This window comes from Aphis gossypii, chromosome 2 (genome assembly GCF_020184175.1).
Source record: "Aphis gossypii isolate Hap1 chromosome 2, ASM2018417v2, whole genome shotgun sequence".
Taxonomy (NCBI): domain Eukaryota; kingdom Metazoa; phylum Arthropoda; class Insecta; order Hemiptera; family Aphididae; genus Aphis; species Aphis gossypii.
The window spans coordinates 14,818,255-14,876,887 of NC_065531.1; the positions used below are offsets into that span (position 1 = coordinate 14,818,255).

At 28.6% G+C, this 58,633-nt stretch overlaps 2 protein-coding genes and 1 long non-coding RNA gene across 9 annotated transcripts; 1 reads left to right on the top strand and 2 right to left on the bottom strand.

Moving 5' to 3' along the window:
* Positions 1-15,440: 15,440 nt before the first annotated feature.
* Positions 15,441-35,693, bottom strand: LOC126549668 (uncharacterized). Of its 6 annotated transcripts, none has more exons than XR_007603788.1 (9): positions 35,570-35,693; positions 32,240-32,343; positions 31,845-32,170; positions 31,617-31,748; positions 25,190-25,277; positions 24,952-25,101; positions 22,742-22,885; positions 17,755-17,913; positions 15,481-16,173 (listed from the first exon to the last, which is right to left on the bottom strand). It is a non-coding gene; the product is annotated as an uncharacterized LOC126549668 (long non-coding RNA). The 6 variants fall into 6 exon arrangements; XR_007603791.1 differs by having other exon boundaries at positions 15,482-16,173; positions 17,815-17,913; XR_007603789.1 differs by having other exon boundaries at positions 15,441-17,913; positions 22,777-22,885.
* LOC114128261 (polycystin-2-like) lies at positions 26,822-43,169 on the top strand. The gene is made up of 14 exons (XM_050199604.1): positions 26,822-27,547; positions 31,463-31,576; positions 31,972-32,123; positions 32,269-32,385; positions 34,224-34,348; positions 34,795-35,019; positions 35,572-35,800; positions 36,276-36,521; positions 37,135-37,224; positions 38,029-38,181; positions 38,985-39,208; positions 40,547-40,674; positions 42,036-42,081; positions 42,142-43,169. Exons 1-14 carry the CDS (start codon positions 27,478-27,480, stop codon positions 42,284-42,286), a joined length of 2,064 nt encoding a protein of 687 aa, XP_050055561.1. The 5' UTR covers positions 26,822-27,477; the 3' UTR covers positions 42,287-43,169.
* Positions 43,170-46,130: 2,961 nt separating this feature from the next.
* LOC114128260 (alanine--glyoxylate aminotransferase 2-like) lies at positions 46,131-58,385 on the bottom strand. Of its 2 annotated transcripts, XM_027992735.2 has the most exons (8): positions 58,209-58,385; positions 57,069-57,187; positions 53,694-53,928; positions 50,008-50,101; positions 49,257-49,471; positions 48,335-48,560; positions 47,286-47,533; positions 46,131-46,661 (listed from the first exon to the last, which is right to left on the bottom strand). In XM_027992735.2, exons 1-8 carry the CDS (start codon positions 58,265-58,267, stop codon positions 46,496-46,498), a joined length of 1,362 nt encoding a protein of 453 aa, XP_027848536.2. In that variant the 5' UTR covers positions 58,268-58,385; the 3' UTR covers positions 46,131-46,495. The 2 variants fall into 2 exon arrangements, with proteins under 2 accessions (XP_027848536.2, XP_027848537.2); XM_027992736.2 differs by lacking the exon at positions 57,069-57,187 and having other exon boundaries at positions 58,209-58,357.
* Between the last annotated feature and the right edge of the window lie 248 nt (positions 58,386-58,633).

A 58,633-nucleotide genomic window follows, 5' to 3' on the forward strand; every position in this document is an offset into this window, starting at 1 on the left:
TGTTTTAAATTTTTAAGAATCTAAAAATAGAATTTGATGTATAAATTGAATCAAGGCAATAATATCAATCGTCTGATTATATATGTATATATGTTAATATATCGTTCATTAAAATTCGAAAAGTTTAAACACAATATTTGTATTTCTGTGCGTAGGTCTACGCAGCAGCAGTGTAATATTATTATATATTATATAGTCGCGTCCTGTCTATCGTTTAAAACGGAGCGTTGGATGACGACAATAATCTCGTTTTGCCAAATTATTAATACATATATATATATATACGTATAATATACACACCGACCGATGGCTTAAAATACGCGAGCATTAAGGTTCGACCTTTTGTGACAATCGGACGGATATACACGCGCCGACGACGAGGGACCGCGCGCTCGATCGGCTCGCCTCGTCCTGCACGGCCGTTATACACTGTACATTTAATAATAATAATAATATGTATATACGTATCGCGACGCGTCGTTAATCCATTTGACGGCGGCAGCGTCTGTATAAGCGGGACTTTTGGAGCGAGGTATTTATGTATATATATATATACGATATTATGTCCGTAAATGAACGGGGGACTAAACGGACCGGAAATATTGTCAGATCACAATTATTATTTCGGACTTAGATTACTGCGATGTATACGTCGGGATTGAGGAGACGAGCCCATCACGAGTGCGGGGAAAATTTTCGATAACACATATATATATATATATATATAATATAATATTAAACGATATGTAGTGAGTGTGTGTGTGCATATTGTTTTGAGTGACGTGCCCGTTGTGATGTTATTATATAAGAGGTAAATACGTTGTCGAAGGACTGCGCGACCGCGTTCATATAATATATATATATATATTTATTGTAAAACCCACTGAACGAGCTCTGATCACCCCAATTTCAGGCTGCAGTGTGCCGTCGCTGTTATACACACGCGGAGAGGAGACGTCTAAAAAGCGATATGTGGAATTAATGCGACTGTCATAATATACGTTGTCGTTCGATTGTTGTTTTTTCTTTCTTTTTTTTCCCACTCCCCCGCTCCAAAACGGGTCGTTATGTTTTAGTTATATATATTATATTTGTGTCCCCTATCATATTATTCACTATCGCCTCGCTCACACGCTGCACGAATCCACTACCATATATATTATTATTATTATTATTTGTGTCGGTGTAAACGCAGTTATACCATAAGCGACCCGCGCGATTCCTTTGCTCTTCCGACGACGACGTCGCGGGGGCGTCTGCGCTACAGTGGCTGCGGTATAGCGGAGGCTGCAGTAGCTGGGCTGGCTGGCGGGCGGGTGCAGGTCGAGCGCGTGTTCGTCCGGGGCAATAAATTTCTGAATGGTATATAGAGTTTTAAAAAAAAAAATGAGCAAAGGGTTTATACTCGGCGGTGCACGAGTAAAGGAGATATATTATTATCTACCGACTGTATATATATAAGACGTTCGTTTCAATTTGTTTCGTATTTGACGGTCCAGTTAACCGCCGCCGCCCGCGAACCACTCCCCTGGTCATGACTCGGTCCATTAGATGTGTGTGTGTGTGTGGTATAGAGCCTACACGAGAGGGATGCCATTGCGCGTGTACATGTATATGTACATATTATTATACATTACGTGGTTACACGATGACGAACAGCCGTGCTCCGAACGCACCGAAAACAAAAATAAATACTACGGTATATTATAATATAATGTATACAGGGGAGCTCGGAGGTATATTAATATTATATTATCATAATTCGTAATAATAATATGTAAAACAAGGAAAAAATTGAACGCGCAAACTGAATTATTGTTATTATAGTAGACTGCTGTTGTAGGTAGCGGAGTTTTTTTTTTTTTTTGCGTTTCGAGAGGTCGTTAGTTTCCATTAAATAAAAATTACCATTTAAAATCCAACACTCTGAACGAGATAAAATATTACACCAGAGCAGTCGAAAACGCGATGATCGTATTCGTGTATATGTACATACCTATATATACTCGTATATATGTAGGTATATGCAAATGTATAGATGTTTGTAATACATCTCATATATATATATATATATATTATTAAAAAAAGTGATGCTTTTTTATATTTTCTTCCTGCAGTGTGTTAAAAACGTATTTATCATAATCCTTCCGGGATTTTATTCGTAGGTAAATGTAAATAATTTCGTTATAATGCATTTTCATCAATTTTCTTTAATCAAGTATTTCACCTAATATCTCATAAATAATATTGTATGTATTTACAAGTATATAATACCTAGTGGTATATACATGAGACATGTCCACTTCATTTAATATAAAACTTAACCATTACATTCAAAAAAAAACTTAATAGTAGTATCGTATAATTACTTTTATTGAAATATCTATGACTGTTTAGTTCCCTGCGGAAAAAAATTCACCTTTGTATATATCTACATCTAGATCTCATTCATTAACATATAATACATACATTTTAAATTTTAACTATAACTGTACCAAAATATTTTATAATATTTAAAAACAAAAATTAATTTTTCCTAGTTAAAATATTTTTCTGTTAGCTAATTTATATAAAATAATTATTTTAAATTTAAATCATTAGGTATACATAATACATAAACACTATTATTATCCTTTATACAATATCCTAAGATGAATAGATTGTTTTTTATAAAGTAGTGATATTTTTGAATCGTTGGTGTACTTTATCTTTTAATACAATGAAATAATTTGTTTTTCAACTAGATCATAGTAACTCAATTGGACCTATTAGGCTTGACTATCACTGAGAAAAACTAATATTAATATTATTATTATATGACTTACTTATTACAGCAATATCATATACCTAATTATTTTCTATGTACCTACCTATCCTCTTACGACTAATATTTGGCTTGTCTGTGAATGAGTGTGCGTTATCTTATTTTAAATTAGTTGTTGTTTTTAACCGTTAATTATGAGACCATCATTAGGGCGCCTAACAAGTTTTTACACTTGTGATAAATTACTACTTATTAATAATAACATACAAAAGTATAATCATTCTATAATGAAACAGTATCATAAATCATTACTCAATGATATTTGATTCCAAATAGTATACCTAATTAGAATATTACTGTGTATAGATACTGAAAATTTCATCATGCAGCTATTGCAATATTTACAACTAACTTATTTTTTTAAAAGAGTAATTAAAAACAATTATAATCATCACTTTTTTTCACATAATAATATAGCTTATAGATGGGTATGGGTAATCGAAAAAGGTCATTGTTGTAAATCATTTTCAGGGATTTTCGAAAAGAGGTATCTATATGGTGTGCGTAATAAAATCACCCATACCTATAAATATTGTGTTTTATATAATGAATGAAAAAGAAATACGACAACAACGACGAAACAAATGGTTCGACATTCGAAAATGGGCCATTACCGGAAGGGTTTAAATGATTTAAATTAAATTTCATCACCATTTGCGGTGTAATTTTTATAAATATCAAACCCCTAAACAACCACACCTACACGATGATATATATACATACACCGGTAACTACCACGCCGTACCCGAAAATCCACCGCGCGGCTGCTGTCGTTATATACCGTACGCGTGTGGGTTTTATATTCACCACTACCGGCGGCGGCGTCGTCGTATGTGGAAATCATAAACCCACACACACATATATACGTTATAATCATAAAACTATCGTTGCAGCAGACCTGTGTCGTTGATTTATGTACAAATGAAATTGTGTGTGATATATTATATCATCTGTATATATAGTTCGTCTGAATGGAAATACGCTAAACTGGTATGTGTATGCATATAGGTGTGATATGTATAATATTATGCCGAGCGTGTGTGTGTGTTCGAAAGCGGCGGTGGTGGGCACGCGACCGTATTGAATTATAATAAAACGACGACGGCGCGTATCTAAGTGCGAATGTGAGTGTGTGTGTGGGTGTGTGGGTGTGCGGGTGTGTATTATATAACGGGTGTCGTCAGAGCAAACACGCGCACGCGACGCCCTCCCTCGACTGCACCCCCCCTCGACCGCGGCCGACGCGTTTTTGGCGGACCGCCGAGACAAGGGGATGACGGACTAATGTGTCGTGTTCAATTGGCTCGGGCAACGCTAAAAATAATATTGCGCCTGCACAACCGCGCGATGTATAATTGAAAAATCCGCGCGGCATACGTTCCGTGTTTGTTCAGAGAGGAATCGGAAATGGGAACGGCGCGAGGAAAAAAAAATCTGTTGTCCCCATACAAATGCGTACTACGCGCTCGCGTGTGTGTGGACGCTGTGTAATATACGGATGTGTACATAATATTATAATATTATTATAGAAACCAACGCGGGAAAGAGCGAGACGACTGCGCACTTACGCCAGTACAATTATACCGCGTATTTATATATGTGTGTGTGATGGAGGAAATACGTTATATCAATACCGCATCCGTGATTGTTTAATTGTTATCATTATTTTTTTTTATCATTGTTATTGTTACTATCGAGACCGTGAGAAAATAGAATGATGATACGATTTAGGTGCCATGCGTTTTTCGTTTTGATAGGTACATATAACATTATAGATATCATCCGATCCACTCGATGCACTAATATAATATTATAATATATGATTTCGATTAGATATCCCTTTAAAATATATATATATAGTTTATTATATAGACGTGCATATATGTCATCTGCAGTACACTTCCGGAGAATAATTAATATATTATTGCAGTACATATTTAATAACTTTACAATATTGTACATGTGATCACTTATCATTAATCTAATTTACTTAATCTTATAGGTATTAATTCGAACGAATAAAAAATCTATATGGCGTTATTGTAACAAAATAAAATAAATCCGAATCATTTTCTATTCTATGTTTTGAATATATTTATAGTTTTATACGTTTTACTCAAGTATGATTCATACGTGTATAAGCCTACCTAACAAAAATCATTACATGCTGGGGCGTGCTAAGGGGGGGATGAGGGTGTCATATCCCCCATGAACTTTTTTCTTATGCATTTATTCATTTTGTGTCTATGACAATCAACAAAACAAAATACAGTTCATCCCCTCATCCCCCCCGTTGGAAAAAGCTGAGCACGCCCCTGATTACATGGTACCAACAACATCACATATTATATGTGGTATACTTTTGGCCATTAAAAAAATGTAAATACCTATTTATTGTTTATAATAAAAATTAACTAATACAAGGTAAATTTAAGTGTTCCATTAAAATATACTGTTGTTATATCATTGAACTATAAATTATAATTGTATTTATGGGTTAGAAAATAATGACTAAATATCGATAAATAAAATTAGATACTATTAATTAGTAAATTAATAAACTAAATTTTATATTATACACTACCTATACCTGTATAATATTCACAATTTCAAATAACGCCAACAAGCAATTATTTATCTACTTATTACACTGCTAACGTCTGACCGTAATACTACGCTTTATAGTCTACATAATATTTTACTGATGAACGTCGCTCAATAATCGATTTACTTTTCACATGAATTTATAAGTTTTTTTTCCTTTCAAAAGAGATATTAATGGGTGTGAGGTGTTTTATTAGGGTCGTTGACGATGTAGATACAAAGAACGCTTTAGATATTTTTTACTTAAAAATAAACGAGGTCACTTCTTCGGATTAAATTAAGATTAATACAACTAATATAAATAAAAACTAGTGTTTAATTTTATTTTTATACCACCAGGGGTTTTAAAAAATCGAGGGTAATTATGAGATGGAAAAAAAGGAAAGTTTCAGATGCTTGGTAATTACAGCCGTTTGTCAGTCGGTGGAAACTCCTGCTGCTTCACACTACCGTTTGCCTTGATAGTGAATTTATTGCGAGGAGATGAATATATATGCGTACAAGGGTTGTTAAAAAAAATAGTGTTGATGATAATAATAATAAGACTGTTTTAAAAACATGAGACAAAAACGTATGTTTTCCAATTGCTGGAAAAAACACACCTACTTTAATTAGAAACAATATAGAATACTTATAATCTTTTATATTGAATATTATGCATTAAAATGTACACTAATTACTGCACATTTCAACCTATAATAGTATTGTGATTTGTGACCTTGGGGTTCACTTGGAAATAAAACATTAAACAACACAGTGTTATGGATATACATTTGAGTTAAAAGTATGTAATTTGGTAATTTGAAGTTTTTTTTAATTAAGTAGGGATTAAAATAATGATAAGTGTATAAATAAGTATAGATACTTATACAAATTGTAAAGACTATAGGTTGGTATATGAGTAACCTATATCATAACTATATACATTTGATAAGATAAATGTAATAAAATGTGTAAATGGGTATACCTAGGTCCTAGGTACATCATATATATGTTTAAACAAATTTAAATCTGCAGTAATAAAATTCAAAAAATAAATTGTCTTACCATATATGATATACCTAAGTATGTACACTGTACACTATATTGTTATTATATTAAAACAATTTAAATTTAGCATGTTTATAATTATTTACAATATAATATAGCCAATATAGGTATATATTATATACAGGTACAGTTAGTACACATTTATACTAACATTTTATATTACATTTGGGAATTATAGCAACACACACACCATCTCATAACTAACCTTAATCGTCGAGATAAATAGTATTATATCAGCTAAAATATCTACTATAACATAAAAAAATATACCTATATATATTACGGTATAGGTAGTACAGTTTAAATGCACGGTAATGTACATAGTTCAGTGTATTCAGTATTTTGTATATAAGGCTATAACCTATATAAGGCTATACCTACTTATTGCAATCTGTAAAAGATCAAAAATAATTTATAGGTACTATAAATTATAAGTAGATGCTCTAAAATACAAAATTGAATAATATAATGCATTGCAAATGTGCAATATATAGTTGTTGATATATATATATATATATGAGTTTTATAACTTTCAAAATTATACAGGTAATACATAGTAGGTACTCATAGTATAAGGTATATAGTTATTTGTTCATACATAAAAATATAATAGTTTTTGTCTAAACTTAAACTATATAAATATACAGTTAACTATATAGTTACCAATTCTTCTATGTATATAGGTTATACATTAAAAAAGTATACATACTATAATATACCTATAACAATAGCCATGAAGATAATTACAAGCGGGTCCAGATCACATAGGCCCTCGCCTACCAGATTCAAGCTTGAATCTTATAATACACAGAATATATACATAGTCATAAATACAAATAGCGGGGACCTGGGAAACTATAAGACTCTCCAAAGAAAAAAGTTAAAGATTTTATACCACCGCATATAAATAATATAGTCAATAGAGAAGTACCTATAAATGAAATCATTTTCATTTATAGATTATTAGTAATCAAACAATCGAACAACTTATAATAATGAAATGAACATAAAATATATCATGTTAACTACATTCTGCGAAGGCAGAGATTAATTTATAAAAAATAAGCATCTTTAAATCGACATTGGTTTTTGTTAATTTTATAGAATAAAATTACACATATACCTGCTTTATAAAATTAACAAAATTTCAAGTTATTTTAACGAAATATTAGTTAAACTTATATTACAAAAAAAATTATTAGGTATAATTCAATAATAATCTGTCAATTATTCTTATTTTAACAAATATCTTATACCTTATAGGTACAAGTATACCTACCAATAATCATTTTGCGATGTGCAGATACGTTGTTAATTCGATGTATATTTTCGTTGAAATTACCTACCGGTATTTTTATCGTTCGGTACCTACCTATATAATATAGTTGGACACTGTGTGTGGAAAAATCTAAACTCGAAGTAGGTACCTATACACAGAAAGACTGTTTATTCACGAGACATATTATATCTACTACCTATATTATATTATAATATATACATGTTATACCGCGGTTTATAGATAGGTTATACGGCGCATATAATATTATATACAGCGCGCGATATGGTCGCTGCGACGCTCTCTACGTACGCATATGTATACGTTATATGCACATCACGAACGGCGGCGGCGGCGGCGGCGGTGAGTCGTGCCGACTGTATAGCTGTGGCGGCGGCGAGTGGCGGTGGCGGTGGCGCACACGGCCGCGAGCGTAAAATATTCGATAGCCGCGCCACCAGCGCTGCACACGCCGTCGTCGCCGCCGCCGCTCGAGGGATTCGTGACACTCCTATCGAGCTCCGCCCAATTTTCAAAATGGCCGATACCCCATGTGCGCTGAACGTGAGGCGGCGGCGGTATATTATTATATATGAAAAGGCCCGAGGAAAACGAAACTAAATATATATATATATTATTATATATACATTGTGTGCGTGCGTAAAGAAAAGAAGGAGAAAACACTCTCGATTCGGCAGTCTCTTTTGCGAGCGAATTTTGTTTTTTTTTTTTTTTCGCTTCTCCCCGCAGTCTCATACCCCGGCAATGACGTGGAAAACCCCCCCGAGTCCTAGACCCCCGCGCCACCGTGCAATTACGTATATATATATACGAGAACGCCGACGACGACGACGACAACGAATAGTTGATAAATTTCCCTTTTTCTTCTCGTCCGCCGTATACGTGTATATATATATATATAGCGCAGCCGTCCGTGTCTCTTGCGCAGCGTCCTCACTACTATCCTCGTCCTTATCGCCGCGGGTCTCGACCGCCGCCCGCGCATCGCGATGCCAAAGGCTGTGCGGCAGGGACGAGCGCGCGCTAGCAGCCCTGCGCAAATGGCTCGAATAATGGACTCCGCTGCCACGACGGATAGGGTAATCATGGCCGGAATTCCGACTTGTTCAGAACAAAACCACAATAACTTTTCTTCCCCGCACGCACATTCCGCCGCCTTCCGCGCACTTTTCTCCGGAACAAACGCGCACTGCATGCGTCTGACGAACGATCGCCCCCCCCCATCCTCCCCTTATCCGCCGTTTTTCTTTTTCACTATGTTTTATATAGGTACACGCATATATATCTTTGAGATTCGTTCTGTATACACTTGCAGTATATATACACAAACAGTGCACCTATATTATAATAATGACGTGTTCATGATATATATACCTACGAGTAGCTGGTATAGGTATATGCGATATACAAACACTTTATTCAGGATAATTCATCCCCTTTTTTCTTTAACGCGCAGCTATTCAAAACTTAATTTTCCGAATTCTTAAAGATCACATCATATATATAAATAATATATATAGGTATAATATGATAAAAATTATTGATATTTATTATGCAGTGTGTGGTACCTACCATAATCTATTTATATATATTATATAGGTATACCACTATACCTAGTTAAGGATGATCCTGTGGAGACACACATTTTTGTTTTCCAAATATATACCTATATAGGAAAACTTCTTTTTCTAGTTTTCTACACTATAATAACGTATAATAGCTGTATAATATAGTATAGTATATAATATATAATATAGTCATTTAGTGGTTGATTTTTTTGAAATATATATGATATATATACATAAATATATGATGTTTTTGTATCAAAATCAAAATTCTAATGAGTTATTCAATTTTGTATGCTTATAAGATAATTGCTTCATGATAAAGAGTTTGGAAGATATAAGAACTATGGTGATTTGCAAACTAAAAAAAAAAATCTCAAAAATTTGAATATAATATTCATTATTAAATAAGAAATATTGGAGAAAGCATGCTTATAGCAAATCACCCTAATCCATATACCTACCCTGTATAGTGTTTAGCTAGTATTAGGTACATAGGTTATACCTATATAATATAATATATATTTAATATCACACCATTTATAATATAATTTAATCTTATATAGCTTATACCTATCCTGCTTTTAAATCCTTAAAAAGTATTTGATATAACAATTATTTTTATTATATACCACCATTAAAACTTGAGCTAAAAAATCAATTACTACAACATTTATTTATATAAAGGTACGTACTTATAAATATAATCCATCATATTGCGTTTATATACTTTTACAATTCGATTTTCTAGTTTTCTATTTGCTATCACATATTCGCACAGGATCGCTTCTCAAATGATGGCTAAAAATAGTAGGTAAAATAACAATTTTTGTGTACCTATTATAGTTATACCTTTTACGTTTAAATTCGACACTTGTCGTTGCAAAATTAAACAATATTTACAAAAGGATATATATATATAGCAGTATGTTTGACGTAATAAAATAAAATATAGCTACCTATTGCTCATAATACTAACTATACTTACCTACCTATTTATATTTACGACTTCAGACTCACAGCTGACAAGTGACTATAAATAGTGAGACACGTAGTGGATCTGCTCAAAGTATATACATAGTTCAATAGTTATGTGACGTTTATTTTGCCTTTTTTTGTTTTAAATCTATGTTATTTACTTTTATTTTATTTACATTTAATAAATGAAATTCAAATAAAACTGTTAGCCAAATTTAGATAGGTACCTATAAGTAGGAACATCTGGATTAAAAAAGTATTTTGTATGAATAATTTCTTTCAAATCGAATATTAACTATTATATAGATATTTACTTTAAAATAATTTATTTTGAATTTTATAAAAGTACCTAATAGGTATATGTATATATGAAGAGTATTGAACAATAAGCATTTATAAAACATATATTAAGTTTTAGCTGCCTAATATAAGTTAATTTTAAATCTTCTAAACGACTTGTTGGAAATTCTTTAAACTTTTATAATAATTAAAACTTTTAAAAAATTTTTGGGTTACTAGCTGAAACTCAAAATAACAATGTTAACTGCATTTTTGTTTTTATGGTACTTAAATTAAAAATCTGAGATAGCCAATTTATATAGCAGCTATATTCAGGACTAATTTATGTAAATATTTTAAAAGTTTAGATATTACATTCCGTTATAAATATTCAAATAGTTATTTAAGTTTTTAAGTGTATATACTATATATATATTTATATATATTTAATATTATTTATACAGGATGATTCAAAATTTATGTTACAGCCAATTTATTATAGGTACAAATATTCATAATAAAGAAAAATGTTTTATATAAAAGTTTGTTTGTATATATATATTGGTATCTAAAATATACTTTTTTTGCAATTATAATGTGAGGAATTTTTTTTCAGATTACTTGATACATAAAAATCAAAATTCGGACTAGTAATTTATAAGTTATAGTACTTAAAGTTAAGGTGAGTGGAGTACATAGAATTGAACCAACATTTTGTGGGGTATCCCGCTGTATATCTATTATACACCCTAAGCAATTAAACTTCAATACTTATAACAGTTATAAAACTAATGCTCGGATTTTAAAGCATAATAAGTAACTAAAAAAGCACACAATTGTTTCAAAATAGCATAAAAAAGTCTTTTTATTTTTAAAAAAAAACATGACTAAAAATTATCACGAACTAGTTATAAAAATGATTAAAGAAAGTTGAAAAATTAATTAAAATTAAAAAAAGAATTAATTACCATGTGTTTCTCTAGATTTTCAGTAGTGAAATTGGCTCTATATTGTCCGACAGAATATTTTCATACATAAAAAACTACTTTCTACATCCACTGAATTGATTGGTGCATACTTCATACAAGAGATTTCAAATTACAACACTAAATCTTAAATTTTTAAAAAGTCGTTATCGATGTTATAGGCATATTGTCCGTAAAGGTACTGCAGGCCATAATATGTAGATCGACTATCTATATGTTTAATCTTATATAATAATACGATAATTAATAAACAAGCAGATAACGAAAATCATAATAATCCTAAATAATAATAATACCTACCTATACGTATTCTGGGTTTTTACGTTTCTTATGAATTCAATTTTTTATTATTACTTTTAAATAATAATAGTTACATAATAAATATATAAAAATTATACAGCTGAAATAACTGGAAAAACCAATAAAAAACAGTAATATAAAAAAAATGTTGAAAAAAGCAAAAATAAATTGGTTTATTTGGAATTAGAATGACGTGAAACGAATTTATACATAAAAATTAGATTTCTATCTCATATATGAAAAAAAAGCACATGCTTTAAAATCCGAGCCCTAGTTATCACTCATAAACAACTCGTCCTAATTTCGATTTTTATGTACGGAAATACTCCGAAAAAGTTCTTCACATTATAATTGCAAAAAAAGTATATATTCTCCTTTGAATTTCTTAAGTTACCTCCTAAACCCTACCTTAAAATATTGGAAAAATAATATGAAAATTACTAATCATTTAATGTATTTTTAAAGCAAAAAAAACTTTCGTACAAAAATTCTTCTCTAATCTCTTTCATGAATATTTTATATTTATTTAATTGAAATCACTGTAGTATAAATTATAATTACCCTATGTGACTATTTATAATGTTAAAGTTTAAGCTGAATCAGAGACATGGATAAAATAGTAGTTAGGTATATAAAATAGATGGTGATGGACTGCAGAAATGCTGCTAGAGGACAAACACAGTAACACATCCTGCATAGCTGCATGTGGCTTAAACATCCATACTATATAATTATACATAATTCCAGAGTCTATAAATTAACATATTATTAATATACTATAAATAAAAATATAAAATATGTAGAATATACCTAAATGTTTTACACATGCGTCTATCAGTTATTGTTCATACTCATAAACCGTCAATATTTAGAAAATAATATTAATAATTTTTTATTATTGGTACTATGTGATTTTTTAAACCTATAGATAATTTCCATTGCTGACCAGTGACCAAACGATATAGTGAGATAGTTATACTAATGCTGGTTTACGGTTTAAGCTAAGCTAATATAATACCCAAGCTTTAATGCTTCGTTAGGCCTTTTTTATACTTGTCTATAGCATACATATAATATCATTAATTTTTTTTTTTTTATGAAAAAAATCAGTAAATCAGCTTGATGAGTAAAGTACCTATAGGTATAATATATTTATACCTATACTAAAATTACACGATTATTGACGATTATATGTATTATGTACATGTCGTTCTGGCACTCTGGCTTTACGAATCTTATTATTCATTTTAAATTTAATATATAACAAATCGTAATAATATAATGTAGTTTGTTATGCATTTAGATAAGAGTAGGTAATACATTATTTTTATAAAATATATTTTGTGTACAACCAGAAGCGGATTCAGTAGTTGCGGAATAAAGATAAGGAGGATTGCATTTTAAAAAAACTATATTTTTACTAATAATAATTATGACTACTATTTAACCGTAAAGTTATAAAGAAGCATATTTACATATTATTTTTTCATATTTCTATGATTTTAATAACGAATAACAAATTTATATCTCATATTCTAATAGTACATATATCATATTATAGAAACTAATTATTTAGTTAAATTATAAATAAACAGAATATTCTATAAGCTGAAAATTCGAATGTATACGCAATGTAATACGAACTATATTATGATATAACTGAAACATACTAAAACGGTATTTTTTAAATGAAAAAAATAATTGTATAACAAAACTAAAATTATTTAGTCATTAATTAACAAAATGGGATGGCTTTACGCGTTTTATTAGCAATTTTAAAACAAACCTTAGTTTCAAATTAGTTTTGGGTAAACTTCAGATGCGTTTAGAACAGAATTAATTCCCAAATAGAACACCCTTTTAGGAAAATGTTCAACGATCTAAATATTTAACGTCCCTCTTTGACCTTCCATAAATTTATATTTATAGAACATTCAGGTAAATCGTTCTGGACGATATCTAATAATCATACATAGTTAATACACCGGAAAATTATAATTTTATAAATAAATTAACATATTATAAACACACATGCACCTATAGTTAAACACAATTTTATATTCCTTCATATATATGATTCACATAATATATCACAATATTACTACGCGAAAAATATACCACAATATATACCTATACATATATTATTTACTTTGTATTTTTTACTCGAAAAAAAAAATATATATATAGGTAGTCGATTACGTCAACTCCTGTATAGTGATCTTATTTTGAAACAGTAATAAACTAATAACTTTAATAACTAAAAAAAAAAAAACAAACAATTCACTTTGTTTTTTATTACGTATTTATTAATCACTATAGCTTTAAATGGAGACAAAAATAGAAAGTTTTAGTTAATTGCCTTTCCGCCTCTTGCTTCGTGCATTAATATATATAGTATGAGAGTAAATGCGTGGTGTGCACTACACGTCGGAGGCGAAGGGGCGCGAGTTGAATGAATATTACGTTTCACATTTTGTAGCTCCTCATAAAGGGATTAATGAGAGTTGTGTTTGTCGTTCGTTCACAAAAAGGTCGTGGATGACGGCAACCATTGAACTAATAAAACCAGTAAATCCACAACCAGATGTACTTACGGGTTATTTATTTATTACTATTATTTTTTTTTTTTTTACATTCTTAGTATATGTTTAATTACGTGTCTAATTCTTGTACTATATATTATACCATACGTGTATGTAATCGACCCTTGAATATTTTTAGATTTTACGAGAAAAGTAATGACTCCTAGGAATTTTTATTTAAACGTTTTCATTCAAATATACCAGAACGTTTACAACCATATAGGTATATATTACTATTTTATAAGACACTATAATACATTTGAAGAAAATACAGAGCGAATAGGAATATTGTATTTATAACTGATTGACTGAACTCTATTTATGAATTACTAATTTATAGCTAAATTTACCCTATTTTGAAAAAAATTATACATTAAACTCAATATCAATTATTGATTATGGCGTGTCGTCATATATTGATTATTAATACGTTTGTTGCAGTGTCGTTTAACCTATACCAATCCAATATTTTAACTTTTAAAAGAATCACTTCAAATTAATCAATAATAATGTGTTATAGCTTTAAAATTTTAAACTATAATTTCTTAAGATTATATAATACTAGGACTTAAACATTATATGAAGTCATTAAATAAATAATAGCTATTAAAATAGTCTTAAATTATTATTTTTTTTCTAGAGATTTAAAATCAAGAGAGAATATAGATCATAAAAAAATGATGGATCGAACATACTTTTAGTAACTACTTAGTAGTATGAAAATTATGCCTATAAATACCATTACCTACATACAAATATTGTTTCTAAATGTCTGTACGTTTGTAATCATAGTCCTAATTCCTAACCTGTTAGAGTAAATTTTGTACTTTGTATTTTTTTCTTAAGCTATAGTAACAATAAAATATGTAAATATATTTTAAATACATTAAAAGACAAATACTGTTGACAATATTCACTACCGAATACAAATTCATTGATTTTGTTCATATATTATAGGTATTTCATATGTATAATAATAATCATAGACGAAACTAGACAGGGACAGGTCAAGTAATAAATATGTAAAAAAATCTAATTAAAACTTTGTACAATAATTTACATTTTTTAATGTAATGAAATTACTATGATATCCTACAGACAGTATTTGTTAAGGCCATAGCCTGACTGGTCTTACTCATAATATCTGCTATGTGTATTATAATACAATGATTATGATATATTTTAATGTTATTAATACATAAACACTTAGGTATTTGCAATTTTACAAATATATATAATGTATAAATGTATAATTTGTGCTATAGTACTCTATATTATAATATTGAAAAATATAATGTTTAGATTTTAATGTTATTTCTAAGTAAATACATTTCCTGTGTACTTATAGCTACATAGGAAATAATGTTGTTTTTACTTTTTAGTATTTGAACAATTTAATATAAATACACTTAAACATAAAAAATATCTCATGGTTTTATATTACTATAATTGCGATACCTTTTGTAAATACTCGTATATTATTCATCTTCACATTATAGATTAAACATCACCATCTTGAAGAATTTTATCCAAACAATACAGCTAAATAAGTACCTTTGTAAATATAATTATTAAACCATATAAAAACTATATCCGTTTGTTGGATGTAAAATATTAAGGCTCGTCACCTAATCGTATTTTTATTGATTCGATGTTTCCCTTATTTTCTGCACACTTGTGTTTCTGTGCTCTTTTGTACAATGCACGACTGCAACAGTATAATACGTCAATATATCGATTATATTTTTTATCGCCAAAGAGAAAAATCATTTTAAAGTAATTAGTCATATGACTTCATTGTATGCGTCGTGCGGCTGCAGTAATTTATTCATAGTCGTAAAGTAAAAAAAAAAAAAAAAATTAAAAAAATCATTGCCAAACAGTATATAGGGGTTAGCTCCCTCGAGCCGTGGTGTACGTGGTGTCGGCAAGGACAAAAGAAAATGTCATATGTTCCCTATTCCCGGAGACCTGTCACGAAGTTTGGGCGGGGGCAGACCTAAAAAATAATTTGTACAACACTTAATGGCTCATCGGTTTTGCATAATGCACAACGACACCCCGATGTACGGTATAATGGATTTGGAGAATATATATAGGTACTGTATATATACGCGAAAAGCGATAGTACATACTGTGTACATAATATTATATATATATACATATTCTTTATTCACTAATGATATATTTTATGTCTATAATGAGTAATGAGGAGGACGCGTATAATACAAAATTTTACTTTAAGATACGTATAGTGATATTATACGTAAGCGGTACCTAATATGATTTTGACGTTAACGCTGTACAATGCGGAATTTAATCTAAAATATCACTTTTTAATCGGAGTCTGACTATATTCTTTATATCAAAAAAAACTCGTAGACTTTTTCTTGCCTATCGTTTCTATAATTCATTAACAATATTAAGATTTTCCTGAACTTATTGTTATACGTATAGATATTAAGAATATTTAAATACCGGCATATAAGCTGTTATATTATTCGATTTTGTATAATCATTTTTGTCGCATTAACTACGTATTATCAGTTACTTGAATAATATCGATATTTATAAAGGTATAACCCCCTAGAAAACAAAATATTATAATATCTGTAGGTATTTATCAACATTAAAATTATAATACCAATCTATATATATGTAAATACCAAATGTTTAATGATTATGTGCACTATTATTATATCATTAAAATTATAGAACCTATTGTATAATAAGTTCTTAATGTTAAATAAGTGTATGAAATTTATTTCATTTAGTTCGTAGGTATACGTTAAACATAGTATTAGTTAAGTGACGTACGTCTTTATTGTCAAATATAGTCAAATTTTATACCTATAAAACCTATACTCAATGTAGTTTAGCATTTTAATTGAATCTGATATCGGGCCATGTGTTTTTAGATATTTTGGTTGAATTAGAGATTTAAATGAGATACACAGATATTATGCAAAACTACAAAAGTCATTATACCTACACTCCTACATAATCCTTTCTCTAATAATAATTATGTTAAAACTTAAAAGTAATACAGTTAGCCGTTAGGTATAATTTGGCTGAAATTATTTGAATTTTATATGGTTAACAAGCTTATACATACAGTTACACATTAATATATTTTAAATTATTATCTTGGATGCAATCGGACAATTATTTTTAATAAATTATAATAAATAATTGTAATAGAAAATACGATTAAAAAAATTAAAAATTAAATTTAAAGAAATACAATATTATATGTTACACGCCACAAACATAATTTAAGAATACCTACATCGACTTGTTTGTACTTTCAAAGAAATCTTTCTTTTAAATTGTTATTCGTGTTATGTACCTTATTCATAAATGTAATATTTTTCATTTTCATACCACTTTTCTTCGGCCCAATTTATTAATATTATGATACAACATATTTACATTTGAACTATTGAATCTAGAAAAAATAACAAACAGATCCATTAATTAGATTATAGATTAATACCTAACCTTATAATACCTTACTCAAACTAGTCAAACAAGATAAAATTGCAGAGAATTTCATAAGATGTATAGATTGTATACTGACATACGATATACCTATTATTATGCGTCACTAAACTGCTGTGTGTTTAAATCGACGAAGCGGTCAATAAATGATGAATTAGTTGGTAATAAAGTACCTATTAAACGACGACATTATGATTAATGTGTTAAATAATATACATATACACTATACAGTATGGTTCACCAAGCATGCCCATCCATTATGAATAAATAATTTACTGTGAAAAAAGGGTAACTCATTAAAAAAACGGAAGTTTGTATCGCCACGAGACATTCTTTAAGTTGACAAGTATTAAAAAAAAACTCCAAAAATCTGTATTTGAATTAATAATAAAATAGAGTATACCTGATAATTCACCTTGAATATATATATACGTATAAATTAACTCCCCTCCCCCATAAACGAATCCTGCGTACGCTAATAATGGTCGATAACTAAGAATAAGTTGAAAATGCACAAATAAAGAGTACCGTTCATATAGAACTACAGTCCGCAGAAGTCACTTGGATAAATATCCTGCAGGTTTTTTGGTGTACAAGTTATAATATATTTATGTAATAAATACTATATATTATAATAGGTACAATTTAAAACACTGTGCTCTTGTCCATAATACCCAAACGGTACAAAGGATTTGGGTTTCAATCGACGCGACCTATTTTTCGCAATTTTTTCTCCTGAAGTACACGCGTGTACTCAAACGTCTTTATCCTGTCATCCGCGTCATCGACTATCCCCAATATTAACCCGAATCAGGAACGTGATTTTCCGCGTATTCGCGTTAATCCTTCGTCGGCGACGTGTCCAAGCGCGCAAATACACGCGCGCCGCTCTTTATAATACACACACAGCGAGGCGGTGGCTAATTGTAATTCTATTGGTAAACACTCGTTCCGCGTGGAAAACTCGCGATGGGGTAGTCAGCGTGTATACATAAACATTATATATCGATGTTATGCATCAGTGTTTGTGAGTGTGCAAAGTACGTGGCAACACAACATATGCGACGCGGCATCATATACAGGGTGCATGTTCGCGAAAACTTTTTTCAAAAATTCTACGGTTGTTTTTGAAAACTGAAATCGCACACTTGTCTATGCATCCACGATGTTATACCGTTCACTGGTTTGTCTGTTGAGGTACCATTATGGTATATTTGGAAGAGGCCAAATTTGTGGAGTACCCGTTACGATGCTTTTTGACGGTACTTTTTCATAACACGATCGATTGCATATATACGTTAGATTTATTTTTGTTTTTAAAAGATACTGCAAAATTGTATATAGTTGTATGTCAACTTATAATAAAATAAATCTGTAAACAGCAAGTGGTCTAGTACAACAGTCGATTTCATAGTGCTCGTACTACGTTATATGTATTATATTTAAACGGGAATTATACGCCCTCTTTACATTTCTGTCGCTATATATATCATTTATAAATTAATTTTTTTTCAGCATCAGCGAATACAAAAAATTAAATATTAAAATTCTTTACAAAGGTTAATTCAAAATGATGATTCGTACTGGCATTATAAACATTAAAACGACTCAATGGTTTATTTGGTAGATATTCATTGATACAAAATGAAATAAAATGTGGTGCGTGGGGTTTGGTTTGTGTTTGTGTTTAACGTTTATGAAAGATAAAAAGTAAAGAATATAGTAATTTTATCACATGGCCCATATGAATTTAAGTTCTAAAGTTCCTCTGCGATCAACTAACAAATTTGATTCAAGGAGATCAACAATATGGTTGCATGGAAAACATATCTAATATTAAACCGACAATAAAAACCTACGTTGAACTCTCCCATTAATCAAGTATAGTATAAGCAGTGGGCTCACTCCAAACAATTAAATATATATATATATATATATATACAACGCAAGGTGATGGAGCCAAACGCCAAAGTGCAGAAGTCGGTGCTATCGAGAGGAATTTTTTTTTGCACGAATTTCGTATGAAAATTCTAGTAAAATATCGACAAAGGTTTGAACTATTTAAAGTGTGCTGCTCCGACATAAATATAATAATATAATGATCGCGCCGACACGCGCGAGTTCGATAAACGGACTTGTTCATTATATATAATAATATAAATATAATCATATTTTATAATATTATGTAACACACGATGAGAGGACTTTTGCGAACACGATGATACATCCTGTACAACACGATATGACGAGAGTATGAATTATTATACAGCGTACGGCACCCATCGCCCTCGCACGCGTCCGTTCGCCGTCCGTCGTTTTATTTATTTTTTTTTTTTTTTTATATATAATATGTATTCTTTTCGTCCGTGGCGGTAGCGGTGGCATCATCCGCCGCCGGTGGTATCCGGTCAGGTCACGTGTGCAGCCATAGTACGTGCATGTGTGTCTATATATGTGTGTACACATACGAATCGTGCGATGCGTATCGTATTATGTCATTACTATGCACGACATTGGCCGGTCGCGTGTCCGGAAAAAAAAAATATAAAATAAACCAGAGAGAGACAACGACGATGTTTACGCGTCGTTTTTCCGCGTCGACGCGCACCGCGATCCCGTTATTAAGGGCGCACGTGTAGAGCTCATCTATATAGACACACACATATTATACCTATATATATATATGTAATGTGTACGTCGTATATACGCGTATATGTGGAGATATTAGATGTGTTTTTTGTGTGTGTGTGTATAGCGTTTGCTTCTTCAGAAATATTTTTTACAAAATATAAATCCCAAAATTTATTCGGTAAAGTCGCGATCGCGGTTTGAACACGTTTTACGACGTTCGATAATCATATTATTACCTATACGAAAGAGTGTACGTCGAAGTCAAATTTACCGCTTTCGAAACGCCGAAACTCGTCTGCGCGGCATAATATCGCTGTATTATAATGCGCTACAATTGCAGCTATAACAGTAATCCGGACGTTATGATGACGTATAGCGTGTGATTAAGCGATTTAATAAATTCAAGGCGAACTTTCCATCTGCAGTTGAATGAAAACAATTGTTGAAATGTAAAAGTCATTGTGTGGTCTCTGACGATGTTCGGGATTCAACGGTTATATGATGACGTGTATACATCATCTGAAAATGCTGAACTCCGGAATCCCTTATAAAACAAACGGTGTTCCCGTTACCAAAATTTAGCCAATACCTTTGCTACGGTTGGTTTTTGTAAGTTAATGTGCGAATCGTGGAAAATAAAATAAATGCTAATGTGAACGTATTTGAAAACTTCGGGATTATCCTAATTTTCGGCTTAACTTTGATTACTATACTGTCCTTGATTCTTCAGTCAATCGCTTATCATATGATCGTACAAGAACATGTTTACACCTTACCGTGAGGAAATCTTTTGCGTCATTCACATCGTCGTATCGTGAAACTATACCACATTTAAGTTGCTAGTAAAAAGTTTATTAAATTTCACGAGTCCACATTATTATCAAAGGTAGACGTTTCGTATATGCATAGATGGAAATCCACGTTGCTAACGACATTGTATTGATTAAAATCTAACTGAATTCGAATTTATACGACCATCCCAACGATGGTCCTAACGATAAAAACGCCAAGTTCCTATTTATGAGAAAAAAAATCTATATCTAATTGACATCGCTTTCGACCAATTAAGTTTAACGCGAGGTTTGTTATGAATACATTTTTTCTCCAGTGCGTCTAATTTCGTGAAGGACTTGTCAAAAGTTTTCATCTTATAATAACTTTGACGCGGGGAAAAAACCGCATTATTTACTATATATATATATAGTATATTATTATACATGATATATAATATATATATATATATATATATAGGTACCTAAACTCGTTATTCATCTACCGCTGCACCCTCTCTTCCGCAGCGTCTCGCGCGCACAACGACGATGACACTATAGTTTCGCATTGTGACCGAATTGCATTATTCATCAAATGTCCGTTTTTTGGCCGTGCACGAAAAAAAAAAGCGGTAAAAAGTATATTTATATATATATTATTTTTTTTTTTTTTAAAGGCAGACAGGTCGCTCAAAGGCAATAATTCATGAGCTGCTGCTACTCCCGCGAACACAGTGTCAGAATAAACAAACAAAACACCGACGGCGGCGGCACATCCTTCGCGCTATCCTTCTCCCTGCCCGGTCCACGCAGGTTTCTGCTATATATATATATGTATAAAAAATTATGTTACGTATACTATTATTATTATTATTATTACTATTATAATAGTCATCGCGTCGTCGTCGTATTTCGCCGGGGCGGGCTTATGCGCGATCGTCATTATACGAGAGGACCGTTGTTCTATATATATACGCGCAGGACCACCGCCAAAGGTCCCTCGTCTCTCTATTGATATGGTAATACACATAGCAAAACCCTCCCCTCGCGTATACTTATATATATAATATGTTGTATTATATGCGCTGTGTGTGTACATTATATTTATATATATATATGGCATACGCCGTTTTATAATACGGCAGCAGGCTGCATGTATAGTATACGCGTATATAATGCGTACTGTACATGATACTATGTAAACTTATATTATATTATATTAGGTACGATTATTACAATCACGCCCACTCGATATACCGCGGTCACGCACGTTATAAACAACGCGTGGTAACTTGTGCTGTAAACAACATTGATACGCAACTGTATTGTAATATTTTTATGTACGTCATATTATACATAAGTATAGGTGCTTACCGCTTACGCATTATTATTATTGATTGGACACTTACAATTGGTGATTAGTATGAAAAATTTGATGCGTCTGTCAACGCCAAAAGCCTTGAATTGACGCCTCGAAATATCATAACATGCTATATGAACAATTTTCTTAGTTTTATTCTAGAACACAAAAAGGTACCTAAAAATTAGTGATGAGTATAGTTAAAATTTTCGAGTACACGGACATTTTAGCAGTATAATACACGTGTGTATTTAAAAGAATCACAAATGTATTCTACAAAGTTTTTAGATTATGTTTTTGCAACTGAAAACCGCTACGAATATATATTATTTATACAAAATAATCCAACATTGCTATATTCATAAATAAAATTAACATCGAGTTCATTTTTTTTTTTCTAACAATTAATCGTCAATCTGGTACCTTCAGTAAACTCATTACGTATGCATTTATTGTATACGACCCACAAATAACCATTAATAAATGTATTGAATTTTGATCACGTATAATAGAAATAATCATAAATATGCATAAATTAAGTTAAATCCTGCTAATATTATCTAAAAATATTTTTAAGTAGAAATTATATTTAGTCTAATAATAATTGGTATTTTCGAATTAATTAAATATTTACTACCATTGAAATACTTTAGAAACACCCGAAACTATTCTAATACATAAATAACTATCAACTTTTTTGTACAGTTTAATATTTATTATGATTGTAGTGTTTGTGCAACGTTTTAATTTATCTTACTGTTGTATTACTATTAAAATTGAACATTTATAAATGATATTATTTTAAACTTCATCAATACATTTTGATCAAACCTTTTTTCAAATTCAATAATTTAAGGGTACGTACCTATATGTTTCATGTGATAATTTATCGATTAATTTTTTGCACAGTCTAAATATTATCCGAAACCATTATAGGACCAAATCAATTATATTGTGAAAACGTCATCACAAAAGGGATGAAAATCCATTAAGCTCCCGGTATAACCCATTTGTTTTGTACTATTATTATTATTATTATTTCTAGTAACAACTATTTTGTAGATCGTCAGTAACTGAATCGATTAAATTCGACTTTATCATAATCAAACAGTCGTTATTAGCAAAGCTCGTTTACATTATAATGGCTTAATGTATATAGCAACCAAATGGCAGTTTACACTGAACAAAAAAAAGATACACCAATATTTAAAAATTGAAAATTGATTTTTTAAACATAGAAAGGATGTTATTAATTATGATGAAAACTTAAACATGAATTTACATGATTTTAACCATTTGAAATAAAAAGATAATCAAATGTTCGAAGTTTGTTCAAATAATGTTTTAAATATAAGTATCAATATATATATTATATCTATGATTATTTTTAAATGCCGTGTATAATATTATAATAAATAACCAAATAACAAACAAACAAATACCTACCTCTATATAAGTAAGAAAATAAAAAAATTCATAAATATTATCTTTTTTAAAATAAGCCAATAATCAAGAACTTTTATGGCAAACAATATTTTGAATTACTGTACTACGGAACACAATCAAAACTAATTAACCTATTAAGTAACTATAAGTAAAGTCCAGATTAGAATACTCAATTTTTCTTTTAATCGTGTTTTGTGGGCATTACGAATTAATTTATCAATTCCTCTGGTATAATGTAGAAACAGTTATAATTAGGTTTTAAGTACATTTTATTTTATACAATTTTGCACTTTTATTAATTTATAGTTAATAACTATGAATACATTATATTAATAAATTTATAAAACTTTTACACAGTACATTATTTTAATCTTAAATTTTAGATTTAAAAAAAATACCCATATTCATAACTCTTTTAAAAAAAAAAAAAAATTATATACTTAGTACCTATTAACAATTATTGAAAGGGTAAATTAAAATATTGATATTATAGTTAAAAATTAAAAATTATTTATGTATTATTTATTAAAAGTTATGAGTTATTTTTGATTATCGCCAAAAATTATATTTAATGAATTTTATTATGAATGAACAATATCTAGGTACCTAATAAACATGCTCAACACATTTTTTAATGTCATATTTTATGATTTTAAACGTATACTTAGATATTTTTAGGTATATTTTTTAAGTGGTATACACGTCTTATTAATTTAATTTTACATTTTTCATCTATTACAAATAAGTGTATAATATTACATAATATGGTGATACATACCTAATACATAACTATTACTGCAGATATTGTTTTTACTGAAAACAATGAAAACAAACCCATATAGACATTTCGACAGCTCAATCCATTTTTGTACATACTCGTAATCTACCTTAAAACCATTTTTTGTTAAATATTTTAAAATCGATAAACCTGATAAATGTATTAAAATATATATTTTTATTTATCTTAATTACATCAAATATATATTATTTGATCTGTTAAATGATATACCCGATACCGAATAACATCTTTTAACTGATTAAAATAGTCGTCACTCGTAACTTTTGTAATAACAGTTGTACATTTGTACGCCATGAGACCATTAACTAAAAATTAATGTTTTGTTTGAAATGTCTAACCAAACAAAAACAGCCTTTAGGTTCAAATATATATTAGATATACACAATATCTTATATAACTTATAAGTAATCCAGTAATTCAGCTTTTAGAATGTATTGACAACTTGTCAATATCAAGTTTATATAGTTTTTAAAATTAAAAAAGACTTCAAAGGTTTGGTTAGATTAGATAAAACATCCTTTCTAAGATATTAAATTATTCTTCCGTTATTGCTTTCAATTTTATTTCAGCGAATCATCAATCACACCATTCGAAAAATGTATAGGAAATAATAACGAACCTTAGTAATCAGCCGGATATGATATTATATGAGCTTACTTTATTCTATTTAAATTGATGGTGACATTCGTGATCATATATATTTGTTTATTGATTAAAAAAACTATAGCAGCCAACCAATTCTTATAGTCTATGGTTTTGAACTAGTTGATTGCAATTATTGGAGCGGATTTTCAAAAATGTTGTAATATAATCGAGCGTTCAAAACACGAATTCAAAACGTGTCACCCATTACCCTGCAGCTATTCTAATGATTAAATAAACATCAATGCCCTATATTTTGAAATGCGCGAGGACAAGATAGATACGTAAGTAATCTAGAAGGTAATAATAATAATAATTTTATACTGTGATAATGTCAATTAAGACGCGGTTACACCCGCCTGTGTTGTCACCGTCTTACGAATATACAATAGGCAGTATATAGACAATTTACGTTCAGCAGAATACATTTTATATGTCGTTAACTTAATTAATATAAAAGTGAATTGACCAATCGTAAAATTTAAAGGTAAAAAGATAATGATCTGTGTTCGTGCGTCAGATTTTACGATATTTCAATTTCTAAGCAAATTAAATGAGTGTAAAATGTTAGATTAAGTTTTGTCGTATAAAATATATATATATATATATTTATAAGACATAAAAATAATTCATAATATTTTTGATTGGTGGATCAACCACGTATACGAAGATAATATACATATTATATAGTATACATTTATTACATACATCGCGTGCTTGTAGCCGCAACAATAAATATCGAAAAGGTCGTCTCATTGGCATCGATAACGGGCAATTGACTTTTAACGAGAAATCGGGGCTTATAAATCGTGGAAGAGGGTCGTATAATATACAGACGCGATTATACACTGCAGTGCATACGCAACTACATAATATAATATATTACTATGATGTGGTACAGGGTGGGTCATTCTAAACGATACATTATTATAATATATATATATAGGTAGACGTTTTGCGCAACCGACTTCCTTTCGCCCGGAAATCCGGACGAGGTTTCAGACGTGACTGCGTATACTTTATATACGATGTACACAATATATAATATATAATATTATAACATATAACGAGCGCGCAATGTATTATTATAATATTACACTTACACGTCTCGCGTGTAAGAAACCCGCGAGAGCAAAATGCAAAACTGGCCGCCGTCGACGGGGTCTTATATACATAAACGCTCGTAATTATTGCTCATAATAATAATAATAATAATATGTATGTTAATGCGGCGGCCTGGCGGTCGTAAAACCGCGCGAGAAATGACAATGTATATATATTATTATTGTTATTATTATTATTATAACGCGGGTATATGGGGTGGTTTCTCTATTGTCACCAAGGGTCCAAAAGGCATAAATAATGGCTAGAACTCCTCCACCGCGCCACGCACCACCCGCAGCAATCCCGTCCCGAAAAGTCTATTAGGACTCGGGATGTGTGTGTGTGCGCGTACACCGAGGGGACCGGAATATATGAATTATAGATCTTATTAAATCGGTAACGACCTTTTTCCCCGCCACCGTTTCGCTAGTGTCCGAGAGACGAGCCCGATGGCGTATGTTGTGGTTAAACAAACAAATAGCTTATATTATGTAGGTCCCGGGGAAAATGTGAAAAAAAAAAAATACTGGTATAATGTAAACATTAAACATCTGATTATACGATACGTCGCCGGCGACGGCGGCTTGACAACAATGCGCAGGGACCGGATAAACTGTACGTTATATAATATTGTTTATTATTATATTTTCGACGGTGATTATTCAGCGATATGTGTGTTATACGCATATAATCATCGTTATTATATTATTCCGATTTTTTTCGTATCCATACCCTACAATAATATAATATCGTCGTATCATGCCGACCAGTAGTTCGATCGCGGCAATCGACCCGGGGCTACCGTCGGATCCGATCGTACGACCCAAAGGTAGGTGGCATTATACATCGTGTTACCAGTGCTCCGGTCAGGCTAGGTAGGCAAAATTCGATTGTCGAATGTAACGATTTAAACAACAAATACATGGTACAGTCAATTACTTGACTTCTATAATATAGCTTACTACCACTTTAAAATCCTTCCAAATAGTATCCTTATTCTTTGGTTTAACCATTATACGTATATTATTATGATAGACTTGGCATAATGCACAATATGTTATATTTTTTTAATGATTGTTCATTTTTGTTAACGTTTCAATAAATGAAATGAATACGAGTTGTTATTAAGGGCTAGCTTAATTAATAGAAAATCTACCATCAGTTGGAAAATATTTGCACAATTAATACCTATCTATAATCAATCGTACTTATAATATAATCTGAAATCGCTGGTAAAAATTAAAATATTATTCCAACAGTATTTACCTATCAATCAACTATTATCATTTGTTAAATTACACCTACTATTTATATAAATAATAAATATATTTTTCACACAACAATATTTTATACAAAATTGATAGTTTTTATTTATCTGTACAAAATCATTACTATATAGCTATATAAAACTCGTAAGAAATATGAATATAGGTAACCATTTATTTTATACCTACGACTTATAATCTTTAACTTGTTTAATTATTGTACGTTTGAGTGCATGAAATATTTTATTTATTTGCGAACAATAAAATATGTTCAATATCACGCGTTATCCACACGATTTTTATACTAATTTTATTGTACATTAAAATACATTAATATCAGAGTTATAAAAATATACTATCACAGTTTGTGGGTACTATAATCAGAGTTTAATTGCATAAGAAATGAAACTTTAATACTATGCAAATAACTTTATCATCACGTAATTAATAAAAATTAATGTAGGTATGCTATATTATTTTTGTACATTTCATATTATTCACATTGAATCAGTATTTTATTTATAACTTCAAGCAAAAATATGCAATATTTAACCAATTTCATTTGTTAGGTACTAAATAGGAATATAATTTTCGAAGTAAATATTACAAAATACTATCCTGATATAATGATCATAAATTTCTAAACAAGAACTCTTGCGTATATTATAATATAAAATATTATATTTACGACTTCACAGTGATACAACTCATTCTAGTTTACGGCTCTAGCTTAATAAGCACAATGTATTATAACTGCTTTCTTTCTTTTTTTCTTTTTTTTTTAATAGCTACCTACTCGGCTATTCGTATTTCGTTATAAATTTAGAATTACGGAAATTAATAACTGTCACTTTCATATCACATATGTAACTTTTTCTATTATTAATTTATAAATATGAGCTGATGAGTTACATTTTAATAGATTGTACGTATTTCATTAAATATTATAATAAATAAAATTCACAACTATAATAATTTAAATTTAATTTAAAAATAACAAAAAAGTTTTTCTTAAAACTAAATAAAAAAAAGTATACTAAAAGATTTTTTTTTTATGTGGGCTAACGTTTTTTGTCGATAGTAATAAATATTTAACAGACATTTTAAGTGAATCCAACATTATATAAGTTATTTTTTTTACTTATCTCTAGTTACTTTAATCAAAAATTTAATTAAACCTTATGTCTCAGAGTGAGTGCCTAACATTTACCTTAATAAAACTAAAATTAAAATTAAAAAACTATGATATAATAATTATGAATTACATAAATTACTTCAAAATCATACAATACTTATTTGAACTATATTATATCATTCCTTATTTGAATAAAATACTTGTATTATTTATTTATTTTATGTATTTTAGATTAATATTTTTCCGCTTGTTCGACAATAATACATGTTAAACCTACAACAATACAATAGGCATAATAGAAATAACGTTACCTAAATGCTTTCAAAGAGGTAGCAAACAGAGTATTATATAGCACTCATCTACGTCCCGCATATTAATGTCATTTTTGATTTATGACCTACGAAAGACTTCGATTTATCTTTAATTTACTTTTGGTGTTAAAGATTACACGTTTAATGGGGAAAACTTGGCTTTTTAATTTTACGACGTTCAAATGTTTATCTGCACTAGCTCTTCTAATATATCATCTACCGATAAGAATAAACTTATTTAAATAATACAAGTATATACAATATACAGAAGTTACTTTGTCTGTTTGCACATTATTTTGTTTAGTAGGTACCACCAGATCTACAACATGTTGTAAATTCTTTATTAGAGTAAATACATTATATAGTATATAAATAGCGCACGTGAAATTGTATTGGTTAAAAAATATTGATCCAGACAACATACATTAAATTTATCGTGTTTATCACACCATACGAAATTCAAAATATCGGTTTGTGGACTCGTGTGCCACTATATTTATACCAATATAATAAGGCAGTAAACAATTAAAATATACGTTTTTAAGATTTACACGTAGTGTCTCAATGATAATAAGTTATTAATGTATTTTGCTTAATTAAAATAATAATAATAATAATTTACAATTATTTTTTCATTTGGTTTGATCGCCTGTTTTATCCACAAACATTAATAAATTTAAGAAGCCAAATTTATTTTCCTTACTTTAATATGAAAAACACCTTGTAGCCTTTCGTGTACCATAAGTGGTTAGGTATACCACAGTTTTAGAACGTTTGTCCTTAATGTTAAAAGGAATAAAAATGGTATCTGCTGTTGAGAGACATCGCAGTTATTAATAGGTGTCTACTGTATCTAAATTCTAAACTAAGCATACGTACCTACTGAAAACTATTATTAAATACTCATAACTTTTTTTCAGTATATTTTTTTTTATATAATACCTACAAACTAGTCCAGTATATTTTGATTTATATCTATATTAAATACTCTACACTATATTCTTCTTCAAAATATGAAATTAAAAATATGTTTCCGATGAAAAAAAGTAAAAACTTAAAAAATCAATAATAAAAAATTATAAGAAATATAATTTATTTTCAAAAATGTTATTTTGTAACGACTTAAAATATTATAGAAACAAATTTGTCTACTTTAGAAATTACTGATTCAGAACAAATTTAAAGTATAGAAAAATCAATAAAAATGCATAATACAAAATTTGATATAAACTATTGGAAAATGAGAGAAATACACGTCATGTATAAATCCAAAAATGTTTAAACTTTAATACTTATAGTCTGTCTATTATATCTAAAAGAAAAATATATTAACTTAAAAGTGTTTAAAAAAATGTAATTCAAATTTAAACTCAAGGGTGGGTGAAAATTCCATATTAAAATGTTGTTTTACTGCACTTTCATCGAAATAAACGATAGCGTAGTAATAATAATTAAATCCTTTATACAGAGAAAAAACACTAATAAAATTCAGTCATGTGTTCAAAATATTTATCATGCTACCTTTATCCTTCAACACAGAACACATTATATAACATAAAATATCAAAATAATTAGAAGTATAGTTGTAACTTACAACAGTAATCCAGCACGGCTCTCGATTATCTAGAAGTACACTTTCCAGCTCGCTTGTCTTTTAAGGTGAATCTAATTTGAATACAGGCGTGGGTCGTGCAAACATACATAACATAATTTAATTAAACGGCGGATAGAGATTTCTCAGTGGAATTCGACCTGCTCACTGTGATTCTATATTATTATAAGTTACAATAATAATATATCATATAATATATTCTGACGAGTGTCTCCCGTCGAGATGCTTATTAATACATAGGTACCAACCATCATACTTTATAGGCAATGTAATATACTTAGGCATAACATAACTATATAGTATATATGTACTATAAACTATTGCAGCTACTCACGATTATACATTTACACGAATTTCAATTAGCGAATTTATAGTGAAAATAAATCATGATATATCGGTTGTAACATGTATTTCGATTTAGTCATATGGAAGACCCGCCAAATCGCACTGGATATAAACGATCGTGAATTATACGTCAAGCTAACAATCAAAGAACTAGTAGCCTACGTCGTGTTTTTTGTAATTTTCTTCACCTGTAAGTACAGATCGATAAGTAACACTATAAAAAAACTTACCTATAAGGTCGATAACTGTAGGTATAAGTATTGAAAGACAGTGGCGTATTTGAACGGGTGTTTAGTGGATCGTCCCTCTTGGCAGGTGATTTGATCCTTTGTAAGATTGTTCTTTTTTAGGTAATTTTATGCCTATAAGATTGCAGTTTTCGAATTATTATTAAATTGAATGAAACATTAATATAACTGTTTTAAAAATAAATTATTTCAAAAAAATGTATTAATCACCTCCTTCCGACATTATAAGCACACACACAACATGATCGAGAACTTCAAATACACCGCTGTGCTTGTTATACCAATAATAATAATAATAACTGTGAATTATAATTAACGATGATACCACATAATGCAGCATGTTCCAGTCTCTACTCATACGAGACGTTCGTGGTTAATAGAGAAATATCATCGTTATTCGTGGAACCTACTTTTTCGACTTATTCGGACAACGATTACGACGTATCTCTCAAATTCGATGACATCATCACCATGTCGCACTTTTGGCAGGTATATAACACGTAATCCGTTCATCGATGAAAATCCAAACTGCCCAACTGCAATGTTATGCCCAATATCATATTATATTATATTTGTGCGCGCGATATGCATCAGCTTATACATACCTATAATATGCTGTTTCATTTTTGAACAGTACTTTCACAGCGTATTGTGCGACAAATTGTACGAAATTCCCACAGGCGTCGAAAAGGAAAACGGTACCGAATTACTGTACGAAAACAAATTTCTGTTCAGACCCAGAGTGAGACAGGTATTATGATATTAACATACCTATCGTATTTTAATGTAGATATATTGTGTTGTGTTGGAAAGTAACTTTACTTAAATTATAAGTTAATGTAAAAAAATAACATTTTAAATAATTTTATGGTAATTTAATTACATTTTATAAGTAGTTTAAATTACTTTTTGTAAGAAAATTACTTAATTACTCATTATTATCATTTTTTTTTAATACGTTTTAAGAATTAATTGATAATATGTAAAAATATATTATCTAAGTTCGATTTTATGAAAATATATCCATTTTTTTATAGTTATTTGACAAAAAAATGAATTACTTTTGAGAAGAAATCCCAATAAAACATTTTATTATTTCAAAATTAGTATTAGTCAGTTTATTGACAACAATAATTATTTAGTTCCAGTGATACTTTTGAAAAAAAAATGTAACTTTACCAAATAATTAAATAATTTATAAATTTTATCATAATTTTGAAAGGTAATTCGTGATGAAATTTAACTACAAAAAAAACAAAAAGGTAACTTCCCCAACACATATAATACAGCGCGGATGCATATACGACTGCCACAGTGCCACGACGTCCGTCGCGCGTAAACCTATAGTACTTTTACCATACCTACCTGGTTTTCTTCTACAACGTTTACATAATAAACACGCTTGGTTAACAATTATCACTTATTATTACATGCACATGCATCTCACCATATATACATATTATAATACATGTATTAACCACAATAGGTATATCGTCATATATAGTGACAAGTCTCCTACTGCACATATACAGAGTGATTCACCGAGTATGCTCACTCCTATTTATTCATTATCCAATTATTCAAATTTTGATTTTTGGAATTTTTAAATATACTTTAAGTCTTAAGACCATAATTTCAAATTTTTGATATTCTTTGCACTATTTCGGCGCTGTGTGGCAATAACAAACTCATTTTTTTATTGTAGATTATTTTTTTTTTTCAATTTTGATGTACCTACCTAATTCAAATTTCAAACATCATTCATTTATTTATAAAAATCCTGAAAATAATAAATATATCGATAGCTTAATACGAGTTATTAAAATTTTCAAATAACAATTAATAACCCATATATCATCCTATTGATATATGAACCTATTTTCGTTAATCTACAGACTTAAATAGCTTGATAGTCATTTGACAGACAGATTGTCTATATCTTAAGAATTTGAAAATATGGTCTTTAAGTATATTTAAAATTTCCAAAAATCATGTTTTGAATAACTGCGTTTTCGAAGATGACAAACGGAGTAAGAATGTTTGGTAAATCACTCTGTATAATAATATTTTAAGTGACACAGTGCGTTGGTAGATGTACCTACCTATGTCTGTTTTCAAAAAAAAGTAACTACATCAATTATTATCTTATTACCATGGTATTACGCGTGGTCTTAAGGAGTACCTATGTCATAAGCCCGTCAGGATTTATAGACGCACGCGTTAGTGCGTAGAGGATTAGGTATGCGGTAGGCTCTACGCGAGATTCCCGTTGTATAAATATACGACTGCTCGCATCCCGTGTTATATGACCGTACCGGCGGCGTCTCATTTATTGTTTGTTTTTTTTTTTTTTTTTTGGTGGCTTCTCGGGCTCCTCCGCAATATTAATGACGCCATAGGTACCTCAAACTATACCCATAATTGTAGTAGTTTAACCGATGATCAGTCGTTATAACTTGTTTAAAAACAAAAAACAATTTTCTTGTTGAATAATAATTCAAAACGGTGTTGAATACTGGGCGAATTAAATTGTACGCAAAAATATGTCCGAAAAATAACACAATACGAAATTGTGTTGTATTACTATAGGTCAGAGTCGAAGAAGGACACTGTGCAATCCGAAATCAATTCAAAGGATTGTTCCAGGACTGCTATGTCCCGTACGATACTAAATATGAAGACAAAACAAGTTTTGGACCAAAAAAAGGAACACCGTAAGTTGTATCGTCAATCAGTCTATAACCGTTGATTTATTGATATTTTAATAAGCTGTGACGAATGATTGCGAAAAATTTTATTCTCGAATCACATGTTAACTTTTCGAGTACTGCTTAGTTGTTAGTTTTTCTGCCCGAAAAAAAGAAAAAAACATTTTGAATAGCTTTTCCGCTTTGTAAAGTAACCTAAATAATTTACTTGATCTTGCTATGTTGGATGATAAAATTTAAATAACTTCCTTGTATCTACAGTTATAATTTATATGTTACACTACGATATTAAGTTTTATACGAATACAATAGACGCGACTTTCTGAGCTCATTTAGAAATTATTTAGAACAACATATTTGTAAGACATAAATAGATATCCACTTAAATGAATGATACCGAGTGACTACATGATTAATTGGTACTTTTTGGAATTCCTTTTCCGTATGTACAGATGGGTGCATAGTGACGGATCGAAGACTCAGGGCGTGTTCTACCAAGGCGAAATCGCGTCCTACGGACCCGGCGGATTTTATTTCGATTTTCCAAAGAATAAAATTGACGCGAAAACGAAAATCAGTGACCTCGAACACGACACATGGTTGAATCGCGGTACCAGAGCCGTTTTTGTAGATTTCGCTATTTACAACTGCAACATTAACGTGGTTTGTGCTGTCAAGTACGGACCCGTTTTTAATTTCTTTCCCGTCCGCCTAAACGTGTAAAAAACAGAACAAAACGTGTATACGTGCGTCAGCTATTACTGTACTGTATATACGTACAGCTATGCTTAACCAGCGGTCACTGAGCATTTTTATGTATGGCCCATAAGTCCATTTACATGGCAATAATTGACTCAACATAAAAACCACACTAATTTAAAAAAATTATAATCAATTATTCGATTAAATAAGTACTATAAATAATAAAATGTTATGCAATTATATAGGTATTTATTTTTATCATTTCAGAACCCCTACCATTTATGTACATTGTACACCCTATAATTACCGTTTTTCGATGTCCGCGTAACGTAATATAAATATGTTTATGTGACTCAAATATTAAAAAAAAAAGGCTATGCATGGCTCAACTATACATTACACTATACACCCGCTGCACTATTCACCATTGTCCAAGTTATTTCATTCGATGAACCGTTCTTATATTAAAATTCATGTGTTTATTTGGTTATCATTAATTAAATTTCAACTTTCCACCGTACTCACAGATTAGTTTTTGAATTTCCTGCATCCGGCGGTATCGTCTCGTCGTCTTCGTTTCGGACCGTCAAACTCTACAGGTACGCTGTAGCCGATTCGGTGTTAACGTTGATTGGCATGCTCGCCGCCGTCGGGTTCATCATTTATTTCACGGTGGAAGAAGTATTCGAAATCATGTATTTTAAAAAGGACTACATATATGTGTTCTGGAACTATATCGATTTCAGCATCGTGGCCGTAAGTCTTTATATAAAAAAACTTATAAAAAAAACTAGCTAAAATGCATAATTTTCATGTATTATTTCATACTTTAACTAACACGCGTAGGTAATTCATGAACTACCTAATTAATTCATAAAATAACGGAATTTAACACTTAAATTGTAACATATATAGGTTATATATATTAATATTACGTATGTATCTAATCGTGTTCAACACGAACTTTAATAACTTATGAGTACTAAAAATAAAATAGTTTTTTTACTTGAAAAAATGCACAGCCAGTACACCTTTCAAATAGTCCAAATGACAAAGTATTCTTGAATCATAAATTATTATAAATTATAGCCGTATTTTTTGTTTTTAAGCTTTGCGATAAAAATTGTCATCATCTTTATTTTTTTTTTTTTTTTATCAATAGTCATAACTCATAATATTATATCTTGTATACACCGTAATAATTAAAACGCGATGTAAAACGCTGCCGCAGTTAGGATGGTGGGCCATCGGTGTGGCGTTGATGATATTATTCAAGGAGAGATCGTTATCGGGTAGTAGCCCGAAGAGTGCGATCGCGAAAACCGTGACGAATCGCATGTCCGTGGAGTTCCTGGTAGCAAGACACGAAAATCTTGTAACACTGACAGCTTACTTGTTCTTCTTCGTGTGTGTCAAAGTCATCAAATACACCGACCTGAACAGATCAATGACCATTGTATACTTAAGTGTAGGCAGGGTAAATAATATTACATTTTGTATTATCGTATTAGGTATTATATATTGTATAAATAATCAGTGATATACGGAAATATATTGCTGAATATACTATATCCAGTGAAATATCCCGTTTAGTGGAGCTGGAGAAGTTGTCTTTTTTTTAACGTAACAGGTTAATTTTATTTCAATCCATTATAGTAAAATTATTTTCATAATATGTAATTTACGTATGACCGATGAACTTCGACTTTATTCACACATTTTGTAAATTATGACTTAATTTTACATTTGTTTATATTAGGTATTATTACTCAAGTTTACAAAGAAATCTCGAAAATGTACAAATCAGTCGATTTTTTTAAATTAGCTAGTGTAAATTATAGAATGAGCATAAAAAAGTAGCATATATATTATATTATATAAGATACAACATTGATAAAATGCCAAGCTACTCCATAAGTTCTCTTCTCTCCTTCCCCACTAAAGAATCCAGGTGAAAATATCTTAGGTGGAATTATCAAAAATCAAAAATATTTTTAAAAAAAAATTGATTACGATTCTATTTAAAAGTATAATAATATCAATAATATTTACACTTACGACAATACAATATATTTTTGCTTTCACTTCAGTGCTTCAAAATCGTCGCAGGATACTTGGTGATAATGGTTTTTGTCGTAAGCGCGTTCGCGACTCTCGGTTATTTCGCATTCGGAGCACAGGTAATTATGACGACGCACAATATACATTGATAGATTATTTTTTACTAAAACTTACTTATGATGTTTATATTAAACAAGGGCGTTTATTTTGAACCTCAATCCACTTTGTGATGTACATTGTACAAATATATAACTATTAACTATATATGTATACTTTTATGCATTGTGACCTGGTTAGGATCTTGAGCAATTTATTAATATACTTTTTATTCTAAATTTCATGATTCTTGTTTGTAGAACAGTATGGCTTCCGAACCACTGATAATAATCATAAGAATACAAATTATAAGTTTTAAAAATGATTATATATTTAAATATTTTTTTATAAATTCAATAATAAACCATAAGAAAATAGCGGCATCCCAGTTGAATCCGAAAATAATTACAATTTTAAATTTATCTGGTTCGGTCCAGGTATATTAAATTAAACGTGTTCGAATTGAGATCGTATAAAATTACTTATTTTATCTATTATTATGTACGAATATATGGATTACTAACTGTCCTGAATTTCGAGTTAAGTGACATTTATAGAAAGAAAATCAGTTAAGTAATTTCCTAAAATGTTTTTTGTACTAAAGACAACATTACCATATTCAAATAACGTCAGAAAACTTGCAAGCTTATACAAATGTGATATATACATAAATGAATATACTGTTACTGTCTTATAGCGCATATTCTTATTCTAAAATTAGTTCACATATATATTTAATAATGAAAAAATAAATAAATTAAGTTATCTGTTGTCACTGTCATTTAGTGTTTTCGTTTTCCTCTTACACACTCAAACACACAAAACAGGTAAAAGGATTTTCGACCATGTACGATTCCGTTCTTTCGTCACTCAGAATACTGATGAGAGACTTCGACTACCGGACACTTCAAGACGCAGACGCTTGGTTTACCACATTTTTCTTTGTATTTTTCACGTGTGTGGTGATATTTGTTCTCTTGGTAATTAAACAATTATTATGAATACATGCACACTGTATTTTATATCTTTTCTTTGAATAATACTCCTATAGTCTTGCAAATCGTAAGCGATCTATCTATTTCTAACAATTCTTTCTACAAAATTACAAAAAAAAATGTTATTAAATACGTACAAATAATTTATAAAAAATATATCAATCAAATTACACAATTAAAAATTTATCAATGGAAAAAAATGTACAGAAAAAAATATTTCAAGATTGAAAAATGTTGTCACATAATAAAAATCAAGCATTATCTTTAAAAAAGATTTCTTTCGTGTCACTCAGAAAATATTAGAATTTTAAGTCATCTGATAGATGTACAGACCACGTACTAACCAAAGAAAGCAAAATTATACTACATTTTTGTTTTATAATATTATACTATAAACATAATTCAATATTTTAATGTGGTTAGTACAGGCTCCAGTTTATAGATCTATAAAATTTTCATTGTGATAAACCGTTTTTTCGGATAAATCTTAAAGTTAATTTAAAGTTACGTACGTAGGTATAATATAATACTTTCCATTTATCTCTTATGGATGGCGGTTCTTGAACGGCTAATTCTATACTTATTTTTTCTGTTAAATCATTATTAGCGCCATAATTTAATCACGTGATTGTTGTAGTTAGTGGCACAGTGGTCGAAAAAAAAGTTTGAGATCGATCACAAGTACCGTATAGTAGATCGCTTACCATGCCGGTACCTATAGTATCCATTCACGTGTGTGTGCATGCAGACATGCAGTAATTATTGTTTAACTCGCACTAGTTTTCCAGACGATGCTTGTGGCGATTGTGTTTCACGCGTACTTCGACGTGGACGTAGAACAATCGTTGGAGGGCCGACAACCGTACGTGAGTGACAAAGTATCAGCGTTCGTAGACCGCATAATAGCCAAGATAGGTTTCAACAAATGGGCTGAGAAACGTCGCTCCGACCGACTAAAAGACGAACTGGATCGCCGCATTACCTATCAAGATGTTTATAAGACACTGAAACGGTAGAATATAGTATAATAATATAAGTTTATGTATAGGAATAGGGTAATGTGTAAGTTGATTTAAAAAGCTTGACAAAGCTCGCATTTGTGCTGGTCTTACTATACTTTCTACCCCCCCTTCTACTATATAGAGAAAGTCCTATAGGATTCATATTATTCTTAAATCTCAATTGTATCATACTGGGAAATCCATTTAACATAATATAATACGTTCATTACTTCAAAAACTATTATTCGGGATTATTTCAAAATATAATTTTATGCCCATATTATGTTAGTGTTGTTTATGATACTTCTAAAAAAAACCGTGCAAATATTCATAAAGTGACCAATAATAATTAATTTTAAATGATTTTATAAATTTTTTAAAATAATAAAAAAAAATTATTATTTATTAAAATTGATATGGCTCTTATTTAGTCAATTTTAAATTTTGAACTACCATAATTGATACACTAAAATTGCTTAAAAAAAAAATAGGACTATCCGAATATGGTGTACAAAATAGGTGTTGATATTTAAAAAAAAATTTCGAAAAAATTTGAAGCGTATCAAAAAATGTGTAAATATGTACATGTTATATTATATATATACCACCAATTTGTAAAAAAAATCAATTTATTCCAAAAAAATCTAGCCGAGAAATTCAGTGTTCCCTAAATTTGTGAACAAACTGTACCTATATAATTTTAACATATTTTATCGTTATTAATTTTTAAATTTTTGAAGTATATGTTTAATTTATCATTCCAAAGCAGAATATTTTTTTGAAATATTTCGATACATTAAAATTGAATTTTGGACCAATTAAAAAATTAGATAACTTATGACTTTATAAATTATTACTTATTAGTATTTTAAATTTTGATGAACAAAGTGATTTGATCATGAGGTATTCTGCAAATATTGTTCTATTTGTTCAAACTTTAAATACTAAACTTATCCAAAATTTGATTTTGATTGATCGAAAAACTCCGAATAATATTCTGCTGCAGAATATGAAATTAAATCAATGTATGATGTATTAATGTCATTCAAAATAATAAAACTTAAAAACTAATTACGATAAAAAAAAATAGTGAAATTAGATGAATTTTGTTTTTAATTACTTAGAATAATGTAATAATAATATTTTTAAAAACTTTAGTTTTTACTAAAATAATTAAAATAATTAGTGTCTTGCGTTAAATGGATCGTCACACATACATAATATTATGCTTGATATACCATTGTACCTATGAGGCTATGAATATTGAATAATGACGAGTTGATTTCAAAGATCGTTTGCAAAGATGATTTATTCTAACACTAACGTAAGGTTTCGTCTTTGTTTTGCAGTTGTGGTTTTACGAACTCTGAAGTGGAAAAAATTCTCAATAAATACGGAATCGAACCACAAAAGACAGTACATGAAGACGAAGCCAGACAAATGTTCCGAGACGTGCTGAAAAACGATCAGGAATTGAGTACACATTTCATTAATATTATTTTATTTTTTAAACTGTATTTTTGATCATAACGGTCTATCACCATTTAAAACAATAACTAAATAACTGCTGTTAGATACTGGCTATTGGCGATAATTCCATGTTTTATTTTAACGGCGATATTTGACCGACTCTCTGTCTAAATTAGATTTATAATCTGTCTAGTTCATATTGCAATCAGGCAACCCTTATGATAAAAAAAAAAAATTATTTGTGAAAAAAAATTATATTATATTGAAAAAAGTATTGTTTAAGGCCACTTTTTTTTTTAATCGTAACGGTTGGTGAGTACGAAAATGAACTGAACAGGTTATACATATAAACATAATATAAGATATGTAGTAAATTAATATTTATCATTTTAGACGAAGTAATTATTATATTCAGCCTAAGAAAAAAATCAACGTCATGTTAACCCCAAGAATCTTTTATTCTTTACAGTGTTATAATCTTTTAAATAACTTAAGATAGCTTACATTCTAAACTAGTAAATAATTAATAGTCGAGATAAATTCTCCTACAACTTTTGAAAAGATTATTGTATTGTATATAGTTACATAGAACATGCAGGTATTACATTAATATATACATATATATCATATATCTACTTCGATACTTGTCTTGATAATAACATAAATCAAAATAATTACTAATTAGTAATTATATATCATATCTATGTATTAGGTATATTAAAATAAATTAACATTTATACGAGGCTTGTTGACTTCAAAACTACAGAACCAATTAGCAACAAATTTCACACACCTATTACTTGAATAGGTATAAAAAAAATGGTAAAATAATAATAAGGATTAGCTATTATCTATTAATTAAATTTACTTCATTTTTAACCCCTAAAACTAACTATCATGCATAATGAAATTCATATTTTTATTTTCTACTTTCTTCTTCATATATTCTACTTAAGGAGTGTCCTGTACTCCTGTGGTAATAGTAATTTCTGTTTTCTAAATGAGAACTCCTTTTTTTACTGGAAATTATTAACTCGAAATTTTTTTCTAATACCTACTTCAAAATTCGAGTAAGCATTTTCTCAGTTATCAAAATGTTTATTGTTAATAATATGTTATACTATACCTATAATAATAGTATGTGGGTATACCGATGCCGATTTTTCCATTAACAGTAGAGGTAGGTATATTAAACCGAGTTACGCAAATATGGCGCCATATTTTTCAAATAAATGTTTATTCGATTTCTCCCGGTGAAATCGGATTATCCAGCTAGAACTTAATAAATTACGATTAATATTTCATAAATGATATACTTAAAAATATATTTAAAAATAATATATCAATATAATATGTATTATTTCTTAGGTAATAAAGATATTGAAGACAATACTGGTGGATCAGATATCAAATGGCAAGTATAGTATCAAAATTATTGTTGCCTAACCGATTTATAAATAATATGAGGTTTCAGGTTGATTAAGAGAGTAGATCTACTTGAAAATGCATTAGACGACGTTCATAAGAAATGCGATATTGTCATAGCACGTCTGGATGCAATAAGAGTTAAATTACCATCCAATTACGCAGAACAAAATCTTAAGGATAACCCTTCTTGAATTCGTAATTACTATAAGAATTTTTATTCTTTACAACAATTTATTTTCACCATACTGTTCTTTTCCAATATAACCTATTTAATTATAACAACCAATAGTCTAAGAAACATTAATAAATAAATCAATTATTATACATGAAACGTATAATATAATGTTTTTTAAATGTGCTATTTATCACTACGGTCTACTCAAAGTAATTGTTGTTGCTTAAACTTGTGGAGTACTAGATTTATCTAAGCAAGATCAAAAATACTGGATCTATCCAACAAGTTTAAATCACGAAAGATCAAACAAATTTAATGTATTTTATAAAAAAAAAAATAAGGTGTTATTCCGAAAAACTGTTTGAGTATTACAGAATGTCAATTGGTTCTTTTTACGAGCTATTAAAAATAATCCACTAATCTCTCGAACCAACTATATAAAGCAATAATATAATAATCCAAAATTATAATAGTATATTAATTGGTCTAATCGCAATCGTAATAATTTGTTTTTCTATTTATTTCGTAGCATTATTTATTATTTCCTTATCACGCGTTATTAGTTGAATTGTACCTATGCATTGTAATTTATATTATAAATGTGTCACAAGACAAACTCATAAATATCTAGGTAATTGCTACTGCTACATGTTATACGTTAATAATTTTAAACTCTTGTTTAATACAATATAATATTTTGGTTTAAAATGAATATCGCAAAGATAAATGTTGGAAGATGGAAACTGCTCGTGAAAAATAAAAAATAAAGATAGGGAAGTTTCAGTGCGGGTACTGCTCTGTTGTACGTAGGTATATTAGGTGTTGGGTGGATCAATATTATTATAGATATATTAAATTTGAATTGAACAGTATATTATAATTGTATACGAAAAGCAATTCTGAGCATAGACCGTCTGTCAGTCAAATATGGGTATCACCAGTGGCGTGCGGTCAGGGTTAGGTAAGTGAGGTAAGCTCCGCATGCATGCTCAAAAAGGAAGAAAAATAAATCTATTTAATTCATTATATCAATGGTCAATACAATATAAGTTTTATTTTATTTTAGATATAATAGGTATACTCGTCAATAATTATACTTCATTATACATATTATAATGATTTTTGGTAAAAAAAATTAATAAATTATGTATGACCTATATACTGCCGTGCTAAGGAAGAATGCTGTAATTTACCTCCATGCTATTTCGAGAAAAATGACATTTTATAGGTATTTAGTATTTTTTGGTAGTTCTAAAATCTAAACAAATAAATAAAAAAAAAATAATAATAAAATAAATATAAATATAATATTTTTCAAAGTAAAATCCACAGTTTCTTATGGAAAATACCTGATAAATGCAATGGAACTATTCAATTTTATTTTAAATTTTTATTTCACCAAGATATCATTGTTTTGATATTTATACTAAACACGCTATTGATTATATAACGCTATAAATAATCATAGTTACGGCATTTTTGTTTAGGAAAAACTGGTAAAACTGGTAAACGTAATACAGTATTATCTCATTTTTTTTCGATTTACGGCGTTTTTTTTTAGCACGGCAGTATAGGTATGCAATATATTGACAGAAGCGTTTCAGATCTCGATTACCCGGATCGTATCTAGTAAATAGTAAATATGACCGGGTGCGGTAGGGCAGGTTGTTTAATACTATTTTTGCTTGCATGAAAGTTGGCGGGAGGTGCAAAAAGCACAGTCCACCGACCAGGGTTCCATATACTTTAACCGTTTGATGATACAAAGTTTTGCATTACCAATTTTATTTATTTGCTTGTACTTGTATACCATACGATAATAATAATAAAACTTTTTTTGAAACCAAATTTTTAATAATTGGGTTTTTTTATTTTGTATAAATCACAATATTATAATAATCCTAATATTGTTTATAATTTTTTTTATTAATAAACCCAAAAAATATTTAGATTTTTATGATAAAGTTACCAATGCATTTATAAAAAAAAGATCGACGAATGGATTTTATTTATACAAATATATAATAGATAAATAAATACTATACATTATAAAAAACACATTTTTTTTTATTTACCTAAATAATTAATAATTTACCTTTATAAGTAACGGTTTTTTTTTTTTTTGGCGCTTACTCAGCTTCCAATACTACTACACGTCGCTGGGTATCACTAAATATATTTCATGACATATTTTTTTTGATATTAAGACGTTTATTTTACTCTTAATATTACGTTAAGTTGATATAATTGTTTCAGAAAATAGTATATAATATGTATAAGTCATTCATTCAATAAATCGTTATTATATTAAAATTGATGCTTTATTCGATTATCAATTTTAACATTTCACCGTACCTGCAAACTACAGTTTTAATTTCCGGCGCCTGACGAAATCCTATCGTCCTTTCAGATCGTCAAACTCTACAAGTACACTGTTTCCGACTCCGTGGATCTAAAATTATTCTTGACCATGTACGATTCCGCTCTTTTGGCGTTCAGAATACTGATGAGAGACATTGACACCGGAAATCCCAAGACACTTGGTTCACCACATTTTTCTTCGTATTTTTTACGTATGTAATGATGTTTTTTCTCTTGGTAATTATACAACTATTATAAACACATACTCGCCCCTGCGAATTTGCAAATTAGGTTTTATAAATAATAAGCGATCTACCTATTTTTAACAATATTTTGTACAAGGTTACAAAAAAAAATATATGTACAAATAATTTATAAAAATGTATCAAAAAAAAAAAAAAAAGATAACATTTTTACAGTAAAAATATTTTAATATATGATAAAATATTATCACATAATAAAACTACAAGGCTTATTAATTCCTTGAAAAATATTTCTTTCGTGTCACTAAGAAAATATTAGAATTTTAAGTCACTGATGGACGCACATACTTTCACCAAGGAAAATAATATTAAACCACATTTTTGTTTTTCAATGTGTTTAATACAGGCCCCTGCAGTTTATAGATATATGCAATTTTCACTGTGAATAATAATTTTATGGATAAAAAATTCAATAGTTAATTCAAATTTGCTTATAATGTAAAGCTTTTGATTTATTACTTTTAGACTCCACTTATTACATAAGTTCTGTACTTTTTTTTCTGTAAATCATTGTCAGCCTCATCTTTTGTTTTAACTCACGAAAATGAATATTGTTTTTTGTTATTATGCGAAATGATTCACCAAGTATATTATTTCCTCACATTTTTTCATTTACTAATAAATTTATTAAAATAGCGATTTTTTAAACTATTAATTATACTAGTACTTAAAGAACAAATTTCTAAATTCTTGAAATAGTTTTTTCTTATACTTAATGAGTGTTCTATATAGAGATATAAACTACTGTTTTCAATATCTCCATTTTTTACTGTAAATAATTAAGTGAAAATTTAATTTGTACTTAATTTATAATTCGAAAGAAGTTTTCTCAGTTATCAAAATATTAATGGTATTTTAAGCAAAGGATAATAATACAGGTACACTGATGCCAATTTTCCAGAGTTATACTAAAGCTGAGATATACCGATATGGCGCCGTATTTTATGTTTGTTCAATTTCTCCAGGGCGAAGTCGGGTTATCCGGTTAGTCCTTAATAAATTGCAAACAGATTTTATAAATTATATGTATATCAAATAAAATATTTTAAATTCTTATTACTGAGAGCTGATTTATAAATAATGAGATTTCACAAGTTGTAACGACAGTAGCAGATCTACTTGAAAATACATGAACGAAGTTCTTAGAAATGTGATCGTTTCATAGCACGTCTTAATGCAATAAGAATTAAATTATTTCGTAATCGTGTAGAACAGGGCCTGTCAACATTCATTAATACGATTATCATAAGCTTTATTGTTAAAATTAAATTAAATTGGCCCAGCCTTGACATGATGACCGATGTCAATTTTTATCTCTGTACGTAAAACAAATCACACAAACATTGATTAACATGTCTATACAAATGAACAATAATGATTAAAATCGGTATTTGGGTTCTCGTTATACTAAAATATTTTCAGTTATACATAATATATATATATTAATTTACATATAATATCAAGCATTTACATATTATCATGATATTCGTTTAGTATATAAATTAGGTAGGTGACTACCTATTGACAGAATAAAATCATATGTTTACTAGGTAGATATATCAACTTTTGTAAACATTTAGTGGGTAGCAATATAAAATAAATCACAGCAATTGAAACCGTTGTGTCCTGATGTCTGCAATCATTGTCTTAAACGACTTAAGGAATCGGTCGGCGTCGGCTCTGGTAAACACCATTGGGGGCTTAAGTTTAACGACGTTCACATCTGGTCCGTCACTACTGACCAGTATTCTTTCTTCGGTTTTCATTCTGAAACACGATTTGTGTGTTAAAAAAGTGTGTTCTACGAATCATTTAAAAAACCGTTTGATAATATATTGTGTCATTTCAAGCGTATATAAATATCTTGCAGGAACGCATGAGACCGTTATTTTTACAGCAAAACAATTTCACTAGGATACATAATACCCATTCGTCGTTTACATGTAATGTATACTTGAAAAAATCTATAAGCATACTTGTTAAAAATAATTTAATTATCTACCTATTTATACTTAATGCATTTCAAATGGACATTTAAAAACTAATAGTATAATTATTTAAATATATTTTCCGGGGTTTTTTAAATAAAAATAAAAATACTACAATTAAACAATATATTTAAATACGCATTCGTCAATAAGGCGAAAGCTCTTCAGATCTGGAATTTGTCTCTATGAATTATTTTTCATTGATTATAAGTACATTGATTAGTACTTACTATTATTATTTATATTATTTATATTAGAAAAGGTATATTTATAATTTTTTTTTTTTTTAATTCATAAATTCAAACAAAACTGTATACTGTATAGTTTTCTAACAACAAAAAATAATAATATTAGAGCTCTGAGGGTGTCCTACTCACAACAAACAACATTCGGCTCTTATTACCTGTCAACGATCTCACGGGTCTCCGCCGTGGCCGGAGTCTTGGTTTTCGGATCCTTTATCAGTTCTATGCCAACGAACAATCCGACACCGCGGACGTCACCAATCACATCCGGGAATTTTCGTTGCATATTTTCGAGTTCAGATAACAAATACTCGCCAACGTCTTTGGCATTTTCCATCATCAGTTCGTCATCGACGACGTTCATCACAGAAATGGCTATGGCGCACGACACAGGATTCCCACCGTACTGTAAAACCACACGAGAGTTTTTCGCCGTTAACTTGGAATTACATGAACCCAAGTTGGTTTATAGCAGAATTACATCCACTATACAATAATAATCTATTATTGATATATACATAAACATTTTACCAAAAATACATGAAACTACAATAGTCAATAATAGTTATATTCTTTTTCATAGGTTCAAACATACTTTTGTAAATAATGGATAATGAATAATTGTATAAACACGTGTTGTTACGATTATCGCAAATCCAAAATAAGTATGGTCTGTGTACTATTTATGTTGTAACTTGTGATACCGTGTATAATATTTTACATAGTATAGATCATAGAGTAATATAGTAATATCTTAGTACTCTAAGGTAGAGACATACCTAGTAAAAACTGGTCATTATACAATGCCTTGTAGGTAAGCAATGTTGAAATTATCATACATGGCCCGGGAATTTTATGCGATTGCCAATATCAAGTAGATAATTCAAAATATGAAATAATATTTCTAATAATAAAATTGTAAATAATATTTAAACATGACCGCAACTAAAGAAAAATAGATTGTATAAAAAAATATGTTATACTTAATAATATTTAACTAACATTTTTCACACATTTACCATGAAGTTCCATTAATGGATAAATACTTCACTAAAATTTTAATAACCACTTACTCTCACATCACTTTCATTTGTTATAAAAATGTGTACTTTCAGATTGTCAAATACTCGTATGGTTAATAAAAGAAAAATATTTTTATTTTTTTTTTTAATGAGATATTTAATTACTAATACGCATTTTTACTCACCGTATTGAAATATTGAATGCCTGTATCTTCAAAGCTGCGGGCCACAGCTTCTGTAGTGATAACGGCTGCGACCGGATGTCCGTTGCCCATGGGCTTACCCACAGTTACGATGTCAGGTACAACATCCACTCCGTCGAGTTGGAACGCCCAATAATGTGTACCCGATCGGCCAAATCCTACTTGAACTTCGTCAGCAATGCACACACCACCAGCTTCTCGCACATATCTAAAAATCATAAGTGATATTCTATAACTACATTATCCATTGATCGTTGATTCCTTAGGTAACATAGTGTTTATATTCCCGTGTATGGTTTTAATTTAAAATATCGATTACATCAAAACGCGTTTTGAAAAAAAAACTCATATCGCCAATCGATGATTTTTTTTATCTAACTGTAAGTAGGTCTTTAATCTAATAATATCAAATATTCTCAGTTATCATAATTATATTACATTTGTTTAGTACTTATACGTTTTAATATTTTTAAATGATGTTCTATCGGCATAGTGTATATGCAACTTATGGTTTATAATTTAAGTCAAAATATTATACAATTATAAGAAATCATATTAATGTTAACTAATCGTACTTATAGTTTATTCGATAGTGCAACACGATGACAATTCATTAACAAATTAGTAATTACTACATTTGACCTTGGATTCAGATAAAAAAAATATTTTATATGATTAAAACTAACTACGTTTTAATTAATTCAGTATGTTTTTAATAGTATCTAGTATCTACTATATGTAAACAAAAAATAAAAATGTTATTGTTATTTATGTTTTGTCAGTGATCATACTAACAATCAATTAATTTAGTAAGTGGAAAAATTAGTATAGTCGAAACAAATAACGTTTAATTATTTAATATTTGTATTGTCTTTCAAACCCTATTTAGATTAAAGTCACTTACTTATAAACATCTCGTAAGTAATTATGTGGTAATATAATTTGACCACCACAGCTTTGTAAGCTTTCTGCAATGAAAGCGCACACTTTTTGACCACGTTGTTCAATCACATTTTGATCAATAATCTTTTTAACTTCCAGAGCATACAACTTTCCCATATCTTCATCGGGATGATCGTCAGCTCTAATTTTACCTCTATATACATCCGGAACAGGAGCCTATAACATAGTAAAAACATATTGATTTAAAATATATACATAATATATATGGTGTATGTTTGTGTGTGTTCAATACAAATTATAAAACATTATACTGGCTAACGATTAAATTAAAATTAAATTAATTAGGTACCATAAATTAAAATTTAAAGTATTCAGACTTAAAATTTCATATTTTATAAAGATATTGTTGTTCTTAATATTTTTGAATATTTTACAATCGATTAAAATTGATACTTTTAAGAAATGAAAATATCGGGGTATTTTTAAATTATAATCAGGATGATAAAGAATAACCTTGAATATAAAATGTAAAGTTTATAGACTAAAACTTCTAGTTTTATAAAAAAAAAAACTCAAAAACCTGTATAAACATTATTCTATACATAATAGTATGGCGAAACTCAAAAATAGATATTTTAAATAAATATTAATGAACATTCTTTTATGATAAATAATAAATCTAAGACAAACTAGAATGAAGTCAAAACAATTTATTATACATACTATTATAGAATGTTTTTTTTAATACATACTATATGCACGTGATCTGGTTTTTTTGGTGCGTTTGGTAAATTCAGCTTGTATGGTGAAATATCAATCAGTGAAGTCAAGTGACCATGGTATGCACTAAAACATGTAAAAATATTTTTTTAAACTCTAAGTTATAACGTATTAACAAAATTAATGGGTATTTATTTATCAAACTTCTAATTTTTAACGATATAAAATCAATAGTTAACAAGATACATAACAATAATTTATATTTATATTATATTTATACATAAATTAAGGACTAATAGGATCGTAGGTATATTATGTCATTATAAACTTTTAAGTCATAAACTAAAATATTAAATTCAATACAAGTATAAAACTCGTTTTAATAGGATAATAATTTTTAATTGTATTAAAATATTGAACTATATATCCATAAATATATATGTCGAGTGATTCATTTAACAGTAAACACTAAATTATCTCAACAGGTATTAACGATTTTAAAACATTCATTTTTCCCAGTATTCTAAATCAGTTTATATTTTTTAAGAATCAGTATACACATAAAAACCAAATCTAACCTTTAAATGATTAATTAATCCATAAAGATTAGAAGAACAGAATAGTGGACCAACATATTTCCATTTTCCAAAACCTTGTGCTACTAAACTTTAGTTAGTTAAACACGTTTGAAATTAATATTTTATATAATTAAATATTCAAAAAAATATATTCTGTTTTGAAATATGGAATTAAAAATATTTGGTTTATTTGATTTAATTCAAAAAAGTAAAAATTATAATCAAGGTCGGGATAAAACTCCATTAAAATTAATAAAATATCCACTATAAACACAAGTTAAAAATTATTTTCTTATAATTTAAAAAATTAATAAATAAATTTAATAATCGTATTTTATTTAACCTACAACAGTGAATTTTTTTCAAGAAGAAGTTTTAAATTTTAAAATACTAAAATAGAAGTGTTATTATTGCCTCTTTAACTATTTGTAAATAGGTATAACAATAAAAATGGTGATTTTCTAATAAAATTTAAATTCCCTTCAAAACTAAACTGTGAAAAAGTTCTAAAATGTTCTAAAATGCCCTAAAAATCTTGTTACTTATCGATTAATTAAACAGCATTACCTAAAACAAATGATTCACTCACGAACCTACCGGCTTTTAAATAGCCAAAAATGAAATATTGCACCAAAATTCTAGCCACACTTATAAATATAACAATAAAGAATACACAGAACAAAAATACAGTTTAGTAATATCTTCGACCTATATAAAAAGTATCAAACAACGCGTCAATATATATCGAGATAATGAGTGTTTACTATTAAAAGAATAACTCAGTCACCAGTATATTATAATTAATAGGAAATGTGAAATAGTAATTTGGTTGACTAATACATTAGTGGTAACTATAATGTACTTATAAGCGCCATAGTATAGTGACTGGAAACTGACTGCATCATAAATCATAGTTTACTACAAAGGTAAACACTGAAAAAATAAGACTACTTTTCAAATTCTGTGCAAAACTACGAAGTATTATCATATGTAGTAAATTTAACATGTATAATGTATAATATAATTATACATTATAAGGGTGTGACTTCTATTTTTATATATACTATTCGTGAAACTATCGTCATAATATAATACTGCAACTAATAGTCAAATCTTGAATACACTGCAACAACTTACATCAAAGAACCCACAACATATAATATACCATAATATACATTAAGACTCAACAATAAATTGAATCATTTAAAATTATAATTAAATACATTATATTATTTTTTTAACAATAATGATTAATTATAATTTTAATTGTTGATGTCAATAGATAAGTAGCTAGGTATTAATATTAACCTTTCACGCCTTAAACATGAAAAATAGGTTTTATTATTATAAATAGGATAACCATATCACTCCTATCTTAATGCATACAAAGATAACATGCATATTATACATTTATACATACGTAATTGCAATCTCAGCAGTAATATAATTTAAATTTATATTAATAATTTAACTCGGACTTAATCAGTATAGCACAACAAAATATGATGAACTGTGAAATAGTCAATAAAACAAACTGTATTATTGTTAAACAAAATAATGTTTAGCAAATAACAACAATACAATTTATCAAATAATATGTTTTTCTATTTATTATTGATTTATTGAACCCCATAACAGATTAAAATTAAAATTGGTGATAACTTTATTTTGTAAGTAATATATTAAACAATTTAACGATATGAATAAAATAAAAATAAAACTATTCACTGATAAAAAAACTTAACTATTATAATAGTATAACATACGAATATACCTACCTAATTAATTATTTGCAATAGTTAGGTGAATACTAATATTATTTTAAAATATTCATATTGTTAAATTCTGGAAAATTGCCCAAAATTGAGCAGAAGGTTATAAAATGTAAAATTATATTGCCCGAATCAACTATTTATATATAATATATATCCTAAAAATAATTTAGACAAATCATAATACTATCAAAGAATGAATTTTTTGTCAACAAAAACATTCATTATCTCGGCCAATCTTATTTTTATAAATATAAATAAAAGTATTTAATAAAAATATACATAAATAAATATTATAAAAACCGAATGTATTACATATTTTATTTTAATAATTATATTTTAAATTGTATTAAATAAATAATTATAATATATTTATTGATAATTGTGTTCAAAATGTTGCTACCTACACTTTATACATATAAATAGTTTAAAAAATATATTTATATATAAATATAAGTAAGTAATACTAAGTATTTAATATATTCTGTATATTATATAGAATATTTTTTGGACGCTTTTTTAAGAATGTTCACAGGAGACCATAATATATCTAGCCGATCCTGAATAGATAGGTATAATTGTCTAATACCAGTATTATCTATCTGCAAATATCACGTAGATAACATTTTTGGATAATTTATATTCCACCAGAATAAACTCCTATCACTTAGGATAGCAGATAATCTACCTTTTAGTTTTAAGTATAATTGGTGATAAAATATTATAAATATTATGCATTGATTACATACATACACTTTTCTTTTTTAAAAATGGTAGTCAATAAAGAGCGCTTTTTCACTTATATATTAGTTAGGTAACTATAGGTATTATTTTTACTTATTACAAATTATATAAGATGATATTTTATATTTTAACTTTGCATGTGTAATTGTATATAATTTATAATTTTTATCATTTATATAATATATTTTTAAAAAAGTATTAAAATAAATTATGATTTTAGTTAGTTTTTTTTAATTACTTTTAACTATTCCAGAGATATATTGCTAATACTCGTATTTTATATTTAAATAACATATGAATTGAAACCACTACAACAAAAATTCGTTTTAAAAACTTATTTACTTCAAAATGTTATCAAAAAATAAAACCTTGTTTTACAAAATTTGAATCTTATAACCAAAGTGATGAGTCTTATAACGGTTATAACCGAATTGTTTTAATGTACCTACTCGTATTTTTTTATTAAATTCTATGGTAGATCACCTGCCACACAAATGTCTAAATATTATGTCCACCTATGAACAACGGATGTAGTGAGGCATAAACTTTTATAATTATTAATTCATTATTAAATTATAAAACATTACAGCAGAGTATACTGTATACTCATTATTAGTTACTTACTGATCCAAAGTGATGACGTCGGTGTTGCCGGTGTGTTGACGAGCCAACCTTAATGCCAAGTCATTTGCTTCGGAACCAGAATTGACAAAGAAACAGACGGATAACGGTTCCGGCATTTTCGATACTATCTTCTCCGCACATACCACCAGATTATCATGCAGGAACCTACTGTTGGTGTTCAACTGTTGCATTTGTTCCACGCCCGCTCTCACTACGTCCGGATGACAGTGGCCAACTGTAAACAACACGTATAATAGACGTTAAACATAAATAAAATATAATATTTTTTTTTATACGGAAAATTATGTTTAAAAGGCTAGACATGAAAATTGCACAATGCCACGCCATACAAAGCAGCTCATCACTTCATTTAAGAACCACAAAGATGATTCTTTCTTGTACATTTTTTACCACTACCAGAATAAAGACTCAGAAAAAAATTATTTATCTTTGTATGAAAAACAATTTTCAAAAAATTTAAAAAATACATTTTCATTCACCAAATAATAAATGTTGGACAACTTTCTTTGCATAGAAAATATAAGCTAATTATTCTTATTTTTCAAATAAAATTCATAAAAAAAACATAGTGCCTCCCTAGGTGTTTGGTGTTAATCAAGACCGTAGCTGGAAAAAAATTTTTTTTGGGGGGAGAAAGTTTAAATCAAATAATATTTTCATTTTAGGTAATTATAAAAAAAAACAACTTATATAAATTAAATTTATTAACTGTAAAATATTTCGGAGGGTGAACCCCAAAATCCCCCTCATAACGGCCTTGGTGTCAGTAATATCTTGGACCCTATTCGGCAATGCCCGTGAGTTATATAAAATAGCCTTCGTATATTGATCAATATAAAGTATATAATATTTAATCGTAAACTATAGATGAAATACCATGACTAGATTAAGCACTGATTATTGTTTATATATTTGGATTAGTTAGTGTGTTTGTTTGTTTATTCTCATCAGCCTTTTTATTCTTGCAATGGGATAGTCATTAGACTAAGGCAGCCCTTAGTAACTTAGTACAGTAGAAACCGATTTGTAATTTGCAAAAAAAATTTTGGAAGTCGATAATATACTACAAAAATAATTTCACTCCGAGAGACAGCACGGAAATTGTCTAATTTGGATGGTCAAGACTCCTATGATGTACGTGTATACAAAAATGTAAAACACGGAAGTGCAAGTGCAAAGCAGCAGAGCAACTATTCAAAATGTCACGGAAGCAATATAGGTGATAATAAGTGATATAAAAATATTATATTTTCCAATAATATAAATATAAATTATTCATTAATCATTATATGTTGACAACGATTAAATATTATTTTTTCGGTACTGCACATCAATATACGAAGGCCATTTTATACAACGCTTGGACATTGTAGAAAACGCCCGAATTGTCTACTTTGTCCGTAACATATATTTATATATATATGTCAATTGACAATTATTAATTATAATGTACACCTAATATTATAACCCATTATGATTTTACTTTTTTTTCTATTAGGTATAATTAACGGTCGGATTGGTTAACCAAAACATAAATTAAATTTGGCAAGTCCGGAATATTCAGAATTCGTTTAATTTATGAATTATATTATATTTATATAATTATGTGGGTATATAACTAGACAAATAAAGTAAGTATACCTACCCTATCTAAAGTAGATAACTACCTACGCACATAAAATGTGTTTGCTAATGACATAAATATGCCATTCCTATACGATCTTTAGTCTATACTCTATATATAGTTATCAATAATTATCATAGGTACTTGGGTAAATGCAGTAGTATTCTAAACGTAAGTACCTACTAATAATATCTATAATAAATACATTAATTCTACATTATAAATAAATATCTAATAAGAACATAGATATAGGTACTTAAGTACAACTAGATATAATAATATAATTAATCTTTTAATTTTCACTATCGCAGCTCTATACTATTACAAATAAATTATAATAATGAATAATAATACTTTTATTCAGATAAGGAAACAATAAACAAAAATGTATAATTTTTAGAATTAAAAATTAATAGTAGGTACTTATCAACTTTCCTCCTATCACTCGTAGGTATCTGAATTTTTTTTTATCATAATGTGGTGTTGTAATTTGTACACAATATTAAACATTTTACAATTAAAATTCTATTCAAAATAAAATAAAAATGAGGAAGTTTCTTTATACCTAGTAAATTTAAACCGTACCTACTTCGTTGTTAATTAGGACAGTAATTAATGTATGCCTAAACTTGAATTCAACAAAAATCAATGATTACGAAAAACGATCCTGAGTAGAACTAAAGACACCGTCTCAGAATATATTTACTATTATCAAGCTAACATACACTGTCACTAATTACTTAATTTATTTCTATAGATATTTTATAGTAAAACTTTTTTACTATTAGACAGACGGTACGATACATTGAGTATATTATTATACTCTTAAAATATGTTAAACTTATGTATAAAAAATATAAACCAAAAAATAGTTTGTAAAATTATATTATAATGTAGGTACCTATTACATTTTAATAGGATTCATTCATTTTTAAGGCCTATAAACTATGATAATTATTTATTAATAATTAACAAAAATTAAGACAACATTCTATTCAAACACTGAGTAGAAAACGAGCGTTGTTCAATAGTATAGATAAAACAATAACGCATATATATATATATATATATATCAGTTGTGAAAATACGTTAGAAAAAAAGTTCTTATTATTCGAATTTAATTTATTTCTTTATTATGATTTTATTGATAAGATTATTAGTGAATGATATAGGTACGGAGGACCAAATAATACATCCTTAAAATTGTCAATTTACTGTATAAGTTATTATTTTATTACCACGAAACAGAATTCGAACACACTTATAATATAGTTACCTATATGTATACTGTAGGTATAGCTAAGAATACCCAAACATACCGATGAATTGGATACTTGTAATTAATTTGAAAATTATTTTATGGATGAATAAGTATATTATACAATATGATAATTGTAAAACATGCATGTGACGCTTTTTACGATAAAAAATACCATCACATTGTAAAACTAATACCTCAACCGGAATCTATGTCTGCGATGGTGTGATTAAATTTTCCAATCAATGTTTGCACAAAAAAAAATTTATTAAGACCGTTGTACCTACCATACACTACATTTTATAAGAACATATTACCTAGGTATTTATTATGTACATATTAAATCAATTAGTAATGATCCACGAATTATTCTATTGTCGTGATGCAAATATTTTGTTAGTGTCTACCCCATTAAACTTTCATAAATATGACTTTTTCAGCCTACATCCTACAAATGTTTATTAAGCCATACCATGGGCAACGTTATTGATGCAATCCAAGTATTCTCTTCCGTCTTGATCGTACAGATATTGTGCTTGACCGCGAACGATTTTCAAAGGACTCTTCTTATAAAACAATTCGCAAGATTTCCTAAAAAATATACATAAGCAAACCTATTTGTATACAAAGAATATTTTTGTGTCAATCAAAAATTAATAAGATTAATAAATTTAAAAAAAAACTATATTTACAATTTTATAATGATATATACATAATCGTACATGGCTAAAATTAATTTTAAAAAGTGGAAGTTATAACATTGGTGAAAACTTAGCCCAAAATAAACAAGTCAAAAAATGTAAAATGCTTTTACTTTTCAGAAAATATAATCATTGATTGTTATTAATGAATATAAATGTGTACATCGATTTTTAAAAAAAATTAAGATAAGTTACACCTAGTTAAAAATATTTGTTTCATTTCTTATCTAATTTATGATTAATTAATAATAATTATAAAAAATTAGTAATTAAAAATCACGTGTAGCCCAACTTATGTAATATTTATGCTTAAGAAGTATTATAAATTTAAAAATTTTCATTTTTATGATATACTGATTAGGTATTCAGTTGTATTGATAGGTAATTGTCCATAAAGCGAATTAATAAATTAATTTTTTGGTTGATAAACAATCAAAAAAAAAAAATCATCTAACACGCTATTATTGATTCCCTATATAATATGTGTTATGTATCTATATATAGAATTAAATTTAGTTAGTGTACAAGTCTAAAAAGAGAAATATTTAATTAAAAAAATAACTGCCCTAACCTAACCTACCTAAAGTAAAATTTCATTTTGAAAAAGTTATTATTTCTTAATATTAAATTTAAATTCGACCTATTGAGGTGTAGTTGCAAGTAATGGGTTTTTTATGATTGGCTTAAGTTGTAATCATTGAAAAAAACCGATAGTTATTATCAATGTATTTAACTTTTAAATACACAAATTAATCATATTATTTTTCAATTTATGAAATTTAAATAACTACAAATACCTACCCAGTATGCGCGCGACAGTCATATGATATTAATAAATACGACAAAAATATTGGACAATTGTCAAAAAAAACAAATTAACTCGTAAACTACATATTAAAAATAGTACTTACCCGATATATTTATTACGTAGATCGATTGTTTCGGTGAATGTGAGCTTTTTATTTTCCATTGTTACTTAGTGAAGTTATATATTCTTAAGTATTAAGAAGTTACCTAGTTAAACTGATCAAAACCAATAAAGTATACAGCTCTGTTCACGAGCGTTTTAATACTGTATGTTAGTAAATTATAATTACATACTCATAGATTTACGAAATGTTAACAGAGTGGATGACCTTCAAAACATAATCAAAACAAGTTATCACACACAACAATAATATATGTATAATCACATAATAGTATTAATCTATCATAAATGGTAATATTGAATATTTATTTTATTATGTATTTAAAAAAATATATATATTGTTTAATATTACAACCTCCGTGGTTATTTAGATAGACTCAATAATAGTAATAATAATAATAACCATAA

Coding starts and splice junctions, on each gene's coding strand:
- LOC114128261 (XM_050199604.1), top strand. CDS start 27,478: ATGCCGACCAGTAGTTCGATCGCGGCAATCGACCCGGGGCTACCGTCG. Junction 31,577..31,971: donor TTTTGTAATTTTCTTCACCT/GTAAGTACAGAT, acceptor CACATAATGCAG/CATGTTCCAGTCTCTACTCA. Junction 32,124..32,268: donor CCATGTCGCACTTTTGGCAG/GTATATAACACG, acceptor ATTTTTGAACAG/TACTTTCACAGCGTATTGTG.
- LOC114128260 (XM_027992735.2), bottom strand. CDS start 58,267: ATGGAAAATAAAAAGCTCACATTCACCGAAACAATCGATCTACGTAAT. Junction 50,102..53,693: donor GACGTCATCACTTTGGATCA/GTAAGTAACTAA, acceptor TACATGTTTTAG/TGCATACCATGGTCACTTGA. Junction 49,472..50,007: donor AACCAGATCACGTGCATATA/GTATGTATTAAA, acceptor ACTATGTTATAG/GCTCCTGTTCCGGATGTATA.